At 36.2% G+C, this 72,089-nt stretch overlaps 4 protein-coding genes across 5 annotated transcripts in view; 2 read left to right on the forward strand and 2 right to left on the reverse strand.

Moving 5' to 3' along the window:
- The first annotated feature begins 6,633 nt into the window (after positions 1-6,633).
- On the forward strand, positions 6,634-7,907 carry LOC21393238 (photosystem I reaction center subunit psaK, chloroplastic). Its single transcript, XM_010111937.2, has 3 exons — positions 6,634-6,840; positions 7,276-7,350; positions 7,595-7,907. The coding sequence occupies exons 1-3, from the start codon at positions 6,760-6,762 to the stop codon at positions 7,820-7,822; spliced, it is 384 nt and encodes a 127-aa protein (XP_010110239.1). The 5' UTR covers positions 6,634-6,759; the 3' UTR covers positions 7,823-7,907.
- A 12,094-nt stretch (positions 7,908-20,001) lies between these two features.
- Positions 20,002-42,427, forward strand: LOC21393240 (DNA damage-binding protein 1). Of its 2 annotated transcripts, none has more exons than XM_024174663.1 (19): positions 20,002-20,265; positions 21,202-21,250; positions 22,540-22,599; positions 22,692-22,783; positions 23,022-23,073; positions 23,208-23,270; positions 23,416-23,465; positions 35,136-35,211; positions 36,283-36,492; positions 36,591-36,697; positions 36,792-36,912; positions 37,295-37,495; positions 37,627-37,842; positions 38,006-38,116; positions 38,243-38,518; positions 38,886-39,160; positions 40,576-40,927; positions 41,073-41,357; positions 41,595-42,427. In XM_024174663.1, the coding sequence occupies exons 1-19, from the start codon at positions 20,162-20,164 to the stop codon at positions 42,174-42,176; spliced, it is 3,282 nt and encodes a 1,093-aa protein (XP_024030431.1). In that variant the 5' UTR covers positions 20,002-20,161; the 3' UTR covers positions 42,177-42,427. The 2 variants fall into 2 exon arrangements, with proteins under 2 accessions (XP_024030431.1, XP_024030432.1); XM_024174664.1 differs by having other exon boundaries at positions 36,804-36,912.
- Positions 42,428-44,439: 2,012 nt separating this feature from the next.
- LOC21393241 (cell division cycle protein 123 homolog) lies at positions 44,440-45,654 on the reverse strand. Its single transcript, XM_010111940.2, has one exon. It carries the CDS (start codon positions 45,412-45,414, stop codon positions 44,440-44,442), a length of 975 nt encoding a protein of 324 aa, XP_010110242.1. The 5' UTR covers positions 45,415-45,654.
- Positions 45,655-67,796: 22,142 nt separating this feature from the next.
- LOC21393244 (ABC transporter C family member 2) overlaps positions 67,797-72,089 on the reverse strand; it is a 6,116-nt gene continuing 1,823 nt past the window's right edge. Inside the window, 8 exon segments of the mRNA XM_024174666.1 lie at positions 67,797-67,897; positions 68,302-68,725; positions 68,857-68,998; positions 69,128-69,231; positions 69,601-69,722; positions 70,110-70,866; positions 71,118-71,441; positions 71,956-72,089. The exon segment at positions 71,956-72,089 is cut by the window's right edge and continues 47 nt beyond it. Coding sequence (XP_024030434.1) covers positions 67,797-67,897; positions 68,302-68,725; positions 68,857-68,998; positions 69,128-69,231; positions 69,601-69,722; positions 70,110-70,866; positions 71,118-71,441; positions 71,956-72,089 — 2,108 coding nt within the window.

Below are 72,089 nucleotides of genomic sequence, written 5' to 3' on the forward strand. Positions count from 1 at the left end.
ACCAACAAAGGATAGCACGATACTACAACAAGAAAGTCAAATGAAGAAGGTTCACCCCGGGAGACTTGGTATTAAAAAGGGTCACTTAAAGCACTAAACCTAAAAATATTGGCCCTCTAGGCCCAACATGGGAGGGACCCTACTACATAAGAGAAATGTTACTCCCAGGAACCTACATTTTGGAAAGCCTCACCGGCAGGAAGATTCAACATCCATGGAATGCAGAGCAACTAAAATTCTACTACCAATAATGTATGAACTCTTACGTATTTTAGTTGTATTGCTTTGGCATTTCGATAGGATAAATGAAAGCTTATTCATAACAAAAAGTGGTGTTCAAAGAGACCACGAAGAGATCGACCCCTTGATAACATGTCTGCCTAAAAATCAAGGTTTTCAGACAGACATTGGGGGCATGAAGGGTCTACGGACCACAAAAACAAACAAAAAACATGTTAAACGTTGACTTCTCTAAGGAGAAGAGGAGAGGTGATAACTTGGCAGATTTTAAGGAATCTACCAGTGTTAACCCTAAGGGGCATTTAAACATGTTAAACGTCGACCTCTCCAAAGAGAAGAGGTGATCACTTGGCAAATTTTAAGGAATCTACCAAAGTGTTAACCCTAAAGGGCATCTAAAGCGTCGACATCTCCAATGAGAAGAGACAACCACTTGGCAGATTTTAAGGAATCTGCTAAAGCGTTAACCGTAAAGGGTATTTAAGACGCCGACATCTTTAAGGGGAAGAGGCAATTACTTAGCAGATTTTAAGGAATCTGCTAAAATACAAGCCCTGAAGGGCACTAAAGACAGAAGGAAGATCTTAAGATAAAGGAAATGGAGCAACATATTAATAATGAGAAATCTACAAACTGGTGGGCTAAGAACCCATTGTCAAAAAAAAAAAAAACAAACAAACAAACAAAACCACAAATATATACAAGGAGAAGGCTCTCAATCTTCACTGCCACTAGCTGAACCATCTTCGTTACCAGGTTGAGAAGAGCCATCGCCATCAACAGGAGGAAGAGGAGCATATAGGAAGCTCAAGTCTCACTCAGGGTGATGTTGTTTGATCTGCTCCACTATCTGTGCCCCGACGGACTGAAGATCCTTGGTTCAGATTTCAGTAAGCTCCTTAGAAGCCATGAACTCCTCAACTATTTCTTCGCACTTGGCGGCAAAATCTTCTGAGTTCAGGTATTTCTCAACCGCCGCAAGCTCAGCTTCTCTCTTCCCCTTATCGTAGCCTTCGATCTTCCCCTCAGCGAGGTACATTTTCTTAGCCTCGGCCACTTGTTTCTCAGCAACCTCTGCGCGTTTGGTAGCCTCTTCGGCCTGAACCTTTAACCGGTCTAGTTCCTCCTGGAGGCTCACCAATTTTGCCACAGCCACGTTCTTTTCCTTGGTAAGAGTCGAGCACTTGGACATTTCAGCGTCGAGGAGCGATGTGAGGCTCGCCTCTATGCGGTCCATCTCATTGCCACGTTCCTCAACCTTGACCAAGTTTATAAGGTTAAGGACGACAAGGACAAGACCCTGAGAATAGAAGATCAAAAGTTAAAAAATGAACGGCTAACATACATTAGATAAAAAAATAAGTGGTCAGTGCTTACGTGGATCTAGAAGGATATTTGCTTGCGCTGACAATCGGGTGGCGGCGACCCAATGCTTGTCAAAAAATGACTCGTAAAGGGCCTGAAAGACTAAGGAAAAACGATTAGGAAGATCCATCATCGTCTCAACCTGGGCGTCGAAGACATCCTGGACCTAGAAGTTTGGGTCCATAACCTTCACCGCTGGAAGAAGGAGGCGATCCTTGGGTGGAGGCAGAACCTCAGACACGTCGGGAATGGGAACCACCGGCGTCCAAGTTCCCCCGGTCACCTGTACCTCCTCCTACCAAATCCTCTTCGGCGTAGATGTCCCCGACGTAGACCCAGAGACACCCTTAGAAGGCCTCTTCTTCAAGGCCGAAGAGGAAGTGCCAGCGCTAGCCTTTCCCTTTGACTTAGATCAACTGCTGGAAGGGAGCTAGAGGTTTAAAGAAGCCATTTCTGTACACGAACAAAATAAGTTAGCAAAAAAATAAACAGAGAAGAAATGAAGGAAAAAATGGGTTGACTTAGCATCATAGCAAGTAGGAGGTCGAGTCCAAAAGATTCACCTTCTGCGTTGAGGTGAAAAAATTCTTAAACAGCTTGGAGATTTACAGGATCAGAAAGGGAAATCAGCAGCCCCGACTCCCTGAGGTTGGCTTCAATTAGGAGAATGTTAATGTGACGTTCATTCTCAGGAATTTCAAAGGCTGCAAGAACCTTTGCCCGCCTGTTCCCAATTAGCTTCGGTTGGTCGTGAGTGACTGCACATTGAGGTAATTGTCAGCATTATAAAAAAGGAAGAGAGATGAGAAGAATAATTTTTTACTTTACATATGGTTCTCACTTAATCTCCCAAACGACGTTTGCACTTTTCAGTGTTGTGGCATACAGTCGTCGGGGTGAAAATTAAAGGGTCCCCTGACCATGAAAAACATGGGCTTCCAGCCGTGGGAAGAAGAATGAATGCCCTGGATCAGTTTTCCTAAAATGGGCTTCGATCGCCCGTGACTACCCAAAAAGAACCACCATTCGCACTCGCGGCGTGGCTTAACTTGTATATGTACATAAACTCATCCAGGGGCAGCTCCACATCGAACCGCTGGTTCCACAAGACCAACGCACCAGTAAAGCAATACCAAAAGTTTGGCACTAGCTGGGTGGGGGAGATGCCATGGTAATGGTAAAAATCTTTCACAAAGGGATGAACTAGTAATGTCATCCCTACGGTAAAGGCCCGGGTATATACTTAAAGATACCTGGGAGGGGGAAGGCTAGACCTAACGTTCTCATCTGGAAGAAGGTATTCAAACCATCTCCCATCTATGTGCCAGTCTTTGAATGCCCGAACGATGTCTCAGTTCCGTGTCCTCAGCGCTGTCACGTCGGCAACAAATGAAGGCTTGTCCGGGTCCCTACTCATGACGGCCAAATAGGTGTCGACAAGGGAGGCGCCGACCCCATGTAATGTTCCCCCTTCCAAAGGAACTTCACTGCTGTCATCTCCTTCGACCATGCGGTCGACGCTGTTAGCATCGTTCCTTGGATCGGCCGCATAGTCGTCAACCTCCCTCAAGATAGAGTCATCGCCCGATGAGGAAGACGTCCACGAAGGTTCGGCGGCAGAAGGAGAGTCTGACCTCACAGTGGATGAAGAAGGACCCTCTCGACGACTAGATGGTTTGGGAGCCATTGTTCTACTATAACAAAAAAGATAAGGATAATGAGGACCTAAGTTAAAATCCTAAGTCGAGAGGGTAAGAGGAAACAAGAAGATGATGATCGTTTAAGACCACCAGTGGCTACCAAAGGCATGCGAGTGCCGACGACTCATCAAGCCATCGGTCATTCACAAGAAAAAGAATGACGAACGTTCAACTTGAACCCAGATTTCCCAACTAAACACCCTAAACCTAGAGCCTCAAACTCTCTATAGTCAGCCAGTAACTGAGAAAACTAGCATATAAAAGTCCATATATACGCGAAGTAAGTTTTTAACTTCCTGAGTGTCTATTTCAAGCCTAAGAACCAAGCAAGGAAAGTTGAAAATACACAGAGAAAGAACTACACAAAAATGCGATTGCAATAAGGAGACTTACCGGAGGCTTGAAAGATGGCAAAATCTGAAGCTTGACTAGAAAAATGACCCTAATAATAAAACTTAATCCCTAATGAACTCATTTTATTTCGAGGAGACTTACCGGAGGCTTGAAAGATGGCGAAATCTGAAGCTTGACTAGAGAGGACCTCGCAAAACACCGAAGAAAATGAGAGAAATGGAATGGATGGTTTTGGGAAAATCTAGGCAAAGAAACGACAGTTTTCAGAAATTTGGATGGCAATGGCTTTGGTTTGAAATGGCCTTATAAAAGGGAACAAACCCTCGACTCCTGGCCGTTGGATGGAATCCTAGTGAATCCAATGGCAGGGGCGAACAATCAAGATCGAACGGTAGAGACAAGGGCGGGAAACTGGAGAGACGCGATCTAACGATTCATAGTTCCCTATTCAAAATGGGAAACATCAGCAAAATGATGAGCTGAATCGACGTGACTATTAGCCTTCCTAAGAAGCCGCCTTAATGTCAGTCATTATTGCCTAGGGGTGCCAGACTGGCACCGCCTTTGACAAGTCATCAAACGTGCAAAGGCTTCAAGCATGGATTGCCTGTAAAGGTCGACACCACCTGAGAGGTAGCCTCGACCAGGGGGTAAATGTTGTGGGGTATAACCTTAAACCCCACACGAGGCAATGGTTGGGCACCACGTGGCGCGATTAAAGCATAAAATAATTGAGACATAAAGATACGGAGTTGCAGTAGAGTGCACTTGATAAACGTTGACCTTTAACGGTCAAACAACCCCGCTGAAGGGGTCGACTAGAGGGAACAAAGGCCACGCCACAGAGATGAATGCTTCACTGGCCATGAACGAAGATCCCTTCCAAAGAGCTGAAGGTGACGAACGTCCAGACTGAAGTACAACTATACCCAGATTTGACATGTATTAAATGCATGCATAGTAGGTGATGAAGCTGGTGGAGAAACTCAGGCAGACTGGCTAAAATCTCGGTGATCAGATACTATTGTTCCGGAGTATGGTGAAAAAATCACGAGATTTGATTAGATGATTGATAATTGCCAGAAACGACATGATGTATATAGACAGGGAGAATGGGCTGATGGGGGTTCGGACTCTTGAACACCTCTCCCGCCAGAACTTGTATTTTCTACCCATAATAGTAAAAAGCTCTTAGTGGACGTAGCTCTATATTAGAGTGAACCACTATAAATCCTATGTATTGATCTTATTTCTGTTCTTCTTATTCACATTTAGAGTCATTTAATCCGTGCACAAATCACAAAAACTTATTATTAATTTGTTGACTAGTTTTTACTGTCAACAGTCTCTCTACGACAGTGACAACAAACGGAACGACGACGGTGACGAGAGATCCTCCATTGAGTCGTGAACGCGGATCACGGAGGCACGTAGTAATGCTACTACCTGGAGAGGAGAGAAAGTCGTCGGTGAGGGAGGGAGGGCCGCTGAGGAGGGAGGCAAAGAGAGATAGATCGGAGGAGAGAGAGCCCTTAAGGAGGGAGAAAGACATAAAAGAGTGATCGGGAGGGATGGAAGAGGGGAGAAAGAGAATCATAGAGATTTGAAAAGAAAAGGAAAGAAGAAAGAAAGATACAAACATTATAATAAAGGGTAAATTAGAATGAAAAACTAAGACCTCGTTCGCTTCGTGAATTCGAGTTCTCAATTCGAGTTAAGATGTGACATTTTTTTAGAGCTTTTAACCGTAGCAAAAAAAAGTTAGATGTGACATTTTTTAAGAGCTTTTAACTATAAAAACCTAAAAACTGAAAAATCAGTGAAATAAACGAGACCTAAGTATGGCATATTAATTTCTATACATCAAAATTAGTTATTTAGGATATGCTTAGCCTGTCGTATAAGCATTGTGTGTTGTATTATTTAAGAATAATACAATGTTTGGCAGCATTTCATACATTGTATAATTTAATACGAAATTCAAATTTAATACAATAATAGTGTGATATCTAATACGGATAAAACCATATGTATTAAATCGTATTATAAAATTTAGCTTTATAAAACATATATATTTTACAAATATCAAGAGTCGGGATCGGGTTTCGGGACCGACACCGAGGTTAATTTCGGGATCGAAGCGATGTTGGATCTATATTTTTTTAAAATTACACTTTGGCTCTTTAATTTTTTAAAAATTATATTTTGACCCCTCAAAATTTTAAAAATTATATTTTGACCCCATAACTTTTTTTAATTATATTTTGACTCCAAAAATTTTTTAAATTATAAATTCATCCTTCATTTTAAAAATTACAATTTGACTCTATTTTTAAATTTTTTTTGCAAAAATACCCATGTTGAACAACTATACTTTCTTCCTTGTCTGCTCCCAATGTTGAGTTTGAATTCAAATCGGAGCCAAACTAATTACAATTTGACTCTATTTTTAAATTTTTTTTGCAAAAATACCCATGTTGAACAACTCTACTTTCCTCCTTGTCTGCTCCCAATGTTGAGTTTGAATTCAAATCGGAGCCAAACTACTTTATGATTAGATTTAAATTTTATCCTATTATAAACTAATACGTAAATATAATATGATACTAAACACAGTATAATTTACTACAAACTAAACACCGCATCGTATATAAATTATACAATACAATGCAACGTGCCCTAAATTCCACAAGTTTCAAATATAGGCATATTTTCTACCATTTCTCTCTTTTTCAATTAGGCTAAACGCAAGCCCAAATCCAACCCCGACATACAAAATAGCCCATTTCCAGCTCAGCACATCTAATTCCAACAATCTATTTATAAATTTATCAAACACCCAAAAACCAAACCTTATCCAGTTGGGTAATCCAATGGCAAAATGCCACGTAAGCAACCACATCTCAGAGTATCCAAATCTAACATCCTGAAGCCACAAATTGCTCATGTGGCTGCTGTGCAGATTTGCTACACTCAGTGGTTTATAATCATTTCATTCTCTCGCTGCAAAAATTATATTCTAATTTTTTTTTTCTGTCAAAAATAAGGCAAAAGAGACATTGCACTTGTAAAATCTGTTATCCTTTTTGATTGAGAAGAAATGGCAACCACAGTGGCTACTTCACTCCCTCAATTCAATGGGCTAAGGCCCCAATTCTCAGCTGCTCCCGTTAGAACCCTGGTCAGTCAGTTTTTTTTTTTTTTTTTTTTTTTTTTTTGTGGATTTTTTTTAGCTAGACTTAGTTTTTGTTTGCATTTTTTTTTTTTTTTTTTTTTTTTTTTTTTGGTGAATTTTATTACGCTAGACTTAGTTATTGCATGCTTCATATGTTATTTCATGCTTTATAAAACGTCGCAATAGTAATAATGATAACAGTAATTTCATGATTGTAAGAAATAAAAAAAATAAAAAAAAAACTAAACTAAATCTGACCAAAATCAAGGACACAACAAAAGTTTTGCAGAAAAACCTAGGAAATCCTATGATTAGCATGGTTTCCATAGGATATATGAAGGTATATTAGGCTATCTCTCACCAATCACCATTCTCTCTCTCTTGGGTAGAATCATTCTTCTGTTTATATTAGGTATATTAGTATTTGATCTCATTGTTCAGGCAGCAGTTCAACCAATGAGGCGCAAGGGTGCTCTCGGTGCTCGCTGCGATTACATTGGCTCGCCCACAAATTTGGTAAGAACTAGAATATTTTAAAACCTTAAAAAAAATTATATTCATCACGACTGATCGAATAACCCCAAGTCTAATCTAAACTCTGGTTGGATCAGAATGAGTATGACTGCTCTGAAACCATATTTTATATCATAGAATCCACTATATTTCTTTTTTCTTTTTTCTTTTTTTTTCGAAAGAAAAGTAAAAGCTAAAATAATTTTTGAATTAATCAAGTTGATCTACATTTATGTTAATGCTACAGATTATGGTGACCAGCACAACCCTAATGCTTTTTGCTGGAAGGTTTGGGCTAGCCCCGTCTGCAAACAGAAAGGCAACAGCAGGATTGAAGCTTGAGATAAGGGACTCAGGGCTGCAAACTGGTGACCCGGCCGGTTTCACCCTTGCCGACACCTTGGCTTGTGGAGCCGTTGGCCACATCATTGGAGTTGGGGTTGTTCTTGGCCTCAAGAACATTGGTTCACTGTAAAAAGCTTTGCTTAATTTATTATAGGTGTTTGGTTTGTAAAAACTCTTGTATTATGCCATAGTCCAATGCTTTTTGTTACCGGTAATTCTTCAAGCTAACACACTTCTAATCCTTTTTAAACAAAGAAAAGAAGAAAACTGAAAATTAAAAAATTAAAACATAAGCAATCTTCCGAAAGGGCACTTATATTTATCACCATTACTTCGGTTGTATTTCCGATAACTATATCACCTTGTCTTTTTATTTTTTATTTTTCAAGGATATCCATTAACATATTAGCAATAACAAAGCCACGTAATAACACAACAAAATGTTCCAAATGAAGAAGTAAGGGAGAAGGATATTTCCCCCTTTTATTGAGGCTGTAGTAAAATTCGAGTGGCACTACAAATAATTCAAGAAGAGAAGGGAAAAAATCAAAGAGATTTAAAAGAAAGAAAAAAACAATGTTTTTGTTTGGTCAAGTATAAAATTGAAATGAAAAATAAAGGTGGCCGAATTAGAACCTTAAGAGGGACGAAAATACAATACGACATTATTCTAACATATATATTAGTCCTAAAGGGGTGCTGTAAAGGGACGAAACGTTTCTCTCTGTTAGAGAATGGGGATGAAATGTTTCTCCCTTTTTTTTCTTTACAAAAACCTTTTATTTCTGCTATTTTCCCCTTCCTTTCTTTGGGGCCTCATTTTCTTTTCTGTGTGCTATTAGTCTCTTTTCTCCTTATTTGCTCCTTTAATTCCTAATTTTTATTTTTTCTTGCACCCTTACTTAAGTTTATTATCATTTTAATCCTTATTTATTTATTATTATTATTATTATTTTTATTATTTTAAATCTAGTTTTTTTTTTTCTGTTTCTTTGCTTTCTTTTGAGCCCCCTTTTCTTTTCTACTTGTTTTATGGCCCCTTTTTTTTTCTTCTTTATTCCTTTAATCCCTAATTTTTATTTTTCCTCTCACCCTTATTCTTTATTTTAAATCTATTTTTTTTTCTGTTTCTTTGCTTTCTTTTGAGCCCCCTTTTCTTTTCTACTTGTTTTATGGCCCCTTTTTTTTCTTCTTTATTCCTTTAATCCCTAATTTTTATTTTTCCTCTCACCCTTATTCAGTGGCAGATTTTTTAGGGGGCGTAAATTGAATAAAAATTTTAAACTAAAACTATAATACAACAATTTTTTTAGCTTTAGTTATCTATTTGTATGTTTGATTTTCCTAAATGAATTAAGCTATAGAGTCTAATTCTACTTTTAAAGTTTAGAGTCTAAAAAATTATGCATTTATTTTGCAGCGTAGATGATTTTAATTTGTTTGAGATTCTAAATTTGAAACATTATTAAATAAAAAATCAAACTTAGGGTATAATTGAGTTTTTCTTAAAAAAATATGCAATGTATTGTAATTAAAAAAAATCTCTGGGGGCAAATAAAGTAAGGATTTGTAAAAACGTTTTAGATTGGGGTCAAAATACGAAAAGTCTATGGGCCTGGGGCAGCTGCCCCGTCGGCCTATTGTAGTTCCGCCCCTGTCCTTATTTAATGTTATTATCATTTTAGTCTCTATATTTTATTATCTTATTTCATTTTAGTCTCTTTTACACCCCTTTTTTTTTTACTGCTTTCCTTTCTTTCTTTTGGGCCCCTTTTCTTTTCTATTTGCTTTGTTGATCCTTAATTTTTGTTTTTCCTTTCATCCTTATTTAATCTTATTATCACTTTTATTTAATCTTATTATCATTTTCGTCCCTTTTCTACTTTTTTTTGCTTCTCTTCTTTTTATTGTTTCTTTGTCCCCTTTTGTTCTTTACTTACTTTTTTAATCCTTTATTTTTATTTTGCCTCTCACCCTCTACTTAATCTTATTATTTTAGTCCCTCATATTTATTTTTCTATTTTTTCCTTGCTTCTCTTCCTTTTTATTTGTTTTTGGGCCCCCCTTCTTTTTTATTTACCTTTTTAGTTCCTTATTTTTATTTTTTCTCTCGCATTTATTTAATCTTATTATCATTTTAGTCTCTTTTTTTTTTTACTGCTTTCCTTTCTTTCTCTTGGGCCCCTTTTCTTTTCTATTTGCTTTGTTGATCCTTAATTTTTGTTTTTCCTTTCACCCTTATTTAATCTTATTATCACTTTTATTTAATCTTATTATCATTTTAGTCTCTTTTCTACTTTTTTTTGCTTCTCTTCTTTTTATTGTTTCTTTGTCCCCTTTCGTTCTTTACTTGCTTTTTTAATCCTTTATTTTTATTTTGCCTCTCACCCTTTACTTAATCTTATTATTTTAGTCCCTCATATTTATTTTTCTATTTTTTCCTTGCTTCTCTTCCTTTTTATTTGTTTTTGGGCCCCCCTTCTTTTTTATTTACCTTTTTAGTTCCTTATTTTTATTTTTTCTCTCGCATTTATTTAATCTTATTATCATTTTAGTCTCTCTGTTTTTTTTTTTTTTTTTTTTTGCTTTTCTTCCTTTTTTGTTTATTCTTGTTTATTTTCTCATTTTTATTTTTAAAGATTCTAGTAGTCTTTTTTATGCACTTTTATTAAATTGTTTTCTCACCCTCATGTTCCAATTAAAATATAATTTTTTAAAAGAGTCTCTAATGCAATTCTTATTATTTTATTCTAACTAAAATTAACTAAGATATCTATTATTAAAAATATATATATATAAATAATACAATAATCAAATTTAATGTAAAGATAGAACCTATAGAACTACCCCACATTGCACGTGGCCTCCGCTAGTTTGTTTAGAAGATTCTAGTAATCTTTTTTATGCACTTTTATTAAATTGTTTTCTCGCCCTCATGTTCCAATTAAAATATAATTTTTTAAAAGAGTCTCTAATGCAATTCTTATTATTTTATTATAACTAAAATTAACTAAGATATCTATTATTAAATATATATATATAAATAATACAATAATCAAATTTAATGTAAAGATAGAACCTATAGAACTACCCCACATTGCACGTGGCCTCCGCTAGTTTGTTTAGAAGGACAGTTGAGGAAACTTAGACCAAAATATATTGCTTCTAACTACAGGATTATTAAGTTCCAAAAAAAAAAACCTACGTGATTATTGTATAGATAAAACAATTACAAAAGATAATGCAAGAAAAGAGTAGATTATCGATTCTAGCCTAAATTAAACAATATATCTATATGTTTTTAGTCGGTAAAAATACAGACTCTTTACAATTGTCAAGCTTAGACTCTACAACAAAGCAACTCATCATTGGCTCCATACATTGTATTATTTTTTAAAAGCCTAAATCGTTTAAGAAAATAAATCCAATAATGTCTTCATTCGGAGTGCCAAAAAAAAAAAAACCTTAAATTTAGTATCCAATTAAAAAGTTTAATTCAATGATTGACCTTAAGTTAGGACAAAAAATTTTCCAAAAATCTTTGTTGCTTTCTTAAATTTGTTGAGCAACTTGCCAATTCACTAAAAGTTCAAAAGGACAAAGTTTGGTTTTAGGCTCCATAGCAGCTAAAAAAGGAAAGGATAACTTCACCAAATTGTAGGAAAATTCATTTTGTAATTAAAGTGTCTAAATTCAACTAAAAAAAGTACAATGAACCTCTATAAACTAATACCGGATTAATTACATAAATATACATCCTAATTTCATCTTTTTATTAATTAAATATATGATTTTTTAGATGTTTAAAATGTTATCATATATTATCCAAGGGCATGTTTGTCTTTTAATGTTTATTCCTTAAAAAAAAAAAGCCTGACAGCTTAGAGCAAAACGTCTTTCTTAAATGTGAAAGATACTTTGTGATTTCTAAAAACATAGTAATAAAATTAAAAGAAATTGAAGCTAGAAGTTATACTTATGTAATTACCTCTACTAAAGGTGTATCTCCATTTAAGCCATAAAATCAAAACTAATCGTTTGGAAGCTGCTAGAAATTGTTGGAAACTGCTAGAAATGGTTGGAAAATGGCTTGTTAAGCCATATTAAAGGCTCATTTTGGAAAAGGACCCAATTAGATTTTGGGATGGGTCTCGATGGATTTGCGTTCTCTGTCGCGAGGAGATCGAAATCGATTATTCATACACTCAAAATGGATATTGGGTGAATGAGAAATTAATGTTCTAAATATGTCACTTGGAGTGATTAATGTAGTTAGAAATTACAAAAATCCCATATTGGCTAGGAATGAAGCCTTGGTGGTGTTTATAACTGATTGCACTTTAAAACCTAAGTAAGCATGTATACCAGAGAGGCTCCTAATGTGTGCGCCCGCGACCTGCAGACAAGAATACCGGACCGGAAAACCCATTCCGTGCGAGCTTTATTTTACAATTTTTCTTTTATTTTTTCCAAGCAGGTTAGGGGCCTAATGTGTGCGCCCACAACCTGGGCCTAATGTGTGCGCCCGCGACCTGGGCCTAATGTGTCCGCCCGCGACCTGCAGACACGAATACCGGACCGGATAACCTATTTCGTGCGAGCTTTATTTTGCAATTTCTCTTTTTATTTTTTCCAAGCGGGTTAGGGGCCTAATGTGTGCGCCCGCAACCTGGGCCTAATGTGTGCGCCTGCGACCTGCAGACACGAATACTGGACTGAAAAATCCGTTCCGTGCGAGCTTTGTTTTGCAATTTTTCTTTTTATTTTTTGCAAGTGGGTTAGGGGCCTAATGTGTGCGCCCGCGACCTGCAGACACGAATGCCGGACCAGAAAACCTGTTCTGTGTGAGCTTTGTTTTACAATTTTTCTTTTTATTTTTTCCAAGCAGGTTAGGGGCCTAATATGTGCGCTCGCGACCTGGGCCTAATGTGTGTGCCCGCGACCTGCAGACACGAATACTGGACCGGAAAACCCGTTCCGTGCGGGCTTTATTTTGTAATTTTTCTTTTTATTTTTTCCAAGCGGGTTAGGGGCCTAATGTGTACGCCTGCAACCTACAGACATGAATACCAGACCAGAAAACTCGTTCCGTGCGAGCTTTGTTTTACAATTTTTCTTTTTATTTTTTCCAACTAAAATCTGAAACTGCTTCATTAGTGGATGATTAAAGCTGCATTAGTGCAGGGGGCGAAAACTGCAGCAATAACCAGCATTATTGCTTGGTTTATGGACATTTAACCTCCGAATCTAGTCATATTTTAGAGCAGATGCATCTAGAAGTTTCAGAGGTTGTAACCTTTGAATTGAATCACTATTAAGCCGTGAATAAATTGGCTTTATTCACCATTATTCCAGCTTTGTAACATCCCCTGCAGCAGCCTATATAAAGGGGCCTCTCCAGCTATTTGAGAGAACATCTTCACAAAACTCTCCTCTCCATTCTCTTGTTTTTCTTTGAGTCTTTCTTGCAGTTCTTTGTAGTTCAGTTTTGGTGATAGAGGGAAGGTCCGAGTTCTAATTCGTTGGACGGTTCCGATAGTGCTTTGAGCTACCGTCGTTGTCGTTGTATCCTGGGAGACAGACGTCCAACGTTACCTTAAGCACTCGCCGGAGGAGACGAATTTGTTTTAAGGAAAACGTGATTCACGTGCCTCGACATCCTTGCAATTCGTTTTCCAAGTTTGGTAGAAAAGGTTGAATTTGTGTTGTAACAATTTCTATATTTTGTTCTTACAAAAGTTGTTATATATATTGTTCTTCTTTGTATTATCCATATTTTTGCTAATAAAAATATCTTATAGTGATTTTAAATGCTTTTACTTTAAGTGGATGATACAAAGTTTAAAAACCAGCAATGTACAGTTAAATGAAACTAAAACATTATTATTTTTATATTATTTTTTGCTGGTCGAAACTAAAACATTATTATTAAGCAAAGATTTAGTTTACTGACAAAAAGACAGAGAAAAAATAGAAAAAAACATGTGTCACTTTTTACAAAACGTTTTCATTTTCATACAAAAAATAAAATTATTTTAGAACGAGTTCCAAACACACACTTAATTTCCTCTTTCTTTTTTTGTTTCAACAATCTCTTATGAGACATTTGGTTCACAGGTTTAGAATCATAATTCATAATTCTGATTTTTAAAATTCAAATTTTTTTTTAGAAAAAAATACTGTAGAGAATCAATAACCATGATTTAGAACAATGGATAAACTCGTGAAACAAACATCTCATTATTTTGTTTAAAAAAATCTTAGAAAAACAATTATAAAGACAAATTTATAATAATCTCAACACCAAATTCTTATTTCTATTTTCAGACGCAATTCAAATTTAAATATGCTCAAAATATATCCACCTTCGTGTCCACATAAAGTTAAAAGTTTTGATCGGACCAAACAAATGACCCGAGGCTCGTCATTGTTGATCAGGGCCATTTGAGCCAAAAGCTTTGCCGAACACCATTTTTTATTTTTTCAAAATACATTATCCCGTTCACTTCGCTGATTCGAGTTTAGAATTTGAGTTGAGATGTGACTTTATGTGAGAGCTTTTTACTGTAGCAAAAAAGTTAGATGTGATTGTTTGTGAGAGCTTTTTACTGTAGAAAAACTCGAATTCTAAACTCGAATCAGCGAAGTGAACGGGGCCCATAAAGATTCTGATCGGACTGGACCAATCCTCCATTATCTAAGATCGGCTTGGCCTGACATGATTCCAGCCACCTAGCCTGGTCCCACACGGCCCGAACTTACAGCTTCATGTCCAAGTGGCAAGTGCTTTTCAGGGAGAAATGGATCTAGATTATGTGTCAAATTTTTTGTGTCTTAATTAGTGTCTAATTAATAATATTATATCACATAAATAATAATAAAAAAATTAATTAAAAAATAGTTTAAATATTTTATATAACATGACATAATATAATTAATGAGACACTAATTAAAATATCAAAATTAGACAGAGAATTTAAGTGCCGGGGAAATACAAGAGTGAAGCGCATAAGAGCTTGTTCGGTTGCCCAACATTATTCAAAAAAAGCCCACTCGAGTGAAATTTTTACTCAAACTAGCGTTCGACGCGTGCAAACTCAAACTGACACTCAAAACTCAACTCGAAAATTAATTCGAGTAACCTGTCTTTCCTGAGTTCACCTTCTCACTGCAATTCGAGTTACTCCTCTGTCTTTCTACAGTGAAGATTCCTGGGTATTATGACCGTTGTGTGCTTCGTCCATCTCTGTTTGCTCTAACACGCCAGACTGTTGCTTCACGTGCTTCTACAGAGAGATTCTCAAAACCATTTTCACAAACCATTGTTGGTTCTCCGCCTTTTGACCATAGCTCAGTCGTTCAAGCCTTCGGCTCTCGCTTCCGCTTCCGCCCCATATCCATATCTCCAAATGCTCCCTGAGTTCTGTTGCCTTTCCCTAAATCAGAGATAGAGAAACCCTAGCCCCAAAATTCAGCCGTCATCTTCTGCCGCCTGGTCTCCGTTCAAGACGGAGAACATCAGGGGTAGAAATGGATCTCTTCGGCAACCTCCTTGGGCAAAAACCGTAGCTCGATGTAGAAGGAAAGAATCTCGACCTAGTGCTTACCTGTGCCGCCGATTATCGTACTTCCCCCTCCATTGTCGTCGCCGGTACCTGACTCAGAGGCAGCGGTCTTCGTGTTTTGGGCATCTCGGAGCAGATCAAACCCGCTCCTCTGTAGGCTCCAACTCGGTAAGCACTCTACTCTTTAATTTAATTCCTTCCAAGTTGCATGTTCATCCCATCCGCCACCACATTTTCCCCATGGTAACCCCAAAAAAAATTGAAAAATCCGTGTAAACGAGTTGCTGAATATTTTGTGGTTTGCCGTGAATTGATTGCTGCACTTTCCTAATTTTGTTCTTGTTCAATGCCTTTGCCGAGTTACTGCATATTTTGTGGATAATGGTTTATTTGTCTCACACCTTGTAAACGGAATGTATCAACCATTACTTGATGTGAGCCTTTGAGTTATATTTTAGAATCTGAAACTAGTTTCTTCAATTTTTGTTTTTGATTCATGAGCTTTGCATTTTAAGGTTGCTGGTTTTAAGCAAAAACCAAGCAAAGCCGAGAAAAAAAAAAACAGATACATAATAGAGATGGTTCTTTGCTCTTCAATTATATGTTCTTTAATACCTCACATGTTTCGGTTAGGCATTGACACTTTGAACCCAGATTTTGTTTGGCCAGAGTGATGGTGTCTCAGTATTGTTGAGAGTATACTTACATGTTCACATGCAATAAGTATACTTAGCTGCTAACCGTGGCTGAATGTTCACATGGCAATAAGTATACTTACATGATGGCTGAATGTTCGGACGTCCATTTTTCTTTGGCAATAAGTATACTAATCTGTTCATCTGTGGCTGAATGTTCTCCACAATCTGCCGTTATATACTTACATGATGATTTGCAAACTTTTGACTATTGTTCTCATATGTATATTTGGAACCCCTGCTGTGCAGTTTCTGGAAAAAAAACCAGAAACTGTTTCTGGTTTTTTTCAGCTTCTAGATTGCATTTTTTCGTGGCTATGACGATGTAATTGTAATTAATGGCCTAGTTCTTTATGTCGAGTGATATTCGATGGCTGGGTACTAATTGGTTGCCGGTTTATCCCATTACTCTTCGTTGGTATGGTTGCTTTAATTCACTTTGTATGCCTTGCTTGATCAATATGCCGACATTAGCTAGACCTTTGGCAGCATATTGGTTGCCAGTTTATGCATAACATCATGGCATAAAGTGTATGAGCAACCTACCACTCAGATTAATTGAACATAAACCTTGGTAGCCTAACTGTCCTAGCCTTGGATAATGCTCCATAAGAGGACGATGATTGGCCTTTACACAAATCTGAGCCTCCTTCCAACATCCGAGCTCATTAACTGAATTTTACATGCTATGTACATACGTATTGCTGCAATTATGGTATTGTCAATACATAGATGGCAAGAAGGAGAGATAGAGATGTAAACTGGAGCCCGGAAGCTGAGGAAGAACTGCTTAAACGTCTAGGTGAGTTCAATTTATTGAACTCTGTTGGTACCACTTCTCACCGAGATAAATACACATAATGGGCGGCGGAGCTAAGTGAGCATTTTAGCATTCCCCTAACTTGGGACAAGGTCAAACAAAAGGCCAGTAGACTGAAGAAAACGTTTGATACTGAGTTTCTACTTCGCACTGCCACCGGACTTGGATGGGATCCGATTCAAAAGAAACCCACTTGCACTGACGAGTATTGGCAACAATTTATCAGTGTAAGTTTCTAATAGTATATGTCATTGAAAGAAATGTGACACTCGTTGTATTAATATTTGTTGCTCCATTTACAGATCCATCCCGAGGTTGAAAGGGCGAGGAGGAAGCCCTTGTTGGATTACGATCTATATTATTGCGCGTTTGCCAATACTCGGGCAAATGGGGCCTTTGAGTATGGTCAAGATGATGCTCCACCACAACATAGGTCCGGCAGCCCAACTGAGCGAGGAACAACTAGTTTCAATGACGGTGACGATGTTCCTCCTACAGATAGAAGACATGGCATGCATAGAGAAAGCCGCGGACAACATGCACACTCACCACCGCGAGTAGTATGTCGACGGTCAAGTCGTAGCTCTCGTAGAGCGTCGCCTAGCTATATGGAGCGTGCCGTGGATCGCCTCGTGAATTCGATAGAAACAAGCAGTCGGTCGCGCGGTGTAAGTGCATCTGCGAACATGTCGGCTCAGATTGAAAACATTCAGGATCAATGCATGGATTTATTGGCAACGTTGGACATCTCTCAGGAACAGTATCTCTTCATGTTCAACTTAATGACTATGGAGCCTAGGTGGCAGCGTCCATTCCTGCATATGCCAGAACACCATCGGCTTGTGTGGATTCAGCAGACTATGGAGCAGTGTACCGGACAACAAGTTGCTCCTCCGCCGCCACAACAAATGCCTTCGGCCTCGTACTTTCAGCCAAACACGCAAGCGACCCCTGCACACGGCAACACATTCGGCCAGCCCACTTCCCCATTTCAACCATTCATGCCACCGTTCTCGAGACCCAACTACACAATGCCACGTGGAGGGGATGGTTCTTCGCATATGTGATACTGTTATTTGATTCGTTTTATTTGTTACCACCGTTCTAGAGACTTCATTGAACATGTTATTTTTTATGGTTCGAATTCCTTTATTGTTTTTCGTTTTTAGTACTAATTGAGTAATTCTTATTAGATTGCGGCACATTTGGTTGAGGATTTGTTACTTAATGCGAGCTTATTTATGCAAGAGTATGTTTTATATGCACTTTTGAACTTTACACATATGATTTGCATTTTTATAACTTTATGCTTCATTATTCTGAAAATTTGACAGGGATGGATATAGGTGGGAATTCTAATCCGTTGGGTTCTAATGAATCGGACTACGACAGTGATGATAATTTTTTCATGCAAGTTGTCGCTGCGGCGACTACGCTATGTGTTGGATTTATATACAGAGAACCTTCTCGCCGAAGGCACACTTCTGGTTGGGGCGGTGCAATTAGGGTGCAGTATTATTTGGAACGTAGTCCAACAGTGATGTATGACAAAGTCCGTATGAGTAGTGATGCGTTCTTGCGACTAAGTTTTATCCTTGAGGAAAGGGGCTTACTACAACCAACTGTCCACATAAATGTTGATGAGCAATTATTTATATTCCTAACTATATTATATCAGAACCAAACTAACAGGGAGGCACAGGACACTTGGCAACGATCTGGATCGACGGTGTCTGAGTACTTCACCAAAGTTCTTGTGGCGGTATGCAAACTGAAGCAGGACTTCATTTTACATCCAGATTTCCAAACCGTTGACCCGCACATCATTGCAAGTGGAAATAAATACTCACCGTGGTTCGATGTATGTTCGGTAATGTATATTAATTAGGGGTTTATAATAATTATTACGACTTCAATATAACCAACATAACACTTGTAAACTATGAAGGATTGTGTTGGAGCACTTGACGGTACTCACATCCCATGTGTTCCCCCTCGTGAAACTGCTGAACTTTACAGAAATAGGAAGGGGTTTTTTTCACTTAATGTGCTTGCCGTGTGCACTTTTGATATGAAATTTACGTACATGTTATCTGGATGGGAGGGTTCCGCACACGATGCGCGAGTATTAGCTGCTGCTTTAGAATTCGCACGCAAAGATTCCCGACACCGCCACCAGGTCAGCCTACAATGATTTCTTATATGTACACTAACATTTCAAATACTTCATCCGTACGCTTATTTATTAATTAATGTACGAACAAGTGTAGGAAAATTTTACCTCGTCGACTCAGGGTACGCTAACAACGGATGCTTCATGGCACCATATCGGGGGACAACGTACCACTTGCAAGAGTATAGGGCTCGCCGTGAAAGAGGATTCCACAGTGAACGTGAGCTTTTCAACTACACCCACTCTTCGTTGCGTAATGTCATTGAAAGAACATTTGGTGTGTGGAAGGCTAGATTTCGTATTTTGAGAACCATTAATCGTTACCCCATGACCAAACAAGTTATGATTCCAGTAGCGTGTGCTATAATACATAATTTTATCCACATGTACCGTAATAGGGACAGGCTATTAGACCAATACTCACAAGATGACGTTCCGGTTGCAGACATTGATCCACCGAATGTTGATGAGGACATTAACGACAATACTAACCATGAGGGTCAACCATTGGATTCTAATGCAGAAGTTGACATGAATGCTTTAAGGGATGCAAGGGCGCATACAATGTGGGCAGTGTACCGGCACCGTCGTGCACGCTGATGCCATCGTTCATTGTTGTCTTTTTAAACTTAAATATGTATTTTTGCTGTCTTTTTGAACTTAATTAAAATGAAAACTGAGCTTGTACTTGTTATTTTTATTATTTTTTTATTTTTGTAATTACAAGTAATTTATTACAATAAAGCATAATAAAGGCGGAAAAATAAAAAAATTGTAAAAGAATTGAATAAAAATGTAGGAAAAAAAAAAGGATATTCACTATTCACAACTCAAGTTTTATCACAAACAAACACAAACTCAAAAAATTCTTAACTCAAACCATAACTCAAGTTATACACAACCAAACGTAAATTCAAGTTACAACTTAAACTCAAGTTATAACTCAAATTTAACTCAAACTCAATTTAAAAACTTAACTCAAAAATACTTGCAAAAGAACAAGCCCTAAGTTATTCTGTGTGTAAGAGTACACAGACCGCTCTCTGCACCCGCGCTTCTTGTGAGGGGAGCGAGTGAACCTGTGGAAGGAAGAGAGTAGAGTGAGAGAGAGAATCTGCTAGAAACAAAACAAAGGCACGAACCAACGCCATAGCTAGGGCAAAACAAAGCCAAGCCGACGCTTCCAATTCTCTTCTCTTCTCCGAATTCGACGAAGATGAGCATCTGGAACTACGTCGTCACGGCTCACAAGCCCACCAATGTCACCCACTCCTGCGTCGGCAATTTCACCAGTTCTGGCGAACTCAACCTCATCATTGCGTAATTTTCTCTCTCTCTCTCTCTCTCTCTCTCGTTTTTCCATTTTCCTTTCCTTTTTCCATTTTCGCCGGATTCGATTCTCCTTTGACTATTTCCCTCGCTTTTCTTGGGGGAAAAACTTGTTTACTCTTAGCTTTCAGGTATGGAGGACAGAATTACATGTATACGAAGTTAGGTTTCTATGCGTATGTTTAGTTTAACTGTGTGATTTTCCCCCTTTTTGGAGCTTGTTTGGTGGTAGAGAAAGTGGAAGGAAAGATTAGGGTAATAACTAAAGATTAGTGGAAGGATTCTTTTCGGGAGGTTGTTGTTAGGACTTAGGAGGGAAAAAGAGGGAACGAATTGGATGAGGGATTTCAAATCTTTCAAATATTTAAAGGTGCTTTATTCTTCCCCATTTTTCTTTCCGTCTTAGCAAATACAACTTAAGTGTTTGGGACTACTGGTTTTTGTGTTTGTGAGATATATTGGATATGGTAGTATATTGGGAAATCCTGTGTTGGATTTCAGGTTCTCCGAGAAGAAAGAAGATTTGTTGAGTTAGGTTACTGACTAACATGTTGTAGCTTATGTGTATTTTCTAGTGAAAGAACTTAAAGAAATGTTATATATATATATATTTTTTTTTTTTTTCCTTGACCTTTTTGATTGGGGTTTATGCTATTTGTAATAGAAGTTGTGTTAGCCTTTGCCTCGTTTTGCTCTTTTAGAGAAAAATGTTTTATTTTATCCACTAATACAATGTATGTGCATTGTAATTTGTTTTCAGGAAATGCACTCGTATTGAGATCCATTTACTTAGTCCTCCTTTTTGTTTGGGGTTTATGCCATTTGTAATAGAAGTTGTGTTAGCCTTTGCCTCGTTTTGCTCTTTTAGAGAAAAATGTTTTATTTTATCCACTAATACAATGTATGTGCATTGTAATTTGTTTTCAGGAAATGCACTCGTATTGAGATCCATTTACTTAGTCCTCAGGGCTTACAGGTAATATATATATATATATATATATTTTTTTTTTTTCCTTTTCTTTTTTTGTGGGATGCCCCAGTAATACGTTGTTGGCTGCTCATGGCTTTTCGGTGACTTGGTAGAGTAATTTATGGTCTGTGTTGGAAAAAGAAATATTATGCTTGAGTTTCTCTTTTGACTTATAATAAAGGTGCTATATTAATTTAGAATTTGTATTTTGTAGTTCCAGAATGTTAGGTTTTACAGACTAGTTCTGGTAACTTATTTCTTTCTTCTGTTCCTTGCATCTCTCTGTTGATCGGGGTGGGTATTAGTTATACATTTTTTGCAACATTTGGTCCAAGTATACACAGTAATGAGAAAAGAATTAGGCCTTGTAGGCTTGATAAAACTAGTTAGAGTTATTTGGTTGGATGCGTACTTTCTGTTCTTTTACCAATTTCATGTTCCTGAAACTTTACATACTGTTTATGGTTTCTTATTATTTTAGTTTGTGGGATAAGGTAAAAAGGGTACTGCTCTTTCTCTTTACCATTACACATCCAATTTCTGATCCTGCATTCTTATTGTTATTATCTTATTATTTGCAATCTCATACCTGACTGCATATGAACACAGAGACCACATGAACATTTGATTGGTTCACTTTACTAGATATGCATTTCATGGATTTTGAAATTTCTAAAATTAATCAAAACTGTCAGGCTAATTTTTTTTTTTTTTTTTGTTATGTTTTTTTCCCCTCGTAAGGCTGATTTTATGATTCTCTTATTTTAACTAAATTCATGTATGTGTCCATAGTAGGGAAATTAACCAAGCATAAATGGACTGAGATTTCATGAAGTTATCACGAAATAAGAAAAGAGAAACATGCTATAAAGATTTTTTAAAGAATCCTTGTTGTTGATTTTTTATAAACTTGTGTATTCCTGTTTTCTCAACCTTTAGAGCATCTTTGCTTGACGTTTTCTATAATTGTATTCCTGGTAGGCTGATGCAAGAAGTATTAGCAATAGTCTTCCCCTTGTCCTCCCCTGTTCCCCTAAGATTCAAGAGAAAATTTTCAGAAGATTATGTTCATTTCATGACTCAAGTCATATTGCTACAGTGTTTTCCCTACCAAAAATTCAAATTCAACTTTTTTGCTACAGTGTTTTTCTCTTACATACACAACTCAAATCATAACTCAAGTCATGCAAAAGAACAAGCCCTTATTATTGTTTAAAATTTTAGCTTTTGCATTTCTTTATCTGCTAGAATTAGGATGTACTGGCATGATTTTAAACTATATTTTTTCCTTTCAGCCTATGTTGGACGTGCCCATATATGGAAGAATTGCAACACTTGAGCTTTTTCGTCCTCATGTGAGTATCATATTTTATATTTCTAATATCCAACAGTTAGATTTTCTTTTCCTAAATTTTTTTATTTATTCATGTTTGTTCTATCTGAACAGGGTGAAACACAAGACCTTCTGTTTATTGCAACTGAAAGATACAAATTCTGTGTTCTCCAATGGGATGCTGAGACATCTGAACTCATTACAAGGTTTAAGCATGAAATTGAAGTGAAATTAGTATACGCTAATTTTGTTTTGAAGTTTGTGAATACTTATTTTCTATATCCTGAAGTTAAAGCGACGTTCATTGAAGTAGAAGACAAACATTTTGTGTTGGAACAGATGATTTTGAAGTAGCATATAAATTATTTACTCATCAATCTATACAATGTGTCCATAATTTGGTGTTCTATTATGTACTGAAGAATTTATACTGTTGCAATGTAGAGCAATGGGGGACGTCTCTGATCGTATCGGTCGTCCCACGGACAATGGTCAGGTAGTGTGTATATTTAATTTATTGGTTGTATTCTGATTATAAATTACATTCATGCTTAAATTTCCCTTTTTCTTTTAAAGATAAGGAGGTTGGCCTTAGGCATCCCTTTTATTTTCCTTTCCATGTTTATGCAGATTGGCATTATTGATCCAGAGTGCAGACTAATTGGACTTCATTTGTATGACGGACTGTTCAAAGTATGTACCCTAAGATAATTCATAGTTCTTGTTTCACACCAGAAAACCGGGAGTGTTTCATTTTGTTTTTTATTTATATTTTTATCTGGATATATCATCGATATGAAATGAGCACTGGGTTTTTACTAATTTCTTGCTGTTCCAGGTTATTCCTTTCGACAACAAAGGGCAGCTCAAAGAAGCATTTAATATTAGGTACTATTTTTGTGTTCTTGGTGTTAGTCTGCAAATCCAATTATGTTGATTGTTTTGGGTGTATGCCTGTGTGTTAGAGCTCCATTTGCGCACATTCTGCAATCATTCATACCCCTGTTCTAATAACATTTTTATTGAAAAAGTATATTGGCTATCTTCTTTATCTTTGTTTAATTTTTGCTCAACGATTATCAGTCACTGTAATTTTGTCATTTTATTTCTACTTTGGGCTCTGCTTCAGGTCCAAATAGAAATTGTTTCGGGATTTATTTATGTATTCTTGCGTTGTCAGCCTCCAATCATGTTGGCAGATATCAATCAACTTGTTTTCTCTTAGTTGCTGAAATTTATCAAATTTATTAATAGGGATCTTTTGTTTCGATTTATTTCACTAGTAAACGAATAAAAATATGATAATAAGTTAACTGCCACATCACATGATGAATAAAATTTGGCATATAGTTTAGTGTAGTTAGTATTAAATTTCACATTTTGTATTTGAATTTCCAAAGAGAATTCAGGACTATGTCCTTTGCATATGTCTGTATTTATGTTTATGTGTGCAAACTTGAAAGTCATTGTGAAAAGCGTTGTGGAATTGCATTTATTGATAAATAGTTACCTTCCTATTGAAGTAAAAAACAAATTTTGAAACACAACTCTATTTGGATTAATGCTATAGCTCTCTCTTTCGATCTCTAGCTCTCTCCGACTCTTTCTAAAATTCTTTCCCCTTATAAAGAACAAAGACTGATATAGAGTATCATGTTGGGTCAAGATTTAGTCAATGTTGAGAATCATGCACGGGATTCTTTTGTAATCTTAGGAGACTTTCAATATTTTAAAGTAAACGTACAGATAGGCTAGCTATTGGTGTAATCCCTGTTTTGTGGGGATTTGCTTATTATAGAAAGTTTCCCTTCTCTTCTATTCTACCCGTGTATATATACAGGGCAGGGCATTGTAACACATTATTTATGAATTCAATTTAGAGAACACCTTAATTGCCGCATGATATCAGAGCCCTTATGTTGATTCTAGGGCGTTTCTCTTTTATTGTTTCGTCAATCTGAGCATTTTGCTCATTGTTCAGTCTTCATTGCTGGATCGTGTTGTTCCTTTATGGTTTTTAAGGGATTTTCTTCTTCTAATCCAAGGCCTTAATTGCCTTTCTTCCTGATCTATCTTTTTGCCTTTTCTTGTTCTGTTCTTGCCAACTTGATCTGCCATGTCTAAGATTGTTGAGGAGGTCAATCTGTTCGAAACTCAGATTGCTGAAAACACGAACACTTACTGCGGGTGATTACTAAATGTTCAAATGGCGTACAAATTCAACGGAAACAATTATTTGAAGTGGTCACAATTCGTACGGATGTTTTGAAAAGCAGGGGAAAGTTGAGTCACCTTTTTGGTGTAGGGCCTAAGCAAGGAGATCATAAGTTCGAGACTTGGGGTGAGAGGTGGTGATGTCTAGCTGTGAAAGATTATGCTGCCTAAAATCAGTGACATCTGCATGTTTCTGGCCATCTCAAAAGATATTTGGGATGTTAGACTAACTTACTCCAAGGTTCAAGACGCTGCCCAAATCTATGTGATCAAGACCAAGATTTCTACCCCCAAGAAGGGAAGTCGTTCATTTACCGAATATGCCAATTAGTTGAAGATCTTGTGGCAAAGAGATGGACAATTATTAATGCATTCAAATGAAATGCAACGAAGTCGTCGCTTTGCTCAAGTGGTTCATTGAGGTCATAAATTATGACTTTCTTGTTGGAGAGAACATTGAGTTTGATGCAATGTGGGGATAGGTGTTGGGAAAAGAAGAATTGCCATTGCTGAACAGGACAATTGCCATCATCCATTCTCTCCTTAAAAGAGAGAATGGGTTTCTTGTGGGTGTTTTGTTGCCCCCCACGTTTTGTTGATGTTGTTTTCCTTTTCTTTTTTTTTTTCTTTCTTAAGCTTTCTTTTTAATTTTTTTTTTCTTTTCTTCTTTTCCTCCCTTGTCTTTTTTTAATGCATCTTTTAACCTTTGATTTTTATTTAAGATATTATTTTTTTCTTAATCGCCCTGTTAAATTAATTTCTTCTCAAATGTGTCCCTGCATAAGCATCTTTTGCCCATGATCCTCATAAATTTCAACTTCAGTTACGAAACATTTCGCACAAGTTTTTTTCTTAAGTTTTTTTTTCTTCCCTATCTTTTGCTTTAGATATTTTTTTCTCACTTTTTTCCTTTATTTCTTTTATCCTTTCATTTTTCTTCATCTTTTTGTCCCCGGCGATTTGCATAGCCGTTGTTTTAAATGAGTCACTTCACGCGCGTTTTTGACTAGTTTGAGCAAAGAAGGAAGAAGGATTCCGTTGAAAGCTCAACCATGATTATAAAGACTACTGGTATACGGAACCTTAGCTCTGATGAAGAAACCAACAATAAAAAGGAACACATTGAGTCCTCAAGGCAATTGAATTTCTCTAAGACAAGAAGTCGAAATTCCCAGTGGTGCACTTACTGTAAAAAGTCCCGACCTAACTATAATTGATACTGGAAGCTATATGGCAATCCACCAATGTCTCAAACATCCAATAGAAGTGGAATGTCAAAGGTCGACAACAAAGAAACTTAGGGCAATCCCACTTGACCAACACTAATTGAGTGAAACGCCAGCTCGAGTTCAATAAAGAAGGCATTAAAAGGTTGGAAAATTAGCTAGCGTCGCTGGAAAAACCATCTGGTATGTGCTCTACTGCGCTCTTAGGTAAATTTTCTGCTCGCTATGCATGTAAACATTTCGACTCTGGAATAAACCACTTGCCAGCCTTTGGGTTCTTGACTTAAGATTGACTTAGGAGCTATTGGTCATATGACTTGCATAAATTTGACAATCTATACAAATTTTTCTAGTAGTAAAAAGACACTAGTGCAGATGGTACCTTTAATAATGTGGCTGGGTAGGGACATCCAAATAAATCAATCCCTTCTCCAAAATGTCCATGTCCCAAAATTATCCACAAATCTGATTTCCATTCATTGGCTTACCAAAGATTTGAATTGCAATGTGGTCTTTTATTACTTTCATTGTGTGTTTCAAGAACATGGTACGGAGAAGATGATTGGACGTGCAAGGGAAAGTGATGGGCTTTACTACCTTAAAGTTCCAAGTGGTTAGTAGAACAAAAAACAATTCATCTTTGCCATTTTTTCCCTAAAAATGTTGCGACCGAAAAAGACAAGATTTGGCTTAAACATCGTCGCTTAGGGCACCCGTCATTTTGTGTTCTTAAAGCTCGCTTTCCTCATTTGTTTAAGGGTCGGTCGGTAGAAAATTTCCATTGTGATATTTGTGACGTATCAAAGCATCAACGGGCGTCTTTTTCATTTAGCAATAAAAGATGTTATGTTCTTGTTTCTCTTGCCCGTTCTGATATTTGGGGTTCATCTATTGTTCCTTATGTTTCGAGAGCAAGATGGTTCGTGTCGTTTATTACTCATGTGACGTGGATTTGTCTGAGGAAACAAAAATTCAATTTGTATACAGTCCTTCTCATCTTTTTCAATATGGTCAAATGAATGCGATATGATAGTGCCAAGGACTACTTCAATCCAATTGTCACCCTATTTCCAAAATGCTGGTATTATTCATGAGTTGTGAGTCATCTTGTGTTAATAATATCTTAAGTAGAACATAGGGGCTGAAACGAGAAATGGTCATCCAGAAGAGCTTTTAGTTTTTTTTTTAAAAAATGTTTCTAAACACTATTGGGGGAAGTGTTCTCACTGCTCTATATTTGATTCCCCGTTTGCCTTCTCGAGTTTTGGGGTTTGAGAGTCCGATGGAAGTCTGAAATTTTTTTCTTGATTTTAACACTTAAAACAACCTCACTCCAAAACATTTCTATTGCGTGTGCTTTTTTTTTTTTTTTTTGTATTCGTAGTCATCAAAGGGGAAAATTTGACACAATGGCTCTCATGTGTGTATTTGTTGGGTACTCTTCCACGAAAAAGATAAGTGCTACCACTCATCTACGCAAAAATTCTTTACCTCCTTCGATGTCACTTTCATTGAACAAGTGAATTATTTTATTGATCCTTATCTTAAAGGGGAGAAACAATTGTGGAAGCTAGGGACAAATTGTTTTCTGCTCGAAGTGGATCTTCACGTGTCTTCACAACCCTCGTCATCTCATTTCACTAAGCCAATGTCTCCTTCAAAAGATCAAGACAACAATGAAATTGACATTGAACCTTCCATGGCCAGTCCCAAGTCATTGACCAAAGAAAAGCCAGTTTACAATCCTATGAGAACACTACAATAGAATTTGAGAATGAAAGTATCCGTCATTGAACTTTTCCAAATCCAAGATTTAGAACTAGCCCTTGTGAATGAAGTAAGCTCATCTTCCCGATTACTCAATAAAGATGTTTGTCATCCAATTGACAATAGTGATTGTGATCTACCAATTGCCGTTGGGAAGGGTAAATAGTGTAGCAAGCATCCATTGTACCCATTTTTTATCCTATGAAAGACTCGCCATTGCAGAAATCCTCTCACCCACTTAAATACTATTAGCCATCCCTAAAATGTATTGGAGGCATTGATATGTAAGGAGTGGAAACAAGCCATGAAATTGAATTGGAGGCACTTGAGAAGAACAGAACCCGGGAGGCACTTGAGAAGAACAGAACCCGGGATTTGGTAGAATTACAAAAATGGAAAAAACTTGGTTGGGTGTAAATGGGTCTTCAGTGTGAAATATAATGCATATGGGACTACTTGGTGACCTTCTCCTTCGTCACTTAGATGATCACTGAGAATCCTTTGTCATTGGTGGCTATGTTTGAATGGAATTGACAATAGTTTGATATCAGAATGCATTTCCACATGGTGGCCTTGAGGTGGAAATCTACATGGAGATGCCATTGGGCTTTGGATTGAATGTGGAAGGGAAGAGGTTAGTTAACTCAAAATGGCTGTGTACGGCCTAAAGCAATTGCCTAGGGCCTGGTTTAGAAGATTTGCAAAAGTTATGATTATGATGGGGTATAACAGAGTCAAGGTGATCATACACTGTTTATCAGGCATTCAGATGTAAAGGGAGTAATTGTGTTATTGGTGTATGTGGATGATACAATTGTGACTTGTGATGATGTGATAGAGAGGGCATTATTGAAGTGCTTGGTAAAGAAGTTTGAAATAAAAGACCTTGGAGCAGAAAAGTACTTCCTATTGTAGTTTTTTAGAAGAAAAAGAACTTACTTTCTTATTATCAATATGCGGAATTTAGAAGCTATTTATAGGCATAAAACTAACTTAGAAAATCTAACCTAATCATGAAATCCTAATTAGATTCCAAGTCATCCTTATCCGGACCTAATCAAACATTCTATCCGGATTTCTAAATTTAAAAACAGAATCAAGGAAGAGATAACTCCTAACTTTTAGAATGATAATCTCTTTAAGAGATAATTTTCTAACTTTAAAAAACCTAGGTCTTCGACACTCCCCCTCAAGTTGGTGCATAGATATCTATTTTGCCCAACTTGCTGATAAGAAACTCAAAGCTTGGTCTGAATAATCCCTTCGTGAGAATAGCAGCTATTTGTTGTGTTGTTGGAACAAATGGCATACATATAGCACATTCTTCTAGCTTCTCCTTTATGAAATGTCTGTCAATAATGATCGCAGCCTTGTTGTCATAGTAGAGTTTCATAGGCATCTCTATTGGTTTCTTCAATTCCTCAAGAATCCTTTTTAACCACAACATTTCACATACTCCATGAGCCATTGCCTGGTACTCAGCTTCTGCATTACTTCGAGCTACTACACTTTGTTTCTTGCTCCTCCAAGTGACTAAGTTTCCCCAAACATAAGTGCAATATCCAGATGTAGATTTTCTATCTGTGACGGAACCCGCCCAATCTGCATCTGTGTATGCTTCAATTGTTTTCTGCTCGTGTTTCTCGAAGAGGATTCCTTTCCCTGGAGTGCTTTTCAAATACCTCAAGATTCGATATACTGCCTCAAGGTGTTTTTCATTGCTCGTGTTTCTCGAAGAGGATTCCTTTCCCTGGAATGCTTTTCAAATACCTCAAGATTCGATATACTGCCTCAAGGTGTTTTTCATGTGGTGAGTGCATGAATTGACTTACCATACTAACTGCGAACGTAATGTCTGGTCTGGTATGAGATAGGTAAATAAGTTTTCCTACCAACTTCTGATATCGTGTTGTATTTATTGGATCTCCATCTTTGGCATCTCCCAACTTCTGGTTAGGGTCCATTGGGGTATCAGCAGGCGTACACCCACTCATTCTTGTTTCTTTAAGGAGGTCAAGGACGTATTTCCTTTGTGAGACAACAATACCCTTTTTTGAACGAGCAACTTCCATTCCCAGAAAATATTTTAAAGATCCAAAGTCTTTGATCTCGAATTCTGAAGCCAGACTTTCCTTCAAACGACTCATTTCAGCAGAATTATCTCCAGTAAGGATGATATCATCTACGTAGACTATCAAAACTGCAATGTTCCCGTCATCGGAGTGCTTGATGAACATAGTGTGGTCACTTTGGGCTTGGACATATCCCTGATTTTTGATAGACTGAGTGAATCGTTCAAAGCAGGTTCTTGGGGATTGGTTGAGCCCATAAAGTGATTTTCTTAACTTACACACCTTAGAACCAAAGTGCTTATCAAATCTAGGCGGTGGATCCATACAAACTTCTTCTTCCAATTCTCCGTTTAGAAATGCGTTCTTCACATCTAATTGTTGAAGCGGCTAGTCAAGAGTTGTTGCAATTGAAAGCAGTACTCTTACGGTATTCAGCTTTGCCACCGGAGCAAAGGTCTCGAGATAATCAACACCATAGGTTTGAGTAAACCCTTTAGCCACCAAACGTGCTTTATACCTCTTGAGAGATCCATCAGAATAATACGTGATGGTGAACACCCATTTGCAGCCAACTGTTTTCTTCCCTCTTAGCAGATCCGCTTCTTCCCATGTGTGATTCTTCTCAAGTGCTTTCATCTTCTCTTCAGAAATAGCTTTCCTCCACTCAGGAACTTGTAAAGCTTCTTGTACACTCTTTGGAATTTCCACAGGAGTGAGATGTGAGGTAAATGAAAAAAATGAAGGAGAAAGATTCTTATAGGAAACATAATTAGACATGGGATGTTTAGTGCATGACCGGACACCCTTGCGGGTGGCAATAGGAATATTGAGATCATCAAATGACTCAGTACTAGCACTAGGGATAGACTGTATGGAATCGCCAAGGGGCTCGAGATTGGAATTTAACAAAGAATCAGATTGATTGTTACCTGGTTTCAGTTCGGACTCACGGCCTTGTAGAGGATCGGGACCTTGTTTCTTTGAATTCAGTTTCCTCCTTGAATAGACCAAGAGATTTATATTCTTAGTACCAGTCTTGTTCCCATTTTCTGAGCTACTGAGATTCTGATTTTGACATGGCAGTAGACTGCTGGAATTTTCAATATAAAACATCATTTGTTCCATCCATATTTTCCGGTTTTGTAACATGTGAATCCGAATTTTCAGTCTCAATATTAGGAGTACGTGTTGAATCTATTTCAAAAACATCAAAAACATCATTAATTCCTAATTTGGTTACATCTTCACTTGTACTCTCCCCCTGAAGATGAGAAACAAAAAAAGGTTTAGATTCAAAAAAGGTTACATCCATGGTAACAAACATTTTCGTAGAAATTGGATCAAAGCATTTATAACCTTTTTGAATCGGTGCATATCCTACAAAAACACATTTTTTTGCTCTAGGGTCAAGTTTTCCCCGGTTATGATCATGAATGTGTACAAAGGCTGTGCATCCAAAAATTTTTATAGGAAGTGTAGATGATAACCTAGATGTTGGATAGCAACTTGAAAATACCTGTAATGGTGTTTTGAGTTTCAACACCCTAGTTGGCATCCTATTGATAAGGTAGGTAGCTGTGAGGATAGCTTCCCCCCAAAGATACTTCGGGACCTTATTTGTGAAATGTAGTGCTCTAGCTACTTCTAGGAGGTGTTTATTCTTTTGTTCAGTAATTCCATTTTGTTGGGGGTGTCATTACACAAGCTCTAGTGAACTATGCATTTTTCTAGGAAGAATTTTCCCAAAATCTTGTTAAAATACTCTTTTCCATTATCACTTCGAAAAACTTGAATTTGTGTTTGAAATTGTGTGATCACCATTATGTAAAATTTTTTGAACACCTCCACATTTGACTTTTCTTTTAGTAAGTAAACCCAACTTACCCTTATGTGATCATCTATGAAAGTGACAAACCATCTCTTTCCCGATGGTGTTGTGATCCATGAAGGTCCTCATACATCACTATGTATTAATGAAAAAGGTTTTGAAGCCTTGTATGGTTGTAATGAAAATGTGGTACGATGATGTATAGCTAATTCACAAAATTCACATTGAAATGAAGATGGATTTTTATTGCTAAATAAGTTTGGAAACAAATGTTTTAAATATTGAAAACTAGGGTGATCTAACCTATAATGCCACATCATTATTTCATCTCTACTAGTAATAGAAATAGATTCAAGACAAGTACTATGTGTCGGTCTTCTTGATTTGGATCCATCTTCAAAGAAATAAAGTCCAACAATCTCTCTAGCACTGTCAATCGTCCTCCCCGAGGTTAGTTCCTGAAACTCACAATAAGATGGATAGAAGTTAGCTTGACACTTATGATCATGAGTTATTTTGCTTATGGACAATAAGTTACAAGACAAATTTGGAACATGGAGGACATTATGAAGTGTGAGAGATGGTGAAACGTTGACTGATCCTATTCCAGCTATGGCTGAAAAGGATCCATCTGCAATTTTGATCCTTTTATTCCCTGCACACGGTTTGTAGGATGAAAACAGTTTTGAAGAGCCAGTCATGTGATCTGTGGCTCCAGAGTTAATAATCCATGGACAAAACATATTAGATTTTATACTAGGAGAGCTGTAATGAGATAATTACCCTTTTGAGCCAAAGAACAAGAAGAATTTGAAAATTGTGGAGATTGAAAGAGTTTGTACAGATGGTCTAGTTGTTCCTTTGTGAACTGAGTTATTTCCGAGTTGATTTGCTGCCTTTGAGAATCCTCACCCACGGTTTGGAATGATTTGTCATCACCTCCATTCTTCTTTTTAAATTCTTCGGTTTGCCATGAAGTTTCCAGCATGTTTCCTTTGTATGCCATGGTTTTTTGCAGTGATCACACCATGGTTTCTTTTTCTTTTCTTCCTCTGGATCAAATCCTCTAGAGACTAGAGCCGAACTTTCTGCTTCAGGATTCAGCTTCGGTTCTTGGGTTTTTAGCATCGCTCTTCGCCTAGCCTCCTCTCTCCTAACTTTTGAAAACACTTCTCTGATTGATGGTAAGGGTTTTTTTCCTAAGACCCTTCCTCTTATTTCATCTAATTCTTGATTGAGTCCTGCTAGAAACATGTAAACTCGATCATTCTCTTCTCTTTTTTTTATGCCGCACACTATCAGTAGGGCAATCCCATTCATCTTCATAACACAAATCCAATTCTTGCCATAAAGTCACCATCTCATTGCAGTATGTTGTGACGTCTCGATCTCCTTGCCTGGATTGCCACAGCTTCGTCTTTAGTTCGAAGATTTGTGATGAGTTTTCCAGGTCTAAGTACATCTCACGTACAGCTTCCCACATATCTCTGGCGGTTGGTAAGAATAGATGGGGTTTCTCAATAGCCGGCTCCATTGAGTTGATGAGCCATGCCATTATCAAAGAGTTCTCGGATCTCCATACCTTCATATTCGGATCACCCACTGCTGGTGTTTTTACCTCTCCGGTTAAATGGCCAAGTTTTCCCCTTCCATCAATTGCGAGCTTCATGGACTGAGCCCACTCCAGGTAATTCTTGCCATTTAATTTGTGAATAGTGATCTAAAGAGAAGGATTTACATATGCTGCTAATGGATCTGTGCCGCTGGTCATGGCAGTGGTTCTAGACTGCTCATTCTATGCGGAATCCCTTGAAGAAGCAGAGGTCCCACTCGCTCGGTCATGGCAGTCTTTGCCATTAAAACTTAAGAGCTAGCTCTGATACCATGTAGTTTTTTAGAAGAAAAAGAACTTACTTTCTTATTATTAATATGCGGAATTTAGAAGCTATTTATTGGCATAAAACTAACTTAGAAAATCTAACCTAATCATGAAATCCTAATTGGATTCCAAGTCATCCTTATCCGGACCTAATCAAACATTCTATCCGGATTTCTAAATTTACAAACAGAATCAAGGAAGAGATAACTCCTAACTTTTAGAATGATAATCTCCTTAAGAGGTAATTTCCTAACTTTAAAAAACCCTAGGTCTTCAACACCTACAAATCGAAGCTGTCTATTTGTAGTTGGGAATCTTTGTGTCTTAACAAAATTATGTGCTTGACTTGTTAAAAGATAGTGCGAAATTTTGGTTGCAAACTAGCTGACACTCCAATTGAGGCCAGCCCAACACTGACTTGGAGAAGCCAATGAAAATGTAGCAGTAGATCGAGGAGTCTTTCATAGACTAGTAGGAAAGTTAATTTTACCTTTCACATACCATTACCAGATTTTAGAAATGCAATCTGCATAGTTAGTCAATTCATGCAGTCCTTAAGAGATACATGTACAAGCTGTCCATCGGATTCTTCACTATCTCAAAGCCTCTCTTGGAAAAGGAACTTTGTTCAAGAGAAGGAAATGTGTTGACAATGGAAGCTCACTCAGATGCAGACTATGTTGGGTCAGTGGTAGATAGAAGATCAACATGCAGTTACTGCACTGTCCTTTGAGGAAACTTGGGCACTTGGGGGAGCAAGAAGCAAAGTGTGATTGCAAGATTAGTTCAGGTCATGGCACTTGGAATTTTGAATTATTATAGATTATAGATAAAGATAATCTTAGAGTACTTGAAAGTCAAATGGAAGCTTCTATAAGATTGTATTGTGACTTGTTTAGCATGACCGAACCAAGCACATTGAAGTTTATAGACATTTTATTAAGGAGAAACTTAGTAGTGCCTAATCTGTACACCAGATGTTTCCACAAGCAGTTAACTTGCAGATGTCTTCACCAAGGGACTTACTGGCTGTGTGGCTCAAGCATTAGTCTTTAAGCTTGGAATGGGCAACATATACACACCAGCTAGAGAGGGAGTGTTGAGAATCACACATGAGATTTTTTGGTTATTTTAGGAAACTTTAGATGTTTCAAACTAAATGTACCGATAAGCTAGCTGTTAATATAATCTCTGAATTGTTGGGGTTTGTTTATTAGAGAACGTTTCCCTTTTCTTGTATTCTACCCGTGCATATATTCTGGGCATTATAACACGCTATTTATCTATTCAATTCAGATAATTCCCTATTTTGCCGCAGTTAATTACTTCTTTATGTAAATTAACGATTGGTCAGAACATGCATGAATATGCTCATTAACTGAAGTCATTTTATAATTTTGTGATGTTGTGCTGGTGTGTGCTGTGCAGTTGCCCTGCTGCTATCTTGTTCATGAAATGCTTCTTTGTTTTTTTTTCCCTTTTTTTTTTCCCCCTTTTCCTCTCTCGTATGTTAATCAAATTATTCTATTTTTTTATTGAACCTGCAACTCTAACTCACTGTTTGCTTTTCAGGCTTGAGGAACTTCAAGTTTTGGACATAAAGTTTCTTTATGGTTGTTCGAAACCTACAATTGTAGTTCTTTACCAGGTTCATTATTCGAAACTTTTATTCATGTCATGGTTTTCACTCTTGCATCAATATTCATAGAATTGTTAGTATTGCCTGGAATTGAATGTATTTTGTGCACAACTAGGCAAAGTCTTTATGATGTTGATGATAGTAGGTTTTTATGTGCACCTAACATACCTGAAAATGTCGTAATTACAATGTTCATCCCTGTTGAAGATGGACAGTCTAACTATTTCTTTGGGTGGTTTGGCTAGAGAGAAATCAGATTTTTTTTTTTTTTTTTTTGAAGAGGAGGAGATGTTTGTTGAGGATTTATTTGAGAAGGCAAAATTTCTTGCATCTCTCCGGGCTTCTACAGATACATCCTTGAAGGATTTTCCATTATCCTTGATATTGCTCAGTTGGGAAGATATTTTGGCGTAGGCTGATATAGGAGATCTTTGGTCTGTAATTTTTGCGTTGTGGCTGAGTATCAGTGTGGCCACCTAGTCTTTTTCCCTTTTTTTTTTTTTTTTTTTTTTTTTTTTTTTTTTTTTTTTATTTTTTCGTTTTACCCCTTCCAGGATGGATCTCTCATCTGTCCAAAAACTTCTGTAAAGTTTTCCTCATTAATGAAGTTTTCTTCGTTTCCTATAAAAAAAAAAAGAAAAAAAAAATCCCTGTTGAAGATGGAAAAATATGGGAAAGGTTCCTATATGCAAAACGTATCACGCTAGGTTCAATGAGTTCCTCGCAGAAACCATGTGCATATTTGGGAGTGGCCTCAAGGAGTAGCAGTTTATCACAAGGGATAGCAACAGACACTAAAACTTTCAAATACGTTCTGTTTAGACTTGAAACAATTAAATATTTATTATTCCTTTAAACCATTATCACGACATAAATACAATGATACTTGTACAACATAATACAATGATTAAGATTCTAATATACAATAATGTGGATGTAGATGCCATGAAGATGATCGGAAACATTTTATCTTGTCAAACCTGTAATTTTTCACATCGGAAATATCAAATGTGGTAGTAATACAGAATTGCTTGTTTTTTATCATTGCTTTTGATGGTCATGCTCCTGTTTTGATTGCAGGATAACAAAGATGCTCGTCATGTCAAAACGTATGAGGTTTCTCTTAAGGATAAAGATTTTGTTGAGGGCCCTTGGTCTCAAAACAATCTTGACAATGGGGCTGCTTTGCTAATTCCAGTTCCTCCACCTCTATGCGGCGTCCTTATTATTGGAGAAGAAACAATAGTCTATTGCAGTGCCAATGCATTTAAAGCAATCCCAATCAAACCTGTAGGTCATAGATATTCTGCTAATTTTGTGAGCGCATATCATTGCTAACTTTGTACTTTGTTATTTTGTTTTTATGACCTATATTTCTGAACTTCTAGTCCATCACAAGAGCCTATGGAAGAGTTGATTCCGATGGTTCGAGGTATTTACTTGGTGATTACAATGGGCTACTACAGCTTCTTGTTATCACCCACGAGAAAGAAAAGTGAGTATACTCACCCTAAATCACTTGAGCCCAGATGTAGTTTAACTTTAAAGGTTGAGGCCCCTCTTGATGATACGATCTTCTCAGGGTTTAGATGTTCTTGTAGGGTGACTGGACTCAAAATTGAGCTCTTGGGCGAAACATCAATTGCATCAACCATATCATACCTTGATAATGCAGTTGTCTATATTGGATCAAGCTATGGAGATTCACAGGTGAAGCGCTCAGAACTACTGTGGCATAATTGTTTGTTTCTTAAGAAAATGGATTGAAAAGCTAATGTGTCCTTTGTTAGCCTTGAATTCCTACTCTAAAACGAGAAAATCTAGAAAGTACCCCTGGAGTTTTAGTTAAATATCATGTTTGCCTCTTCTATTTTTGATGATCCAAAAAGTATGCCTTACGTTTTTAAACTGTCCTAAAACTCTCCTCTAAGTTTTTCATGGTCAAATTATTGAAAATGCCATAAAGCTCTATATGCAGTAGTGTGTGATTTAGATGGCTCTATGACAGGTTGCCTTGTGAAATTTGATTATATAGAGTTAAAATTCTTTTGTAGTAAGGAATATTAACACTTTGTATTGATGCAAAATACAGCTTATAAAGCTCAATATGCACCCCGATGCAAAAGGTTCATATGTGGAGGTTCTGGAAAGGTATGTCAATTTGGGGCCTATAGTTGACTTTTGTGTGGTTGATCTTGAGAGGCAAGGCCAAGGCCAGGTCGTAACTTGCTCTGGAGCTTACAAGGATGGCTCTCTTCGTGTGGTCCGAAATGGAATAGGAATCAATGAACAGGTTTAGTCTATGACTCTATATAAGCAATCTTTTTTTCCTTCCTTTTTTTCCCTATATCTTTAAAAGCTTTTTTTGATTATCAAATTTATGTATCATTTTCCTCCAAGTAACCCCTTTATATGATGTTTTAGGCATCAGTGGAACTTCAGGGTATTAAGGGAATGTGGTCGCTAAGATCATCCACTGAGGATGCATTTGATACATTTCTAGTTGTAAGCTTCATCAGCGAGACAAGAATTTTAGCAATGAACATGGAAGATGAGTTGGAAGAAACTGAGATAGAAGGTTTCTGTTCTGAAGTGCAGACTTTGTTTTGCCATGATGCCGTTTACAATCAACTTGTACAAGTAAGGTTACTCTTTCGTCTTTGTCTCACTTTATAAAGCTTGCTTAAGTTGAGGTCACTTGTCTCCTTAGACTTCTTTTTTCCTTTTAAAGATTTTTGTTGTAATGCTTAGACGATCTTTCCATATGGTCTAGTATTTGCTTGCTAATTAACCGACATGACAGGTCACTTCAAGCTCTGTGAGACTCGTTAGCTCTATTACTAGAGAACTAAGAAATGAATGGAATGCTCCAGCTGGATATTCTATAAATGTTGCTACTGCTAATGCTACCCAGGTATTATTCCTGACTTCCAGCTCAACATGCTTCGGGAATTTGTTGGAACTATCATCTGCATAGGTTTGTTGGGGGTTAGCTGATTGATGCTTTTTTGTTTTCTCTAATTTAATTTTGTTATGACAGGTTTTATTGGCCACTGGAGGGGGTCATTTAGTATATTTAGAAATTGGTGATGGTGTATTGACAGAGGTGAAACACTCACAGTTGGAGTATGAGGTCTCATGTCTTGACATAAATCCAATCGGAGAAAATCCAAGCTACAGCCAGCTAGCTGTTGTTGGGATGTGGACGGATATAAGTGTCAGGTTATTTTCATTGCCTGACCTGAATCTTATTACAAAGGAGCCTTTAGGAGGAGAAATTATTCCCCGTTCTGTTCTCCTCTGTGCCTTTGAAGGGGTATGCTTGTGCTTAAGCTTTTTCTTCACAATCTTTCTATCTCATGTTATTTTGGGTGTTGATATACGCGAGAGTTTCTTATATTCTGCCGTTGCTAACACTACGCAGAAGTGCTAGTGTGTTACTTGCCAGACACAGATCTGATTACTGTCTAGACCCTTCGAAGTAGTTAATTTTTCATTTTTAAAAGTTTTGGCTAACAATAATTGGCCCATCAAAATGACTTTTGCAGTGCATAGATGATGTATTTACACAGCCGCTTTCTTTGTTTTAGTTTGGAAAGTTTTAATTGTGTTCTTCAGTCTGTAAGCTTCTCTTTAAGTATCTCTTTCATTCCTACCCCTCATTATTATATATTCCTTTTCAGATATCCTACTTGTTGTGTGCCCTTGGAGATGGACACCTATTGAACTTTCTGTTGAACACAACTACTGGTGAGTTGACAGATAGGAAAAAGATTTCTCTGGGGACTCAGCCTATAACACTCCGCACTTTCTCATCAAAGAATACTACATATGTATTCGCTGCATCGGATAGGCCAACAGTCATTTATAGTAGCAATAAGAAACTGCTTTATAGCAATGTAAATCTGAAAGAAGTCAGCCACATGTGCCCTTTCAACACTGCAGCTTTTCCAGACAGGTACTTTTCTTTAGCCATGTGAGATACGTACAAGATTGGCTGCATCCAGCCTATCTTAGTTCTACATCTAGTTGAAAAGCACGTGGAAAGTAATATGTGTTAAGTTGTAATTAACTAATTGTTATGTTATTATTCAAAACATATAAAATCTAATATAAAATCTCAATGAGGAGCCAAAATAAGAAAAAAAATAAGTTTTAGGGCAAGAAGCCAAGGTAAAGTAAAAAAAAGGACTAAAATGAATAAATAAATATTGTTTTAGGACAAAAGGAACCAAAGTGAAAAAATAAAGTTTTTAGGGAAAAAATAAAAAAAAAAGGGTCAAAAAAGACAAAAATGAAGAAATAACTAAATTTTAGAGTAAAAGGAACCAAAACCAAAAAAAAAATTAGGAAAAAAAGAGTCAAAAATGGACAAAATGGAGAAATAAATAAGTTTTAAGGTAAAAGGAGCCAAAATGAAAAAAAAAAGTTTCAGGTAAAAAATAAAAGAGGTAAAAAAAGGACTAAAATAAATAAATAAATAAGTTTTAGGACAAAAGGAACAAAAAAGGGGGAAAAATTTCAGGACAAAAAGTAAAAAAAAATAAAATAGGACTAAAATGAAGAAATAAATAAATTTTAGGGTAAAAAAAGTTTTAGGGCAAGAAGCAAATAAACATTGTCAATAAAAAACCAAAAGGGAAAAATGAATAAATTTTAAGGCAAAAGGAACCAAAATGAAAATGAAAATAAAATTTTAGGAAAAAAAAGAAAAAAAAGAAAAAGTTAAAAGGACTAAAATAAAAAAAACAAATGAGTTTTAGGATGAAAAGTAAGAAAAAAAAAAAAAAAAAACCTAAAATAAAAGACTAAGGGGACGTTTGTTTCCTATATTCGTTCCTGATTCTGAATTATGATTCATGGTTCTCTACAGTGTTTTCTCACAACGAGAATAGTTCTAAATCATGATGCTGAATACATAAACTAAACGTCCTTTAAAAAAAAGTGGGAAAGTTGTACACTTTCAACCAAAACTATATCATTTTGGTTAAAAGTGCACTATTCAAAGTACACTTTCTCACTTCAATTTGCTAAATGAGTAGTAAACAAAAAAGAAGAGGGGCAAAAAGGAAAGAAAAAGGTTAACAAAGCTTCTCCGAGAAGTTTTCTAAGGCATTTAGTATATACCACAGAAATAACCAAAATGCCCAAACAAAAAGCAAATGAAGGAATAAGAAGCTGAGTGCAAAACGGTAAAAGCAAAAGTGAGAAGACACATGGAATTTTTTGAAAGTTGAGGGACAAAAAAGACCGGACACTGTTCAAGGAACAGTAAAGTAAAAGGACTATCTCCTATAGTATATAGTATAATACATGAGACCAATTAATATACATGAGACCAATTAATATCTTTTTTTACCGATCTGTCTGCAGCCTTGCAATTGCAAAAGAAGGTGAACTTACAATTGGAACCATTGATGATATTCAGAAGCTCCACATCCGTTCCATTCTGCTAGGGGAGCAACCACGCCGTATATGTCATCAGGAGCAATCTAGGACCTTTGCCATCTGCAGCGTAAAATATAATCAGTCCGGTGGTGATGAGTCGGAAATGCATGTGATTCGCCTATTAGATGATCAAACCTTTGACTTCATATCGACCTATCCACTTGATACTTTTGAGTACGGTTGCTCCATACTCAGCTGCTCTTTCTCAGATGACAGTAGTGTATACTACTGTGTTGGAACTGCATACGTTCTGCCAGAGGAAAGCGAGCCAACCAAGGCAAGATGTTTATGTTTCTTCTTTTCTTTAATGTTTTTCTCACTGACCATCAATTTCAAATATATATCTCTTGAAGTGGCAATTCTCTGATATTCAGTTTTGGCAGAAGAAATTAAATTTTATGTTTCTTCATGAATTTTTGCAGGGCCGAATTCTGGTGTTCATGGTGGAAGATGGAAAGTTGCAGCTTATTGCTGAGAAGGAAACTAAGGGGGCCGTTTACTCTTTAAATGCCTTCAATGGAAAATTACTTGCTGCTATTAATCAAAAGATACAGTTATACAAGTGGATGCTCCGGGATGATGGTTCTCGGGAGTTACAGTCCGAATGTGGTCATCACGGGCATATACTTGCCCTCTATGTCCAGACTCGTGGTGATTTCATCGTTGTTGGTGATTTGATGAAGTCTATCTCCTTGTTAATCTACAAGGTAACTAATACACCGTCATTTATGCTCCCAAAATTTAATTCCTTAGTCCTCGGTCCCTCTTGCCATGATATCTCAAGGTTGGAATAGAAAGGAGAATTTTGTTGCTAGAATCTATGGTAGAGGTGATAGTGATTGCGAGCAATAGTTTTTTTATGTTTCTCCCTTTACCAAGAAGTAATTATGCTATTTAATGCCTTGTATGTGATGATTGGAATGCACTTTTCCACTTGTATTCAGCACGAGGAAGGGGCCATTGAGGAACGAGCTCGGGACTATAATGCAAACTGGATGTCAGCTGTTGAGATTCTAGATGATGATGTTTACCTTGGTGCTGAAAACAGCTTCAACATCTTCACTGTACGGAAGAACAGTGAAGGTGCCACTGACGAGGAACGGGGCCGACTTGACGTGGTTGGCGAGTATCACCTCGGAGAGTTTATCAACCGTTTCCGCCACGGCTCTCTTGTCATGAGGTTGCCAGATTCTGATGTGGGCCAGATTCCAACCGTCATTTTCGGTTCTGTCAATGGTGTAATCGGGGTCATTGCTTCACTTCCTCACGAACAATATGTATTCCTGGAAAAGCTCCAGACAAGCTTGAGGAAAGTGATCAAGGGCGTCGGAGGTCTAAGCCATGAGCATTGGAGATCATTCAACAACGAGAAGAAAACTGTGGAAGCCAAAAATTTCTTGGATGGAGATCTTATCGAATCGTTCCTTGATCTCAACAGAAGCAAGATGGATGAAATCGCGAAACAAATGGGTGTTTCAGTGGAGGAGCTTTGCAAGAGAGTAGAAGACTTGACCAGGTTACACTGACACTCTTCGTACTTGGAAGTTTATTGTTCATTTGTTAATTCTTTGTTCCGTCCCATTACGTAAGATTTCAATGGAAGTTGGAAAGCGTGGAGTCTTAAGAAACAGTTTTCCGATAATGGAACTTAGAGGTGTATGTGTTTTGTATATTGATGTTTGATGTGTGTACTTTGGAACCAAATGAATATGCTTTCATTTTGAACTTTTAGATAATTTACAGCAAGTAGGATATCAATGATACAGGTAAGAACAATTCTGGCTTTATTCATTTAATCTAAATGTTATAATCTGTCAGGTGTTTTCAAAATGATAAGATTGTTCTTGAGAAATTTTTCAGTGATGTTTTTCTAACCAAGTAAAATTCACTATCATGTTTTTTTTTTTTTTTTTAATCGCGCAAAAAGTTCATATTAGATATTTGGTATTTGCTCAACATTGATTATATGAAATATTTATTTGCCCTATGTTTTAAGAACAGCTTTGTAGAGTATTGTCAAAAATAATACTTCCAAAAAATTTAAGTTTGACTATTCTTGAAGATCGAAATTATTTGTCTTTGGAATGTCTCCCTTTAAGCAACATCATGTAGTTTATTTCCAGAAAGGGAAAATAAAAAAAAAACATCCATCATGCCGTTTACAAAGTTTAATTGTATTTTATCGCACAATTTTGCAATTTGAATTAAAGGTGGATTTTTGTGATTAGAAAAACACAAAGGTCAGTTTTGTATGGTGAGGAAAACAAAGGGAAATAAGTTAAGTACATATTATTGATTAGCATAAAAATATATATTTATATATTAATGAATATTGCATTGAATAAACGCAAGAAATTCGGTGTCATCGTTCCTTTTTTTTTTTTTTTTTTTTAAGTTGACATTGCCGCATTGATGCGTGAGATAATGCGGGGACTGATGTAGCATTGGATTTGGATTTCCTATCGGATTTATTTTTTTGAAAGTCCGATTGGATTTATAGTATTATTAAAAGCAGAATAATAGCCGAATCAAGTTTTGCAAGAGTTCAATATTGTTGTTTTGTGGTACGAGACTACTAATGTCATTAAAGTCCAACTTGAATCACAATTTAAACTTTTCATTTTACAATATTTACTCTCAAATTAAATTCACCGAGTTAAAATCTCTTATTTCAATCACTCCTTAACATATCATAAGTAAAAGATAAAATAAAATGTTATTTTGTATGAACGCAACACTCTTTGAACTTTTTAAATTTAACAATTTAATTCTTAAATTTTTTTCTTGACAATTAACCCTTAAAACTTTTAATTTTTAACACTTTTAGTCATTGTTGCTCAAATTCATTAAACTTTTGATGGGTTTTTATGCCAAATTTACAAATAACTGCCTAATAACCGCATTGATGATATTTTTATTTGGTATTAATAAAATTTTATGTTAAAATTTAAATTAAAGTTGACGTTATAAACTAATTAAGTTCAAGTTTTTAAATGTATTTGTATTAAAACTAAACAAAAATAAGAATCAATATCCTTATTAGGCTATCATTCGCAAGTTAGGTGTAAAAAACGATCGAAGTTTTAATAAATTTTAACAAGAGTTAAAAATGTCAAAAACTATAAGTTTGGATTGTTGATCGCTAAGAAAAAAAGTTTAAAATTAAATTGAATCATTTTATCAAATTTAATATATATATATATATATAACCAGAATCATAGCATGATTGAAGAAAAATATACTTGTTCTTTTGAGTGAAAAACTCAAAAAAAATCAACTCAAATTATAACTTTATTCGAGTTCATATTCTTTTAAATTTAAACTCGAGTTTAAACTTGAGTTCAAACTTGAGTTTAGGACTAAAACTCGAGTTCAAGTTTTCTCTTCAACTCGAGTTTAGAAACTTGAATTCAAATTAATGAACAATATTTTTTTTATTCTTAAAAATGTTATAACTTTTTCGTTTTAATTATGATTGAGATGATTTTTTTTTTCTATGCGTTGACAACGAAAAGACGAATAAAACCCGACCCATATACCCTATTAAAATGTTTCATCAACATTGAGTTTTTATTAAAATACTATCTAAATACAAATTCAAGTTTTGACTCACTCAAACACAAACTCAAAAAGATTTTTATCTCAAACCATAACTTTAAATGTACACAACTAAACACAAATTCAAATTACAAGTTCAACTCAAGTTATAACTCAAATTTAACTCAAAAATTATACTCAAGTTAAACTCCAAAAGAACAAACCTTATAAATTTAACCTATATTCGCTACACTATTTTTTCTTAAAAAAATACATAAATAAAAAATAATTCTCAATTCTAAATCCATAACCAAACGTCACACGGCATTCTATCCCACTTCCAGGGCTCGTATCCAAGTAATCGTACGGCATCGCCGTCTTCAATGCTGGCCGAACCTCACGCCGACTCTCCACAATCCTCATTTCCACTTCTTCTCCAAAACTCTGCTCCAGTTCTTCCCATGTTAACATCAATGGCAGAGTAAACCCGCACCACGGATTAAAATCCACGACCTTCACTTTCTCATCTCCGGTCACGTACACGTCGAACGTGTAATTCACCGATTCGAATCTCTCCCTCACATTCTCGGCAAAGAATCTCCGAACCAGAGCCCTAATCTCATCTTTCTTCTCGACCAGCGCGGGGTAGAATGTGGTCACCTCGCGCTGGGAAATTCCGATCAAATTCCGATTCTTGACAAAGCAGCGGAACTCCATGTCTGGCCGGAGCGAATGGTACCACTTGCGAAGCGCGGGGAAGAATCGCGGCGGCCGCGTGGAGGCCTTGTCGGCGCAGGAATCGTAGGCGTGGCAGAGGTCACGGACGAGCGAGTCCGACGACCGGAGCAAGAGCACGATCTCGACGAACGACGTGCATTTAAAGGTTCCGATGGCGCTGATCAACGACGAATCCTTCGGCGCGCTCCAGTTCAGCTTAGGGAAGACCGCGCCGCCTAGGGTTTCGATCGACGCCTTGACGGCCAATTCAAGCTCCGGAAACGATAGCGGCGGCCCCGGCTGTTCCGACTTGTCGGCGTCGGAATCTTCCGGGACCTGGTAATCGTCTTCTTCATCTAGATTGTGGATTCGGTTGGGGAGAGCATCGTCGTTGGTGACGGAAATCGGAAGAAGGAAAGGTCCAGAATCGTCGAGAAGGTAATCGACGAAGGATTGGGGAAGCTCGTGAATTAGGGTTTTGATGGAGACGGATTTGAATTTCGGGTTCATCCAATTATATTGATAATAAAATCTCAATAAATCTTTTTCAAGATCCACGTCAATTGTTCTTCTACTCTTCTCTTACCTCCCCAACTCTCTCTGACCTCCCTTTTACTCTGTTCACAAGCAAACTGAGAGAGAGAGACTGATAAATTCAAAGAAAAAATACTGAAACAACTCTATCTGACCCATGAAAGAACTATCAAAATTCAATCAAAACTCCATTTTCCCCCTTTTTTTTTTATGGGAATAAGCTAAAAAAACCCCATTTTTGCATAAACCCATATGAAAGAACTATCAAAATTCAATCAAAACTCCATTTTCCCCCTTTTTTTTATGGGAATAAGCTAAAAAAACCCCATTTTTGCATAAACCCATTTATCGGTCTCTTTTTACAGAAACCCAAGTTTACCGGTCAGCGTCGTTTACCGGTTAGAGTGACTGAAACCCATTTTTGCAGAGACAGATTGAGATTCTCACAGTTCTTCCTCTTCAAGAAGCTAGATTACCTCCAATGGATTTACACCGTCACAGTTTTCCTGTTCTTCGTGGTTCTCTTCCATATGTTCTTGCCCTGTTCGCACGCAAAGGAATATGCACGCTAGCGGAGACGGGGGAGGGTAAACTCGAGAAATGGGTAGTTGACTCGAGTAAATTTCTGAGTCTGGTTTGAGTACGCGGCGAACATTAACTTTGCCTAAAAGACTGACTCGAGTACTTAATTCCTGAGTGAGTTAAGACAATGAACACACCTTAATTTTTCAAGATTCGCTAATTTAGCTTTCTTTTTATTTCTTGGTGGAGATCGAAATAGAGAAAAATAAAAATAAAGATTGCAATAAGTTTATTAAAACGATAGTAAAAAATGAAAATAAAAAAGAATAAAAAATATAAAAAACACACGACATCACTTATTTAAGATTTTATTATTACTTTTCACATTTTCATCTTTATAAATTTTATTTTTCTTATTAGAGATGTTTAGTATAGGTAATCTTTGAATAAGAATAAAAATTTTCTCACATTATCATATTTAGTATAAGAATTATAATTTTAAATTCTTAAAAATATCAATCCATGAGATTCATTTATTTAATGGGATAATCTTAATATCACCCAATATGTGTTATTCAAATTCCCATCGATCTCAAAAGCATGGACGCCCAACACACTACTGTTTTTCTCACCACTGGAAATCTGAAGGCCTCTACCGGCACAGCCCCCCAACGTCACAGCTCCCACCGTCGCGGCCTCACCACCGCCACTCCTCACCTCCGCAGGCCCTCACCATTGCGGTCCCCATCGTTGCGCGCCCTCACCGTGGCACCCTCACCGTCGTTGCCCCCTAAAGTCGCTGGTCCCCATCGTCGCAACCCTCCCTCAATTGAGGCTGGAAAGCCAACCTCCTCGACGACCTCGGTTGCAACGCTGCCCTTGTCTCGGTCAAAGTGTTCAGATCTTTGAGATTTTGCTTATCATATTTGGTTTGAGATTGAAGGTAGAAAGAGAGAGGGAAAGGAAGGATCAGGAAGATGACGATTTTTGTTTGAGATTTTGCTTATCAAATTTGGTTTGAGATTGAAAGGAGAGAGAGAGAGATCGGGAAAGGAAGGATCGGAGAAGAATATGATTATTTTTTAAAAAAATTTAACTTAATATTTTTTTATTCTTACTTAAATTTTAATTTTTAAAAATTTATTAAGCTTTTTTTTTAAGAGTAGCTTATAAATTTATTCCTTAAACTAAAAAGATTTTTTGTTATTTTTTTTATTCTTACTTAAATTTTAATTTTTAAAAATTTATTAAGCTTTTTTTTTTTAAGAGTAGCTTATAAATTTATTCCTTAAACTAAAAAGATTTTTTGTATTTTTTTAAGAATTTTAAAATATTTTAAATTAAATATTGTTAAGAAGAAATACATTACATTATTTTGTACCAACTAAATAGAGTAAAATAATTTTTCAGAGAATATAAGAAAAGATTTTCATGTATAATTAAACGTGATAATACATATTTTTTTAAGAATTATATTATCTTTTATCACTTTCTCAATAATATAATTTTTATCTATTACTACATATCAAACGCCTCTTAATGTATCATCTTTTCATGGTACTATGATATTTTACAGCTCATACGTTCGTGACACCAACTTAAGACCAATATGGTTATATGGGTACCATGGTGTGGCCTACTTTCCCATTTTTACCATGGTGTGGCCTACTTTCCCATTTTTACCATGGTGTGGCCTACTTTCCCATTTTTTCTTTTTTGTGTGTGTGTGTGTGTTTTTTTTTTTTTGGGAATTTGTAGAAAATAAGCTTACATTTAAAACATATAGAAATAAATAGTCAATTTGTTAATGTATAAAAATTAATAGACATTTTATGTTTTTAATTTTTAATTTTCTAAATTTACTCTTTTTTTTATTATTCTTCTCCTTTTCTTTAATAAATCCATATATATTCAGGATTTATATAAGTTGGGATCACTCGAAAAAGAACACTACACTACAAATTTTAATCATAAATTCTAGTGTCACGACCCCAAAGATGAGACCGTGATTATTGGGGTTTAATTTAAAATTTAACTCAATTAAACTGGATTGTTTAACAAAAAGCACACAAATAAATACATAAATATCAATATAGTTTGCTCCGTAGACTTTCTTTTACAAATAATAATTAAAACAATCCATAAAGTCCAAGGAAAATAATACATCTCTGGGACAATGTCGACCAATAGAATTTATATACAGAAATACAATACATCTCAGAATTAAAACTGTAAATCTGAAACAAACGTACCGCTTCGAATCTCGCGCCTTCAATCCATTGACATCCACTTATCACGTTGTAAATCTAAACCGCTAACTCTGAAGGAGGGGTTTAAAACATTGAAAACATAATAAAAGAGAGCGGAAGGCCCAGTATGATATAATTTTATAAAACATTATAAATAGAAGTACTCACGGTCCGAAGACATACACCCAGAATCAATCATATAATTTTATAAAACATTGTAAATAAAGGTACTCATGGTCCGAAGACATACACCCGGAACATATCATACAATTTTATAAAACATTGTAAATAAAGGTACTCAAGGTCCGAAGACATACACCCAGAACCGATCATTCCTTTTTTTTTTGAAAAAAAGAAATACTCACATAGTAGTGGTAAAATATATGTATAATGAAAATGTACAGAGCCATAACACCACTAAGTAAGAAGTGGATCCGTACGGGTTTCGTGTCCTGCCCCTAAGGATACGATTCCCATATCCCGACCTCTAAGGCCACCATGTGTTTTATCATTTCTTAAAATATTTCATTTTAAGAAATGACACTTTTAAAATCTCATTTCGAAAATCATTGGAAAACTTAATAGCATTATTCATGCTATTTCCTTTAAAATCATTTTCTTTCAACATGTTTTGTTTTAAAACATTTTCATTCGCCAAAATCATTTAAAGTGAGGCTAACAAGGATATGGACAAGAATATCCTACCTCTCGGATACCAAACCTAGGCTAGCCTTTCGTTCTCCTAGCCTCCGCTTTCCTTAAAGCTTTAATACTCGATCTTCTCCACTAGCTTTATCACAAAAGCAATGTCTTAAGATATATTTCTCATTCCTAAAACGAATTAAGCCCAATCATGTTTAATTGTTTCCTATTAGTGTGCTTTGACTCAAATCCAAGTTTCACAAACGATTTTATAATTCAGTTTAGGGGTTCTTTTTAAATTGAAATCCAATTCATGGATTTGGTTTCCTATTTAATTTCAACTTAAAAAACAAGTTTTTAAAGAAATTTCGGCAGCGTGCCGGCGTAAATAGAAAAAATGCCAAACCTGCAATTCAAGTTCAGTTTCAAAATAAATTCTCCTGAAATCATCAAAACTAGTTTCCAATCAATTCAACAAGTCCAATAACTGAAAACCCCCAAATTTAATTCAATTCTAACAACAATTTTTCAAATCCAAACCCTAACTCAAAATTATTCAAATCCAACCAAAATTAAACTTTCTCAAGTTTAAAATTCAAATCAAAGAGTGGGTTTCAAGGAGTTTTACCTCAAATTAGTTGATGGAGCCTTGCTCCCTCTATTTCTCCCGTTTTCTCTCTTTTCTTTTTGCTTGTTGTTTCGGCTGAACCGGCCACAGGAGAGAGAAAAGAAAGAGAGAGAAGAGAGAGAGACCCAAAGAGAGAGAGGTGGCCGGAGAGAGGGAGGGAATGGTGGCCGGTGGTGAAGGAAGAAAGAGAGAGAGGGAGTTGCTGTGGAAGAAGAAGAAAGGAAAGAAGGAAAAGAAAGAAAGAAAGGAAGAGAAAGAGAGAGTAGGTGTGTGGGTCTGGGGAACCGACGGGAAGGAAGGGGAGGGGAAAAAGAAAAAAAGAAAAGAAAGAAAAGAAAAGGAAAAAGAAGGAAAAAAAAGAAAAAAACATTAAAATTAAGTGTATTTTAAAAAACTTTTGGGGTGAAAATTAAAAAACTGAAAGTAATTTATAAGTCCTTAAAATAACTCAAAAATTGAGTGTGTTTGGTTCAAGGATTCGTGACATTGTTCAAATCATAGTTTGTGGTTCGCTACAGTATTTTCTCTCACAAAAAATACACGTAAATCGAGAATAGTTCTGAATTATGATTCTGAATCCATCAACGAAACGTATCTTTAATCGCAAGATTAATTAGAAAAAATCAATTTTAGGTACACTAATATACACAATTAACATAATTAAACATGTTTAATTCTGGATGGCGTTACACCTAGTTATACTCAGTAAATCTTAAATTTATTAAGTTAGCATCACTTTTTTAAAAATTGTATAAATTCTACTAGTAAAACCTAGATATACATGGTAAACCCTCAATATACACGGTAAATCCTGAATATACACGGTAAATCTAATATTTACCAAGTTAGAATATCACTTAAAAAAGAATATTATAAATTTTTATGGTAAATCCTGTATATGCTTAGTAAATCTAAGATTTACCAAGTTAGCATCACTTTTTCAAAAACAGTAAAAATTCTAATAGTAAACCCGGAGATACATGGTAAATTTTGAATTTACCAAATAAAAATCACTTGAAAAAGAACAATAAAATTTTTAATGATAAATCCATGATATAGTTGATAAATTCAGGGTTTACCAAGTTAGCGTCACTTTTTCAAGAACCACTAATAGTAAATCCTAGATGTACATAGTAAATCTAGGTAAATCCAAAATTTACTAAGATTTTTCAAGTTAAAATCACTTGAAAAAGAACAAGACAAATTCTAATAGTAAATCCTGAATATACTTGGTAAATTTAGAATTTACTAAGTTAGCATCACTATTGTAAATCCTGGATATACTTGGTAAATCCAGAATTTACTAAGTTAGCATCACTTTTTCAATAACCTTTAATGGTATATCCAATGGGTATACATGGTAAATCCGGATTTTAGCAAGTTAGAATCACTTGAAAAAGAATAGTACAAATTCTAATAGTAAATTTTAGATATACTTAGTAATTTCAGGATTTATCAAGTTAGCATCACATTTTTAAAAACCGTACAAACTCTAAACGTAAATCTTAAATATACACGGTAAATTTAAGATTTACTAAGAGGGTAGTTTTAGAATTTTAACTGATTGTAAATTCAAATTTACATCAAATTAGCTTATTTAATAACTTCTTTTAAACATTGATCTATTAATTTTAATTTCTCTCAAATCTTGATATATTTCCCTCCATTTTTTTTTGAACAAAGCAATCCATAAACAATTAATTGGGATCTTTTTTTAGAGAAAAAAAAATGCATTGCCACATAAGGTGGCACGTCAATTCACAACTAAATCCTACACTACAACAAAAATGGCTTTTAATATCGTTTATTTATAGCGTTTTTGTAAAAACGCTATTAAAACTTATTTTGCTTATATTTAATAGCGTTTTAAAAAAGTTATTTTGATTGAGCGGGTATTAAAAAGTGCTTCTTTCAAATTTTCAAATTCCCGCTTGCTCCATTCTCTTTTTTTATTTTTTAGTTTTTGCTCTGCTTGCTACTGAAATTCTCACACGAACAAATGCTTCCCCACTCTGTGAAGAGGCATTTAGCCGGCCAAGAAAAAAAAAAGCCTCACTCGATCCGCTCTTCTTCTCTCTCAGTTTTTCGATCCAACACTCCGCCGCTTCTCTCCTCCGCGTCTCTCAGTCCACACTCCAGACCCACCCACCCACCGTCACTGGCTCGCCCTCACCCACCGGCACTGCAGCTTCTTTACTTCTTGTTCTTCTTGTTCTTCTTCTTCGTCTTCTTCTTTTTCGATCCAGCACTCCGCCGCTTCTCTCAGTCCAGACCCACCCACCCACCGTCTCCGGCTCACCTTCACCTACCGGCACCGCCGCTTCTTCGCTTCTTCTTCTTCTTTTTCTTCTTCTTCGTCTTGTTCTTTTTCGATCTGCTACTTCTCTCAATCCAGACCCACCCACCCATCGTCACCGGCTCACCCTCACCCACCGGTACGCCGCCTCCCGAATTTGACCTTCGGGAGCAGATTCTTTGCTTCGGCAAAGAGGGTTTCAGGTATTTCTCCTGTCCATTTTAGATCTGTGTTCACTTTGATATTAATCTGTTCAGTTATTTTCATCATCTTTAGCTGTAGATCGTTGTTCACAGAGCAATTTCATCTTAATCAACCTCAGATCAGGTTTCTATTCATTTCATTTGTTGCTGATTTGGGCTTTTTTGTTTTTTGTCTCTAAGGTTGAATTCGATTATTCTGGTGCATTTACGGATATGGCTGAATATTTGATGGTTGTTCTGATTGAAATGTGAATGTGGGCTTTGTGTTCTTTTCTTTTTTTTTTTTTTAATTCAAAAAGTTGTATTGGCTTTTTCAGGTCGGTAATTAATGGCTTTGGTGATTATTTGATTTTCGTTTTAGCTGAAATATGAATGTGGGTTTTGTTTTTTGGTTTCCTTAGGCCTTGGACTTGGGAAGTACGTTTTGGTTTAGATTGGTAGATACTTCATTGTTTTTATTTCTAAAGTTGCATTGGCTTATCAATTTTGTTTGATTGTATTTTATGTTGAAATGAGATTGTGGGTTGTTGCGTTGTTATATTTTGGTTGTTGTTCTTTTTGTTTGGTAAGAATCAGGGAATTTAGAAATTTTTGAATCATGATAGTGTATTGGATATATGCTTTTCTGTTTTGAGTCTGTTTTGAGCCTTTAGGACAAGAATATGTATTGGATATATGCTTTTCTTTTTTCTTTTTTTCTTTGAAGTTGTATTCTTATTTTGACGTTGCTTCCTGGCTTCCTGGCTTTAACATTGATTTCCGGTCATTCGTTTGAAGTTGCTTCCTGGCTTTTCTTAACAGTACGCCTCATGTTTAACAATCCTGCTTTGCTTCTTTTTTGTTTTTGCGCCTGCATAATTGTTTGTTTGCATTTGATATTTGTACATCAATATAAATGGTGGTCTTGTATACTGCATGGAGTATCCTGACTTTACACTTGGTCTAGGTCCCAATGGTGGTCTTGTCTTCTCTAATGTGTCAGGGACTGCTTTTCGAAACTTATCTTTTGGAAAGAATGTGAAGGACCGGAACATGGCTAGGGAAATTTGTTATGCCTTGCAGGTTTTTGATGTTGATCTTCTCTTGTCTTCAACGACATTCATTCATATTTTGTATTTTGCAATACTCCTACTTGAATCTTTCTTTTTTTTTTTCTTTTCCATTTTTTTCTTTTTTCCTTTTGGTTCTAACTTGTGATCCTTGAGTTAAACTTTCAATAGTTACTTGTCACGGTGTTACTTTGTCAGTTTGCAACCTATAGATGTGCTGTAATACCCAAAGTCTCAAATCGTTAAGGGGAAAAACTTGTATCTTTGAAAATCTTGAATTCTTGAAGGCGAGATCTACATTGCTGTTTTGTTCTATTTTCGGTTCTGCTACATTAGAGAGGTCATATGCTGTAGTGATGAGAGTGTCTCCTTTTTACCAAGTGTATTTTTAACATCCATGTCTCTAAGTTGAACCAGTGTTCTTGTTAACGTGCAATATATACATATATGTATATATATGTTGGTACACTTATTTTAGTTGTATATATGTACCCTTTCCCATGTTATTATCAATTTGGTACGTCTTCTGACAGAAAATGTTTTCCCATCTACATTTCTTACTATCATTCGCTTAATGTAGTTTGCATTTCAATTAACAGGATGGACCTGATATACTTGTTTGTGATGAGGCCCATGTGATTAAAAATGTGAGAGCTGATGTAACCCAAGCCTTGAAGCAAGTGAAATGCCAAAGAAGGATAGCGTTAACTGGATCACCTCTACAAAACAATCTCATGGAGTATTATTGTGTGAGTTCATTTAAAGACCTTAGCGTTAACTGGTTCATTTTGCTCCCTTAGCGTTAACTGGATCACTTTTATTGCATGGAGTATTATTGTTGATACGTTTCGCATATAACCTCTGATAGGACAACGCCACAACCTAATTTTAAATACCTCTCTTTAGGCTTTGCCTCTGGAACTTATATCATGCACTCTTTTCCATACAATAGCTAAATTATGCAGGGTTATAATTTTTATATATATTTTACCTTCTTTTGGTTTAACCACGGGCCGTATAAGTAGCAAAAGCAACATACTAATGGGGTTATTTGGGCTGTATCTTTCTTCCCTTTGCATCATCTCCCATTTCCCATCTTGGTTGACCTGCTTTACTTTGTTTATTCATGCTGATGGTTATTGTTTTTGATCGTATCAGTTTATGACAGATGTCACTAAGTTTATCAGTAGATGCATGGCATCTCTTTCTGCAATGGTCCAGCTTGAGCTGCCCCATGTCAATATCCTCGCCAAAATGGACCTTGTATGGATTCTTTTTTCTTTTTTTCCTCCATTTTTGATTTTTTTAGCGCTTCGGGAACATGGCTGGTGTTTTTCAAGTAATGGCATTGGGAGTTCGGGCGTTGGACAAGAAGGATCTTGATCCTTCTTTCAAGGCTAAGCTTGCTAAGATTGCCACGGCCGAGATGATTTCCTCCAAGGTAAAGCCGAAACGGAATGAATTCTGGATTTGATTATCAGTTGATTGATTTATTTGTACTTGTAGGAGTATTCTTTTTGAAGCTATGTTGGCAGTTTATTACTTTGTTAGCTCTTGTTTGAGTTTAATTCTGTGATGGTGTAATTAGGGTCAAAAGTAGTCTATACTTAACTAGTTGCTTGTTGGCATTTTAGTCTCTTGTCATTTAGGCCTCGTTCATTTCACCGATTCGAGTTTTCAGTTTTAGGTTTTTACAGTAAAAAACTTTCAGAAAATATCACATCAACTTTTTCTGCTACAGTGAAAAGCTCTCAGAAAATGTCACATCTCAACTCGAATTAAAAATTCGAATCCGCGAAGTGAACGAGGCCTTAGTCTTCTATTGAGTGAAGACTATTGGCTGAAGTCCTTCCACAGCAGGAGAAAGGCAGGATAACGTCGCCGTTGTTGGACCATAACAAGAAATGAAAGCTAGTCGTCATTTGCCTCAGGTTTAATGAAGCATTTTGTCAAGATGGAAGGATTTACTTCACCATTGCACTTAGACGTTTTGGATACTTTGATATCTCCAGCTATTTTTCTGTTTTCTTTACTTGTTTTGAATGTTAAGGTTTTGGACATTGTATGAATTATGTTATAGACGTAATTTTATTGCCAACTTGGTAGATACTAATAACAATTTATATGTTGAATGTTTTTATCTTTTAATTTGAATGTTCCTATTTAGATATATCACATATCTCGGAATTACCATTTATTTGAATGAATTCAGAAGGATATCAATAATAATTTTAAAAAGCTACAAGAGTATGAACATAACAAGGGAAAAAAGTTATTAATTTGTATCGTAACTATGTTAAAGAGCTGTAATAGGATGAAAATATCTTGTCTTAAACGCTATAATATTTCAATTTTATAGCGTTTTTTATAACTCTTTTGAAACGCTATGTTTTTTTATGACCTATAATAGCGCCTGTTGTCTTAGCGCTCTAAAAAGCGCTATTGATAGTGATTAATAACGTTTTTCGTTAGCTACGAAAGGCCTTTTGTGGTGTAGTGCTATTTGGCCGTCCATAGATAAAATGCGTTATAGCGTTTTTTATAACTCTTTTAAAACGCTATGTTTTTTTATGACTTATAATAGCGCCTGTTGTCTTAGCGCTCTAAAAAGCGCTATTGATAGTGATTAATAACGTTTTTCGTTAGCTACAAAAGGCCTTTTGTGGTGTAGTGCTATTTGGCCGTCCATAGATAAAATGCGGGTCTAAACATTATCATACTATGATATTAGCATCTTTTGGTGTGAGACGACCTAAGATCAACAGTCTTACCACTCCAACCAACTCTTTAGGACAATTAAGGTACATCTAATCTCAACATTACATATGTGCATGCATAAAGAACTCGGATCTTTGTTTTAAAATGTTCGAGTTATTATTATTTTTTTTGCCAAGTCATAGTAAATTTTCATTAGAGATAAATGGGTTAACATTTGTTTGTGTAATTATACTAGTTGGACGATACACGTGTTGTGTTATGAACGTGGAGAATATTTGTGTGTTAAGTTTTAATTATCATATTATAATTATTTTTTAATTTATTTAATAATAAAAAGCTTAGTTAGTTAATTAGTTAATACACAACCAATACAAATATCTTTATAAGTATTGCCATTAAAATGATAAAGATTACACACAAAAATTAAATAGGAACACATCAGGAAAAATATTTTTCAACGGAACACTCAGGAAAAAAAACTATTTAAACTAAGTACATTAACAAAGGATTAAATTTCTGAGAATCTTTTAGCAAAATGAAAAAGGAAAAAAAAATTACACGGGAACATATGAATGCCCTGTTTGTTTTAACATCTCAAACTGTTAGTTAGGATTCAAACCTTAGTTCAGGATTTAAATTGGTGTTTTAGAGAGGAAAATTGAAGGACATTTAAATCATTAACAATGATTCAAACCCTTGATTTTTAAAATTCACCTCCCCCCTAAATTCTAATAATTTGAATTGTTGTCAATAGTTTAACAGTTTTATATTCTACTTTTTCTCTCTCTTATATTTCAATATTAAAAATGTCATAACTTATTTGTTTTAATTCCGACTGAGATGATTTTTTTTAGTGTGTTTATGATGAAGAGAGGAACAAATCCCTACCTATATTGCATATTTTTTAATGTCATTTAAAATGAGATTTTATAAAATTTGTTATAAAACTCTAATGATAGTTTTCAACATTTTATCCAAACACAGTTTGGATTTTATTCCCAACTCAAATTATAATTTACTTGCATATCTAAACATTGGTTCGACTCAAAATTAAAATCACCACAATTTAAATTTTACAGTTCTAACTAAAAAGGTTTAAATATCCACAGTTTGATTTGTTGAACTAAACAAGCCCGAAATAATTTATGTTATTAGGAATAATGTAAGAGAAAAATGAATTTTAAAATCATCCAATAGAAACAAATTAGAGAGAATGTTAGCATTAAAAAAAAAATAGTTGCAATTAAATAAGACGTAGAGGAAGGAAAATGCACACCACAATAAAATTTTGGAAATGAAAGACATTTAAAAGCATATAAAATATGCATATAAAATCTAAAAGTGAATCAAAATAAAAAATAAAGTTTTAGGGCAATAACAAAAAGAAAAAAAGCCAAAAAACTCAAATGTAAAAATAAAAAAATTTTAGAGCAAAAGAAACTAAAACAAAAAATAAATAAGGTTTTAGAAAAAAAAAGTAAAAAAGATCCAAATAAAAAAATAAGTAAGTTTTAGAGTAAAAAGAACTAAAATAAAAAAAAGAAAAGGAGTTTCAGGATAAAAATTAACAAAAAAAGAGTTTAAAAAAGGTCAAAAAAGAAAAAATAAGTAATTTTAGAACAAAAAGTAAAAAATAAAAATAAAAGACTTGAAAAAAAAAGGTAGGAGATGGTTCGACCAAAACGTAGCCGTTTTAGTTGAAAACAGGAAGTGCGATTCGCACTGCAGATCGTGCGTCCCTCATCGACGTGACATCTTCTCGTGCAGAGGAAATCTCGTGCGCGCTAGTGAGATATATGATTTGGATTATTTCATTTGAGATATATGATTTTTAATTAGTTTATTTCTACTCACGTTAATCAACAAATATTTATAGGTGTTTGTGAGTTGGTCGTGAGAAAGGAGACGAGACGAGCCAAGATGTTCCTATAATATGTTAGGATTTTATTTTAGTTAGATAATTTATTTAGACAAAATTTCATTTTGGTACTCTCTGCTATATTAAAATTTGAGTTTGATATTTTTTATTTTTAAAAATTCATGCCGGTACCTCGATTTTTCAAAAAATCTTATTTTAATATCTTGAAGTTATTTTTTGGGACACGCAAAGATAAAATTGTCTTTATTGTAAAAATTTATCTGTTGACTAGAATTTTAAAGAAAAAAAAAGGATTTTAAGAAAGAAACAGGTTCTCTAATAGGGTTTTAAGTGTTTGATTACGAATATAATAATTTTTAAAATCCTTATTTTAAAAAAAATATTTTAATCAACAGATGAATTTTTACAATAAGAGTCATTTTGTCTTTTCGTGTTTTTAAAAGACAAAATTATCCTTATTAGTTGTTAATGAGTCAAATTAGTTGTTTTTTTAATTGTTTAGGTATTTCCAAAGGTATATGTTATTGAGGATTTAGGAGTGGTCTTCATCATGGGTCTACGTGGGCTTATGGATAATGAGTGCTGTGTGTTGGTGTAGTGTGTCGTTAGTGTCCTTTATTTTGAGGGATTAGTTTGTAATGATTTTATTTTAGACCCAATAATGAAAGCAATGAGGGGAGGAATTATGTTCGCATTTTATGTTTTTTGGAAGTCTGGGCTCCTCAAAATTCAATTTGAAGGTTAAAGTTTCCTTATGCAAATTGTACTCATCTTTTTATAAAATTTAGAGAAAATTGTAGAACTTATTTTTAGAGTGTATGAGTCTGAATTTTTACCTATTATTCTTGATTAATATCATTTTATTAGTATAGTTATTTAACTAAAAAGTATAAATCTTAACCCATACACTTAAGGTATTTTTCTTCTTTTCCCTTATATTTATTTAAGATATGAGTTCTTATCACAAGAAGATAAAATAAGGGGGTTGAAACTCGATGGCCATATTGCGCCAATTAAAAATCCTCATCGGTTCCTTTTTTTGTAATTGTTCTGGTTTTTTTGTGAACTTTTTGATTTCCTGTGATCTTTATGTTTGAATTCATACATTTGAATGAGATCTAAATATTTTGGTGGGTTTTGTGGATCTTTTTTAAGTTTTTGGTGATAAAAACAACAATAGTGCAGTCGGCAATCCCAGGTGGTGGCCGTGGCGGGCGTCCACCCATGACCATGAAGTGTCATACTAAGCTATTGATAGTTTACGACCGACGACCACAAAGTATCGAGTAGATCAACTGTAACATCTGATTAAATTAATTGAGATTAATTAATCAAATTCAGTGGTTAGTGTTAATTAATTTAGATTAGTAAAAAAATTTCAGTTATAATTATCACGTAAAGGACATTTTCCTTTAAAAATAATTCTTTTGAAATTGACATTATTGTTCCTCGAGCGGTAGCTAATTTTTTGAAATAGAAATAATAAATCATTCTATACTCTATTTAAATTGGGCTTTAAAAGCTAATTATCCCGTTCACTTCGTGGCTTACACTCGAGTATGCCCAACTCAAATTTGTTTTTGGGTTGAAATATGTGTTCGCTTACCCAAACTCGAGTTTGAACTTCGAGTAATAAATCGAATAGGTTACTTTACCCACCCCTCAAACTCGCATTACTCGAGTTATTTTCTACAGTGCAGATTCCTCTCTTCTAACATTTCTTCCAGTTGGATTTCTGCTGCCTCACGAGAAAGCTTCCGCTCTGCTCTGTAAAAAGCTTGCAGATTCCCCTCAATAAGACCAACAATTCAAGCTACGAACCTGGCAGCACTCCATTCCCACAAGCGTGTTCTTCTTGGACAGCTGTAAAATCGCTTCATCCACCAAATACCCACCCTCGGTGAACTTGCTCGCAGGTACATCCCGTATAAACCCAGCCCATATCGGCAATCTTGGGGAATCCCGATCCCTATATTCCTTTGTCAGCCGTCTCCTTTAGTGATTCAACACGGGAGAAATTAATTCCACGCGAGTGAACCGACTTCCTCCGTTGGCCGTGCTCCTGCGTCGATGTAGCGCCAAACGCCGTCTCCGACTTCCAAAGCGTGCTCCTAGGAATAGAGCTTTCCGTTGTCGGTGCCGGTATCCATATCTTCAACGACGTCCATCACAGTTGCGTTTGGGGGTTGTCGAAGCAGATCAACCATTGTCCTTTACCGGATCAAACACAGTAAGACCTTTTCTATACTGATTTACACTTCCATTTACTGCCAACTCTTCTCATCGTCATTTTTATTGGGTTTCTCTGATTTGGATGTTGTTTACACTAAAGTACAGCATGTTCATTTTAAATTCTTGAAATGAAGTTGTATGATTGCGGTTGCATAATTTTGTGTAGTTGTTTGAGTTATTAGAAGCTCTTCATACGAAGTTTTGATAATCGAAATTAATACAATGGTATGAAGCATGTTTTGTTGTTTGAATACTTTGGCAAATCTTGAGATGCAAATTTCCTTCCCGACATACAGTAATTACTTGCTATAAGACATATGTTTGCCAACAACTTACACAGAAACAGAACTTTGAGCAAAAACACGTTAGTAAGCAATTAAAAGCAACTCAAGTTCACCGAGTCTTTGAGGGATGTGAGGAAGAGAGTGTAGTAGCCTGGGATTAAATAAAATTTTGGATAGCTCTATAGATTCACAAAGACTAGAACTACTATTAAAAGGAAACAGATCATTTAGAATTCGGACAAAGGGCAGTGACTACACAAACAAAATTCAAGTGCCTTAGTTTGAGCACTCCTTGATCTTTCCCTTGCCTCGTCCATGCCATTATTGAAACCCTCAACATCCACTAGTAAGCCCCTTTCCTCTGCCATTAACTGCAGGAAAATTCGGCGGTTAGGAGCATCCTACAGCCAGGATAGGATTTTTACTTGGCATTAAGTTATCCACTTCATTAGACCTTTTCTTTAGCACTAACTTCAAATTTCCAACTTCCCACATCTATGTTTATATGTATATGTAATCAGTTAGTAAGCAATTAAACTGTTAGTTTAAACAATTATCCAGATTGGGGGGAAATTTTCAATTGCATATATTAAAGGCCCAGCAATGTGTTGAAGGGCTTCATAGATATTGTACCATAAATATTTTATCAAAGAGAGTTTGGAACAGCCGCAGACCAGTTGACTCATTAGTAATCATCATTCATATATATATTGCTAGAAATACCACCCATAAGCTCCATGCAATATTGCATTGTGCTTGCCACGTGATCTCCATCTATCAAATACACGGGAAAGGTATTTGTCTTGATGATTCGCTTGAGTATATTCAAGATATTCTTTATTTTTTTCTTTAGTACTTTCCATATAGTAAGAAAATGATGAGAAATAAGCATTAGAGATATCTAAAGGCGTCTCCACCCTTTGGTGGTATTTTTTGGAAGTATGGAAACATTACTCGTTGTAGTGTGTTGTGTTATATTAGATGCCAAGAGGGAGACCCGACGATGAGTCGACTCTTCACTGGACAGAAAGGCAGAAAGAGGAGTTGCTTATCTGTTGCTTACAATCGTAATGCGAACGGACGAAAGCCCGATTCTAAAACATGGGAGGATTGGGCGAAAGAACTTCAAGAGTTTTTCAAGGATCAAGTGACTCCGGCCAAAGTACAGCAGATGAAAGTCCGTCTGAAAGTCAAGTTTGATCATTAGCTAATGTTACGCAATAACACAGGACTTGGTTGGGACCCCGTAATCGGTGCTGTGACGTGCACGGATGAATATTGGGAAGATTTTGCCAAGGTAAATGACTAAACTCGCTCTTCCAAGGGTGGTTAGGTCTAGCATCAGGCATGCATACGCTTTGGTTAAGTTTGTTTGCTTATTCTCATGCAGAATAAGAAATGGGCAAAGTCGGCCAAGAATCAGCATCTTAAAAACTTTGACTTGTATTATGAGGCCTTTGGTGGTAGGATGGCAAGTGGGGTTTTGGAGAAGGGATTGGATAACCATACAAACATAGAGGTGGGTACAATCCCCGTCTCCGACGAAGAAGGGGCGACATCCATTGAAGGTGGCAGCGATGATGGCTTTGTTACCACCATGCGGGCTGGTTTGAACAATGCAGCAAGAGGTCTCAACATTGCCTCGTCCTCGAAAGCCATCGGTAAGAAACCAACGAAGTCCTCACGAAGGGTAACAGGTGATCCTGCAGTGAGGGAATTAATTGGGCGGCTTGTCTCGTCTATAGAAAGCAAGCATAGTAGTCGTAGCAAAAGCTCCAGTGCCAATTAGATTGGGGCTACTAATGCTCTCATGGACCGGTGCCAGGAAATAATAAAGGAAATGGTGCTTGATGACGAAACCGCAGTCACATTTTTGGAGAACATTGCCTGGTACCCAAATATGCAACAACTTTTCGTGAAGATGACGGAGAGTCAGCGTACCTTCTTCGTGACAAGAACAATCAATACGTCGGGGACTCAAACACATGCACCTTTCTCATATCCGAACAACCCTATGGGGACATAGTTTATGTCGCCACAATTTTCCAACTTCATGTCACAACCCACCAATTATATGCAACCACCACCCTTTGGACAACAACCTTCCAACAATATGCAACGGCTGTCGGCCTTTGGGGGACAACACCCTGTCCCACCATTTCCTAATATTCTCCAAAACTACAATCCCCAACAACCGCCCACATACACTCCCCAAACACCGTACTACATGCCCCACTTTTCACCGCCACCGGGCCACTTTGGTGGCGATGGAAGTCCGGACCAGCTTTGAGTTTCCATCAATCACTTTGTTTCCATCATGGCTAATGTTGTGTTGATCATGGCTATTGAGTTGTATTGCGGATAATAGTTTTTATTATTGAGTTGTATTGCGGATAATAGTTTTTATTATTGAGTTGTATTGCGGATAATAGTTTTTATTATTGAGTTGTGCGGATAATAGTTTTTATTATTGAGTTGTATTGCGGATAATAGTTTTTATTATTGAGTTGTATTGCGGATAATAGTTTTTATTGAGTTGTATTGCGGATAATAGTTTTTATTCAAGGATTCAACTTTATCATGCATTTATGTGTATATGAACTTTACTTGCAGCTGCAATGACCTTTTCATATATATTATTTTATTATGACTTTTTTGCATGTAGCAATGTGGAATGCAGGGCCATCAAATCATGTTCCCCAAAACGATGATAGTGATGACTCGGACGATGAATATGAGATTACGGCAGTAGCAGTTGTTTTGTGGTATTACTACACATATATGGAAAGACCACTACCTCAACGGCAGTAGCAGTTGTTTTGTGGTATTACTACACATATATGGAAAGATCACTACCTCAACCAAAGCATACTTTCACACTCATAGGTGCAATGCGTGTCCAATACTTACTTGATGGACATGAGGACATTATTAGGTCAAAAATTAGAATGGGCAGTGATTATTTTAAGCGTCTTAGTTTGTTGCTTGAGCTTAAAGGGCTTTTAAGACCGACTAGGAATATGAATGTGGACGAGCAACTTTTTATTTTCCTCTACATTGTTTGTCAAAGTTCAAATAACAGGGAGTCACAAGATCAATGGCAGCATTCAGGTGCTACCATTTTAAAGTATTTCCACGCAGTTTTGACGGCGTTATATGAGCTATGTTTTGACTTCCTCAAACCACCAAACTTTAACATAATCAATCCCGTCATAGCCGCACATGGAAACAAGTACCTGCCATGGTTTCAAGTTTAGTGCCTCAACTTACTATTCTATTTGCCGTTTATATGCCGAGGTGTTGTTGCTTATGTTACTTAGTTACTATGTAGAATTGTGTTAGCGCTCTTGATGGTACTCACGTACCATGTGTTCCACCACCTTCAAGTGCTGAAGCATGGAGAAATAGGAAGGGGTTCTACTCTCAAAATGTGTTAGGGGTCTGCTCGTTCGACATGAGGTTTACCTACATGTTGGCTGGATGGGAGGGCTCTGCCCATGATGCACGTGTGCTTGCATCCGCAATGGATACATCGAAAAAAAAACTTCCCGACTCCACCAGAAGGTATGTTTACGCTTGGTCTTTACTTAGTTTTTCATTACTACACGTTTGTGCTTACATGTGGAACTAATATATTCATGTAATGTCTTCTAACTCACACCGCAGGTAAATATTACCTCGTCGACTCTGGGTATGCAAACAATGATTGTTTCTTGGTGCCGTACCGGGGGAGCACTTACCACCTTCAAGAGTTTCGGGGCAAGGCGTGGTCGGCCCCAAACTGAGCGTGAGTTGTTCAATTACACCCATTCTTCCTTAAGGAATTGTATTGAGCGCACATTCGGCATGTGGAAAGCCAGGTTCCGTATTCTTAAGTGCATTAATAACTACCCGATAGATACACAAATAACCATTCCACTTGTTTGTGATATTCTACACAATTTCATACATATGTACAACCACAATGATGATCTACTCACTCAGTACATGAGGGATGCCATTCCGGTTGTAGAAATTGATCCACTCAACGCAGATCAAGATGTGAATCAGAATCACAATCCGGATTAAGGAACCCAACAACATCATAACCGTCCGCAACGATGACAAATGAATATATTGAGGGACGAAGTAACCAGTATTATGTGGGCTGCATTCGAAAATAATCGCCATCGATAGATTATTACAATGGGTTTCTTTATAATGGGTTTGTTGCCTTTATAATGGATAGATTATAAAGTGTTTGTATTTATATATGTATATATGTCTATATATATATATTTATGAAGAACAAATGATTTTGTGTTAATTGGGTGAATGTTCACGTTGAGAACACAAGTGCATGCCAATGTTAGGTTGTAATTGGAGTTTGACCTTTGTGCAAGTAAACACAATACTTAAGTTTCAAATGTTAAATCAGTCCACACCTAAACACTAAACTCCAAATTTTAAATTAAACTCAAATTTTTTACAACTCAAATCTTATTTTTTTAACTCAAATCATAAATTTGAGTTCATGAAGTGAACGAGCCCTTAAGAGTGTGACTTGAGTGTAGTTTTTGAGTTGAATTTGAGTTATAACTTGAGTTGAAGTTGTAACTTGAGTTTGTGTTTAGTTGTGTACATTTGAGTTATGGTTTGAGATAAGAATCTTTTTTTAAGTTTGTGTTTGAGTGAGTCAAAACTTAAATTTGTATTTAGATAGTATTTTAATAAAAACTCAATGGTGATGAAAAATTTTAATAGGGTATATGGGTGGAGTTTTATTCGTCTTTTCGTTGTCAACGCATAGAAAAAAAATCATCTTAATCAGGATTAAAATGAAAAAGTTATAGAATTTTTAAGAATAGAAAAAATATTGTTCAGTAATTTGAGCTCGAGTTTCTGAACTCGAGTTGAAGGGGACACTTGAACTCGAGTTTTAGTCACAAACTTGAGTTCAAACTTAAAAGAACATGAACTTGAATAAAATTGGAACTCAAGTTACTTTTTTTTTTTAATTTCTTGGGCAGCCGAACACACCCTAAATTTGTACAGAAAGTCCAAGCCTATTTTCCTTTCTTTTTTTTCCTTTTTCTTTCTACTTTCTCCTTCTCCCCTCTCTCCCTCCCACGTACACACACACACTCTCTCTCAACGCCGGCCACCTACCACCAATGAGATTTCGGTGTCGTTTTGCGACACCGTCCACACCATCAGAAAGCTCTCGATGAGCTGGACTCGTTGACATGCTGCACAACCTCCATCTCCGCGGAAAACAGCCGCAATCACCGGTGAAATGTCTGAAAACTACCGAAACTTCTCGCCATCATAACTTTGTCGTCCGACCTCCGATCGAAGTGATTCCGGCCGCCGTTTTTGACACCGCCAATATCAATGGACTTAGAGAAGAACGCTGAGCAAAACCCCTATAACAATTTCACGGTCCCGCCGCCGTTTACCGGAAAACGGAGCCGCCACCGCCGTCTGCGGAGATAAGGGGTGGTTATGATGATCCAACCGTTGGATCATCGCGATTTTGGTGTCTAAATGCGCAGAAGATCACGGGTAATGAAAGCCCTCAACCAATTTTGAGATTCGACAGTCAGAGAATTAAAATCAAAGTCACCAGATTTTACCGACATTTTTGGGTTTGATCAGAGTAGATAGAGGCTGAATTGGGTAAAATTTACAGCACCATTGAACTCAGAATGGTTGATTTAAGGGGGGTAAGACCTAAGTCCGTCACAAAAATATGCTCCGGCAACCTCCACCGTCGCTGCCGCCAGTTGCCGGATTCCGGCGTATCTCAGTTCTTGAGGTTCCTGATGTTCGATTGTAGATCTGAGACCATATCCTGGTTTATTTTGACGTGCTGAACGCAACGGTGACCTCCGTTTGTGCCAATTTGACCCCGTTGAAAAGTCTATCGAACTGTGCACGCAGATCGAGGTGAACCGAGTTGAGGTTTAGAGCGAGCCGTGAAGCTTCAAGAATAGACGGTTGGACAACGTGAAGTTATCTGTAAATTAAATTGTCAAGATGTAGGATATTTTGTCCATATCTTTGTTAGCCTTACTTTAAATGGTTTTGGCCAATGAAAATGTTTTAGAACAAATCATGTTTAAAGAAAAATGCTTTTAAAGAAAATAACATGAATAATGCTATTAAATTTTTCAATGATTTTGAAAATGAGATTTTAAAGAGTATCATTTCTTAAAATGAAATATTTTAAGAAATGGTGGTCTCAGAGATCGGGATATGAGAATCGTATCCTTTGGGACAGTCCTCGAAACCCGTACGGTCTACTTCTTGCTCAGTGGTGTTATGGCTCTGCATATTTTCATTATATAGATATTTTACTACTACTACTACATGAGTATTTCCTTTTCTTAAAAAGGATGATCGGTTCCTGGTGTATGTCTTCGGACTATGAGTACTTTTATTTATAATGTTTTATAAAATCATATTTTACTGGGTCTTCAGTTCATTTTTTTTCTTGTTTCAAATGTTTTAAATCCCTCTCTAGAGTTAGCGGTTTAGATTTACAGCATGGTGAGTTGATGCTAATGGATTGAAGGCGCGAGATTCAAAATGGTTAGTTTGTATCGAATTTATAGTTTTAATTCTGAGATGTACTGTATTTCTGTATATAAATTGTATTGGTCGATATTGTCCCAGAGTTGTACTATTTTTCTTGGACTTTATAGACTGTTTTAAATATTATTTGTAAAATAAAGTCTCCGGAGTAAACTATATTGATATTTATGTATTTATTTTTATAATTTTTGCTAAACAACTCAATTTCATTAAATTAAATTTTAAATTAAATCTCAATAATTACGGTCTCATCTTTAAAGTCGTGACACCAATTATCGCCGATTGTTGAAATTTTTAGTATCACATCAGAATATCTCACTCTACGTATCATGGTAGGATATTGATGGCTATCGGTTGTCGCTGGAATTTTTAATACCAAAGTGTGCTGATTCTAAGTGTAATAGAAGGACACGGGCAATCCTCAATGTACCAAGTTTTTATCATCGCAGTTGGACGCCTAAAAGTATCATGATAGGATATCATGAATCAGTAATGGCTAATTTTGGTATCTTAGTATGACACTATTAAGGATATATTTGGAATTTTTGGTATGGTAGTAGGTGTCTGTGTAAGATCATTTTTCTTTAATATTGCGGTATTTCTCTCAAGTGCATTTCTCTTGAGTGCTCGTTCTAGTCTTGTTTTTACATCTCTTCAACTTTTCTCTATTTAGCCACCACATACGTCACCATGTCGCTCAAAAAAAGGGTTATGTTATTTTCGTAATGTAATTTTCAATGAAATAGAATCTTCTTCCTTTTTTTTTTCTTTTTTTAAATTATGATTGTGTGAATTAAAAAATAATAATAATAAGTCCACCATATTGTTAAAACCAACATGGTGGACTTTGTTTCACATGATTATGATGTGAACATCAATTTATGCACGTATATTAATCCTTCCTACCATTACAACAACAAATGTGCACAAATGATTTGTTACCCTTTTATCTATAGATGAGCAAGGAATGCCTATTTTCCAACTCCTTTTCCTAAAGGAATTAGGAGTTCTCGTTTCATTGAACGACAAAAGAGAACCTAAAAAAAATTAAAAAAACAAAAACAAAAATAAAAGTAGTCCCTATATTTTGGGTTGGTCCCAGTCTATGGATGTATCATCAAAGGCATCTTCTAAACGCCGAAGCCTGCTCTGCTGAGACAGCCTGCTCATCACTGCAAGACCTGAAAAAAAAAAAAAAAAAAAAAAAAAACCCAATATTTGATGAGAATTTGGATTAAAAAAGCATACAAGTTTCTATGACAGGAACAAGCTTGAACAAATTGATTTTGGACACCAAATTGAACAAGCTTTCTATACAACTCTTCAAGATGTGAATAATAAAGATGTGCTTAAACATCTAGGAAGACAATGGGCAAATTATTGGTTATGAAAGTCTCTTAATATGTCTAATCTTTCATAGGAAAATCCTTTATGTCCAAATGAAAACATGAAGGCCTGAAACTTGGAAAGTAATTACCAAGTCAGCATTTGTGGATCCTTTTGCTTTTCTTTGTTATTTATTTATTTTTTATTTGGTGTTTAATCCATGGAATGCACTACACGTGCATAGTGATTAAAGATGTACCTTCAACTATTCTGTAGAGAGATGACCACCGCCTATCTCTTGGAACCTGAAAATAATTTAGTGTTTCATCTATATCCTGGTCATGTTTTCCCTCCAGAACTCCTTGCAGCGTTAGGATCGCATCCTTTGTTTTCGTCAAGATATTGTTCTTGTCGTTAATATCTGATCGTTGAAGTTCATTCTGTGAAGCGGCAAGGGAAACAGCCAGTGCATACTGATCAGCATCGCTCCAGCGGGATGATGCTAGCCATCTCCTCTGGCCAACCAGTTGCATGGTGCCTTCACCATCTGTTTTGTTTTGTTTGTCCACCAGCACCAAGCCGCGCAAGTACTCAGCATTTGCAGGCCCCGTACTTTGAACCATTCTAGAGAACGCACTTTCTTCATTCAACAAGAGTTCTTCCGGTGTATCATATTCTAAAACCTGAAAAGGTAAGGTTGAGAATCCTCAATCCACATTTGATTCACTTGGAACCAAACGAAGAGTTACAAACTTGACTTGCCTTGCAAGAAAGTGATGAATGTTGAGGAATTAGAAAGGCATTATGGGCATACCTGACCAGCATCAAGAACAAGAATCCGATCACTGTCATTGATGGTGTTCAATCTGTGAGCAATAATTAACATCGTGCATGATTTGAATTCATCACGAATAGTTTTTTGGATAAGAACATCGGTTGCAACATCAACGGCCGATGTTGCTTCGTCAAGAACAAGTATCATGATGGTGTTCAATCTGTGAGCAATAATTAACATCGTGCATGATTTGAATTCATCACGAATAGTTTTTTGGATAAGAGCATCGGTTGCAACATCAACGGCCGATGTTGCTTCGTCAAGAACAAGTATCTTTGATCTCCGTAGCAATGCTCTTGCAAGACTTATTAGTTGCCTTTGTCCAACACTGAAATTCTCTCCTCCCTCAAGAACCTTGACACGTAGAGACAATTTAAATTTGTTTTTAGCAAATTTTCATCTTTCCCATCTTTATTGTGAGGTAGTTTAACAAAAGAAATTCAGTTCAGTTTCTCTTATCACTTCCATAAATTTCAAGCTAATAACTACATTCAGAAACTTCTGTGGGCTCCTTATTTATCCATGTACAACACATTTCAAATTGATCGAATGACGAGTCTAAAGTGACACGGTTTTTCTTTCAAGTATTTGCCTAATAAAAAATAGTGAGAAAATTTCCAACAAGGAATTCCAGCGATGTTAGATATTTAGTCAATGTATTCGTAAAAAGCAGCGAATCAAAACATCCTCACAAAACTCAATTATGACAGCTCAAGGGTGTACCTCTGCATCCAGACCAAGAGGGTTTCTTCTAATAACATCTTTAAGATGTGCTCTCTCTAATGCCTCCCAAAGATCAGGATCATTATGCTCAGAAAAAGGATCGAGATTAAAGCGTACAGTTCCTACATAAAAAAGAGTACTGTATATTTAGAAAGAAATGGCATGCTAATCAGTTCATGCAAGCAATGTTCTCAGTTTTAGAATTTAGCTTACTTAATCGGTTATATGGATGCTTTTTTATTTTTTTTTATTTTTTATTTTTTTTGTACAAGAATTTATATGCATGTATGTATGTTGTAATAGTGCTTTTAGATGGCTTAAATTTGTTATTTGCTACACAAATTATGTACAACTATGTGTATCTGCATGTAGGGATCTGCACACATTCAACCATATATATATATTTCAGGTAATGAAAGTGAGAATACTCAGATATGCAAGTTAAACTGATCAACATTTCTATCAAAAATAAGTTAAAACTTATCGAAATCTCTTTTCAAATGGCATACCTGAAAAAAGGACAGGTGATTGCGGTATGATACTAAGGACTTTTCTCAAATCTGTCAATCCAAATTTGGAAACATTGCAACCATCAATCAATATTCTTCCTTTCTCCATTTCAATGATTCGAAACAATGCATTAAGCATGCTAGATTTTCCTGCACCAGTCCTTCCAACTATTCCAATCTTTTCACTTGGAGAGATTTCGAAGGACAATCCATGCAGAACTGGAGGAAGTCCAGGCCTGTAACGCAGGACGACACCCTCAAATTGAATAGTTCCAGACGCAGGCCACCCTGGTGGGGGACGGTTGTTCTCAATTATTTCTGGAGCCTCAGAAAGCAAATCAATATATGTGCCAACTCGCTCAACAGAATTTAAACTATTTTCGGCCCTACTTGCTTGTCTAAGTACACCACTCATCAAATTTGTGATGTTTAGTGTATAACATAGGAGTAGACCCATTGTGGACGCGAATTCCACTTGGGTGTCTGCTCTTCCATTCTGCAAAACAGCAAAGCTTGCTGTTAACCAAATCATGAGACCTCCTAATGTTTCCAATCTTATTGAGAGCCACCGGTTCGAACTAAGGTTTGCAAGGGTGAATCTGATATTATTGTCCATGGACTTCCCATTTATGGAAGCCATCCGATCATATGCCTTGTATGCGCGAATGCTTGACAAACCATTTAGTGCTTCTCCAAATTGTGCATAAACTGGAGATCTTGTAATGAAATCCATACGCTTTACTTCACGGGCTGTGCTCTATATGCATATGCATCATGATAGTCAATAGAAATTTTTATGGTATAAAATCAAATACACACACATGCTTTTACAGTAGAAGCGTTCCTTTCATCTTTTGATTTACTTACTTTAACATCATCAATTTGTTTCATAACATTTTGAAATTTTAGGTTTGGTGTCCTCAGCACCTTTCAGTGAGGAAAATTTCAATAGTGTCTAAATTGGGATAAAAAGTGAGAATGGAAAATGATAAACAATATCAAAATTACCTGATAGTGCAAATAGGCTACATAGAACAAGATCATAAGTGGCATGATGGCCCAGAGGGATATTGTGCTCACAATTCCTATGAGCACAAAAGTTGAAAGGAGCTGCCACATCTGGTTCAAAAACATATTCATAAGATTCGCAACATTCCGATCTATATCACTGACATCCTTCGCAAATCTATTGATTATCCGTCCGGTTGGATTTGTGTGGAAGAAAACCATTGGAGCTCTTAGTAAAGAGCGCAACATTGTGTCATATAATCTTTTGGCCGCACGAAGACTAGATGTGATTAACCAAAAAGAGTTTGCCAGTGTCACAGTGACCTGAAACAAACATAAGAAACACCAGCTTTCAAACCATGTGATAATTGCATATTATAATGAATAACTATGTTTCTACTATTATAGCATGCGTACATTTTGGAAACATGTGTCAATCTCACGTTTACTTACCCACATTGATTCTGAAATGGGGCGAGATAGCGTGAGCCCCACCATAAATTTGAAAATTAAGGAAGGCCCTTACCAGATTGGGACTCCAATCTTCATAGTAATATTAAACTACTATTTCACCCTTGATTTATTTGCAAGTTTTGGACAAAAATTTTCTACTCGTGAGTAGGTAACTGTTGTACAACAGTTGTGGAGATTCTGTATAATTTTGATTTCCAGAGTATACTTGAAAATCTATCAAGACGTGAATCTACTTAGGAATAGATAAACTTCAAATAAATCACTGAAAGTCTAATTACAAAAAGTAACGATATGCTTTTTAGAGAGAGTTGAAACTTGTAGAAGTAAGAATGATCGGGATTATATGTTACAATGATAGACACACCTGGCCAAATGAAAGAAGCGCATATACGACAATGTAGAATGTAGGTTTATAATTTTTTGAACTGCTTTGTTCTGTCCAAAAACTTAACTATGTGCTACTTGAAACTCGAAGAACTTCTGTTAGTAAATAGAAAC

The sequence above is a fragment of the Morus notabilis genome, unplaced genomic scaffold (genome assembly GCF_000414095.1).
Source record: "Morus notabilis unplaced genomic scaffold, ASM41409v2 Scaffold104, whole genome shotgun sequence".
NCBI classification, from domain to species: Eukaryota; Viridiplantae; Streptophyta; class Magnoliopsida; order Rosales; family Moraceae; genus Morus; species Morus notabilis.

Coding starts and splice junctions, on each gene's coding strand:
- LOC21393238 (XM_010111937.2), top strand. CDS start 6,760: ATGGCAACCACAGTGGCTACTTCACTCCCTCAATTCAATGGGCTAAGG. Junction 6,841..7,275: donor CTGCTCCCGTTAGAACCCTG/GTCAGTCAGTTT, acceptor CTCATTGTTCAG/GCAGCAGTTCAACCAATGAG. Junction 7,351..7,594: donor TTGGCTCGCCCACAAATTTG/GTAAGAACTAGA, acceptor TTAATGCTACAG/ATTATGGTGACCAGCACAAC.
- LOC21393240 (XM_024174663.1), top strand. CDS start 20,162: ATGAGCATCTGGAACTACGTCGTCACGGCTCACAAGCCCACCAATGTC. Junction 37,843..38,005: donor TTTACAATCAACTTGTACAA/GTAAGGTTACTC, acceptor CCGACATGACAG/GTCACTTCAAGCTCTGTGAG. Junction 38,519..38,885: donor TCCTCTGTGCCTTTGAAGGG/GTATGCTTGTGC, acceptor ATTCCTTTTCAG/ATATCCTACTTGTTGTGTGC.
- LOC21393241 (XM_010111940.2), bottom strand. CDS start 45,414: ATGAACCCGAAATTCAAATCCGTCTCCATCAAAACCCTAATTCACGAG.